This window comes from Bactrocera oleae, chromosome 3, assembly GCF_042242935.1.
Source record: "Bactrocera oleae isolate idBacOlea1 chromosome 3, idBacOlea1, whole genome shotgun sequence".
Classification (NCBI taxonomy): domain Eukaryota; kingdom Metazoa; phylum Arthropoda; class Insecta; order Diptera; family Tephritidae; genus Bactrocera; species Bactrocera oleae.
Window position 1 is genome coordinate 45786325 of NC_091537.1, and position 72089 is coordinate 45858413.

A 72089-nucleotide genomic window follows, 5' to 3' on the forward strand; every position below is an offset into this window, starting at 1 on the left:
GCTTGTTGGTGAGAAAAGTACGGATGCAAATTTCATATCGATATTTCAAAAACTAAGGGACTAGTCGCATATATACAAGCGGACCGACAGACGGACATGGCAAAATTGGCTCAGCTCGTCACGCTGATCATTTACATATAAGGTTGTAAAATATCTCCCTTCCTCCGCTTGTTTGCTCTTCATTCAATGATTTATAAAAAGTGTTACAGTGATCGGATTTAGTTAAAATATGCGCCGTTTTGTTCGATGATCTGTTTCCATCTAGACGGCAACTTCATAACACCTTCCTCGTAGAAGCCCCCCTCCTTATTTGCGAAGAATTCGGACAGCCACTTTTCACAAGCCTCTTTTGAGTTCAACTTCACACCACCAAGGGCATTCGCCATGGACAGGAACAGGTGGTAATCATTTGGCGCTACGTCCGGGCTATATGGTGGATGCGATAAAACCTCCCATCCGAGCTCCCGTAGCTTCTGACGAGTCATCAACGAAGTGTGTGGTCTGGCGTTGTCCTGGTGGAACACTACACCCCTCCTGTTGGCCAATTCTGGACGCTTCTGGTCGATCGCCTGCTTCAAGCGGTCCAGTTGTTCGCAGTAGATGGTAGAATTAAGCGTCTGGCGATATGGGAGCAGCTCATAGTGGATGATTCCCTTCCAATCCCACCAAACACACAGCAAAACCTTCCTGGCCGTCGATCCCGGCTTGGCCACTGTTTGGGACGATTTACCGGCCTTCGACCACGACCGTTTTCGCTTGATATTGTCGTATGTGATCCATTTTTCGTCACCAGTCACCATCCGCTTCACGAATGGGACGAGTTCGTTCCGTTTCAGCAGCATATCGCAGGCGTTGATTCGGTCCAGAAGGTTTTTTTGCGTCAAATTATGCGGCACCCAAACATCAAACTTTTTTTTGTATCCAGCCTTCTGCAGATGGTTCAAAATGGTTTGGTGACTAACTCCCATCTCCTGGGCGATGTCACGAGATGCCATATGCCGGTCTAACTCGATGTATTCCATGATTTGATCGGTATTTGTCGTCACAGGTCTTCCGCCGGCTGGCTTATCCATGGTGTCGTTTCCCCCAAAACACCATTAATCTCACGGAATGTTTCTCTAGCGGATTTGCCTTTAACGAAGGAAAACTTTAAAATCGCGCGAATTTCGGCGTTAGTGAACTCCATGTTTACACGTCTATAACTGTTGAACGCAATATCCAAACTAATCATGCATAGCGTTGTTTTGTAGGTTATGTCAAGACCTTTCAAATTATGTATAGTGTTGCCAGATACGAGCTCTGTAGCGCTTTGTACATAGCCGCGAAATTCAAAAGACAAAAAAGCGAAAGGGAGATATTTGACAACCTTATATATATTATATACTTAATAGGGTATCTGACGTTTCCTTTTGGATGTCACAAATATCGTGGCAAACTAAATATACCATGTTCAATGTATAAATATTGAAATAAGGTAAAACAAACGGCTGAGATATAGAATAGCATCTTCCGAATTTGGGGTTAAAAGTTGTATGTATGTAAAGAGGAAGTTCTCCAGATTAGGAAAATATAAATATATTGTTGCTGCTGTTTTTAAGATATTTGAATTTAGACTTAAAAAAATAAACAATTTAAAGTGCTTGTTTCTTTAATTTATAATGAATTTTACACCTATGTTTTTAACTTTTATATCCACTAAACTTCACTACTTCGTTTCTACACATTTGATTTGCATTAAAAAGTGAAAAATAACTTTTATTCATACAATAACAAAATGGTTGCATGCTAAACAAAAATTAAGTGTTACCATATTTTGAAAACTAATATAAATAAATAAAAAGAAGGATTTTGCCGTCAATACAAAATTCATAATCGTGTGGTGAGTAACGCATAATCCAATCACTTGATAAATCCTAGTGTTGGACTTACCAGGACTATTGTTTTTTTGTAGCGCATCCAAGAATGGAAGACACCCCGTTGTTGGACCGACTGGGGGGAAGGCCACCAATACAGAAAGGAATTCTACACGAAAAACTAATGTTATTTACTTCCTTCCATTGCATTGGTTTCGCTTATAAGCCAAAAATAAAAAAATCATGTTTAAAAAAGCGAAAAAGTAATCAAATTGTCTCTAAAATGTCCAAACTTCTTAAAGGCAAACTGGGTTTTTCTGGAAATCTAACAGGACGTTTAAAAAAATAGAATTGAAGTTTTGATCATTTTTTAACAAAAGCGAAATTCAAAGTGGTCAGGCGAATTATTACGTTTACGAATTTAAATTATTTTTAATGGATTTTGAAGTTAGGTATTTATTTTATGCTACAAAATTAACGAAAAACAAGTAAGAAAGGGCTAAGTTCGGATGTAATCGAATATTTTATACTGCCGCAAAGTCAAATGGTATACTCGTGTTAGATTTCTTTGTGGATCTTGCCGCCTTGTTCTATGTTGACTGATATTTTCGATAAAAAGTCAACTAAAGGCACTGGGGTTCACATATTCAGTACCTAGGGGCTTGAACAGTTTTGGTTCAATTTAGATAATTTTTGGTCACAAGGTGGCATACTTTAAACGCATTATTCACGCCAAGTTTTACGCCGATATAATCATTGTTGCTTGATTTGCATACTGGAAATTGAAAAAATCAGATAAAATTTAAAATGATGTTATATGTGAAATAGGCGTGATTGTAATCCGATTTCGCTAATTTTCGTATTATAACATAAAAATATGAGAGGAATATTATGTATCAAATTTGGTTGAAATCGGTTAAGCAGATCCCAATAAAGTGGGCGGGGCCCACAATTCCCACAACAGCCGGTTCTGCGATACCGGAATTGACCCGGATTTTATCCGGCCAAGGGCTGTTATTTCGGCGATCTAACCCTGTTTGGATCGGTAAGTTTTAGATTAAGTTTGTCGTCATTGGAGCAACGCCTAGCAGCAGGGTTGCTCCGTATCCTCCTGACCCGTGCTGGCATCGAGTCCAACCCGGGCCCCGAGGAATTCTACTGCTGCGTATGCGCAAAAAGGCTCCATCCAAATTCCACCTCGGTTAGGTGCAATACATGCAATGGATGGAGCCATCTTAAGACCTGTTCAGGCCGTAAGACACACAGGGAGTGGACCACGGGTTACGTGGCCCCATGCTGTCAACGCAATAATGCGACATCTGCCTTAACGGCTGTGCAACCTGCACCATGTTCGGGCACTGCGCTGCCACTCCAGTCGAGAGGCCAAGATAGGACCTCCACGGCTGAAGCGGTGGACTATGAACTACCTGAACGGTCGGCATTCATCCGTACTGTTTCGAGGTCAAAACTCCAAACTCAGGAAAATTTAACAGGGGGTTCCGCAGGGCGGTGTCCTCTCCCCGCTACTGTTTAATTTCTTTATTTCAAAACTCCCCCAGCCACCAGCGGGAATTTCAATGACCTCGTACGCTGATGACTGTACGATATTGACGTCGGGCAATGGAATCGATGGCATGTGTTCAAAGGTAAACGGCTACCTCTCCGATCTTTCTCGCTTCTTCTCTGCAAGGAACCTAACACTCTCCCCCACCAAGTCCACAGCGACCATCTTCACAAATTGGACGAAGGAGTACAGACTGGACCTGAACATTTCAGTCGATGGCACAAAAATTCCGACAGTAAATAACCCTAAAATTTTAGGCGTCACTTTGGACAGTCTGTGCTCTTTCACTCCTCATACGACTTCAATAACTGCCAAAGTACAGAGCCGCAACAAACTCCTCAGGTCGCTTGCCGGCAGCTCATGGGGAAAAGACAAAGAAACGTTGTTGGCAACATACAAGGCAATCGGCCGGCCGGTCCTTAATAATGCAGCCGCAATATGGTCGCCTGGATGCAGTGACACGCAGAAGAAGAAGCTTCAGACCTGTCAAAACACTGCACTCCGGACTATCACGGGATGGCTCCTGATGTCTCCAATCGAACACCTAGATAGTGAGGCCCGTATGCTTCCGGTTAAGGAACATAACGAGCTCCTCTCCAAGCAGTTTCTGCTGGGATGTTTTCGTAGAAACCACCCCTGCAGTCGCCTGCTTGTAGCAGAGCCGCCTCCTAGGAACATCAAGAGGTCCTTCCTTGACTACGTCGACGACATTAGACAGTACGCCGACCAGACTTCGGACGCAACTAACTTCAAACAGGCACTGACCGCCATTCACAGTGGAGCCATTAACACCATCACCGACTCCCTCTCAGTGAATGGCGTAATACGAGTCAAACCACCACCCATAGCATACACAGAGCTCGAGTTGCCTCGCGAATCTAGAGTGACCCTCGCGCAACTTCGTTCTGGATACTGTAGCAGGTTAACCTCCTACCTATCCAGAATAGACCCTGTCATACCAAACACATGTCCTACATGCAATGAGTCTCCGCATGACATTAACCACCTCTTTGCATGCCCAACAAACCCCACTCATCTAACACCCCTCGCCCTATGGTCCGACCCCGTCGAAACAGCTCGTTTCCTGGGCCTTCCGTTAGATGACCTCGACAACAACGAATCTAGAATTTATCACCCAAACGGGGATTAGGTAACCGTTACAACAACAACAACAACAACAACAAGTGGGCGGCGCTGTCATCCGATTTCACCCATTTTCGCACCATCGATAGAGATGCTAAAAACATTTGTTTCCAGTGAATTGTTATTATAGCTTCTTTTCATGTTTCTATGTCATAGTGCGAAAATGGGCGAAATCGGACTACAACCACGCTTACTTCCCATGTAACACCATTTTCAATTCCATCTGATTCTTTCACTTTCCACTATGCAAAACAGGTAACAATGATTATATCGGGGTAAAACTTTGCCTGAATAATGCAATTAAAGTATGCCACCTTGCGGCCAAAAATTGTCTAAATCGAACCAAAACTGTTCAAACCCCTAAGTACTAAATATGTGGACCCCAGTGCCTATAGTTGACCTTCTACCGAAAATATCAGTCAATCCACAAAGAAATCTCAAACGAGTATACCATTTGATTTTGCGAGAATATAAAATGTTCGGTTACATCCGAACTTAGCCCTTCCTTACTTGTTTTTTAGTTGCGTTTCCCCCCGATTCATCCATGCCTTTCTTTTTCAGTGTATTTGTGTATGCCTTGAGTGCCAACAATCAATGCGAATATACTTTTGTATCGTATTATTATTAGTAAGACCACCCCGGTACCCTTAAAATAAAAAAAATCGATCGATCCATTACTCACTGTTACTATGGGAGCTATAGGATGTAGTTGTACGATGTGCCTAATTTTTGTATAATACATATATATTTTTATAGATTTTTGATGAAAATTTCAAAATGATATCTCTGTATTTATTTTCTTTTGGTTCCTTTGCAAATATGTAGATAAGGTAACACTGATTACCAACAACCCTCTTGTTACTGTGTTGAACGTATATTACTAACGTTAGAACTACCAACCGGTGGTTGTTGTTATTGTTGTAGCGGCAGAATTTGCCGAGTTGACGTCAAAATGACCGATTGCATCATTTATTTATACCATTTCATCTTTATTCCAATTTAATATTTTACGATAATGTTATGATTTTTATATATAGATTATTTTGTTTTTCGTTTATAATTTTCAAATAGACCTATTTGAAATAGGGATATGGTAAATCTTGATAGTTCTAGTGTTAAATATTGAATTATAGTTATTTTTGCACCATTTAAATATGTCAAAACGAATTAGTGAAGTGTAAGTTGATATAAAAGTTAAAAATATTAGAGTAAATTCCATTATAAAACGTATAGTTGAATTTTTGAATTTTATATACAAATATCTCAAAAATCCTAATTCTACGGCAACTATATCTTCTTAATCTGGAGAACCTTTTATATCCGTACATACCCTTTTTAACCCCGAGGAGATACTATTATATAATTTACCAAAACAAACACAACTGTTGGTATTGTAAGGGTTGCTTTCAGACAGCACAAATCTATAAGGAAATTGTAAGCAATTGAATAGGGCTGTAAGCTCGTTTTATTTGTCAACGATTTAGTTATTGGCTTATGACGGTCGGGTCACGGTAAAAACGCCTGTTCTTATCAAAAAAAAAAGTTGTTCTATAAGTTTCATTGAGATACCTAACCGGTCATCACCAATATACAACATAAAAACAGTTCATACGACAGTCGAGTCTACATAACCGGAACGGACGCGCATTTATTCCGGCCAAAGACTGTCAACTCGGCAGAATTCTGTCGCTACAACAACACCAACAACATAAAATGATCCGGTTCAACCAATTTTTCACATTCCGGCATAAGCAAAAGATTTTTCCCCCGAGTTTTAGTAATTAATTATTCGCAAGCATACAGATAACTTAAAAACTATAAATTAGCATCAATAAAATATAAATACTCCCATTCTAAAGAACTTTCTCATTTACCCCTTCCCTATTTTAACTTCGAAATTAGGGGATGGTATTCTAAAATTTGTCCCAATATTTTACAAATTATTTGTTAATATATGTAGATAGACTAGTAATTACCGTAATATGCTCAGATTCGTGCCACAAATGCCACAAAATCCACCACCACATTGCAGCTCCAACAATTTCAGCACCAACTTTAGTAATTGCAGATTGCTTCAATGGAACCTCTCTGTACGACACTCTGAAATATATTTACGTAATATTAAGCTAAATAAATTTATTAAACAATAGTTTACACATGGCTCCTTCGAATCCCTTGTACAGCTTTTTCACGTTGACACAGCATTGCGTGTCGATAAGCACAGAAAACATTTCGAAAATTGCGAATCATATTAACAATATATAATTTTATCAGAAGTAAATGTTCTTTCCATTGTATAAAGGTTAGGCTTGGGTAAAAAATATCGATATATTTTCAATAAATAATCGATAATTATGGTAGATATTTTAAATATTGATATATCGATATTCGATATTTTTTCCGGATATCAAATTCGATTTTTTTTATGAACTCCTCTTCGACTTCAATTCTCGATTAGGGCCGCGTTTAAAATCCAAGTCAATTATTAATTAATTACTATTTCAGTCACACATTAATGTTTTGCATAAAGCTATCCTTCACTTTACCCTTTACCGAAGGAATTTAACTTGTTTGCGAACGCGACCTAAAAAGAGAGCAATGAATGAATGAATGAGTAAGTAAATCGGTATAGGTTCGGAGTGTTGTCATTCATAAAAATCAATTTTACTGAGGTTAGACAGCGAAGTCTGTAGTTATGTGGGTAGACGTATGAGTGAGTGGATTGTGTGAATATAATTGTATTGGTTTTGTTTTTGCTATCCACATCCATCGGCAATGTCGGCAGTGTGGAAAATCTTTAAAAAAAAGAATAACCAAGAACCCGTGACGAACAATTTGTGCAACAAGTCATATAAAACAAGCGGGAATACCACAAATTTAGTTACCCATCTCAAAGTAAAACACCATTTTGCTTATTTGCAATTACTTAACATGCAGAAGTCAACAAAATCTGGCAATGAGAATGAACCAGAACTCGAAGATGCTATGTCAGTAGACTCAGTAGGCAATGAGAACAGTAGTAACAGTGTAGATGGAAGTATATCAATATTTCAATTCAATACTATAATATTTTTTTTAGGTTATGAAAGTATGAGTTTATCTTTTGTGAATGTTTGTCGAACCGCTTGTCCTCTTTTTAAAATGCCCTGTAGAAAAAAGGTTTCTATTTTTAAAATAATAATTATAATAATAACAATAATAATTTTAACACTGTAATGCTTGGTTAACGCCCGCATAATAGAAAGTTCCATCCATTCTATGAGATGAAGAATTAAAACTACACCATACTAATAATAAAAGAAGTTATTTAATAAAATATATTTTAATTGACATTATACAAATTCAGATCAATGTTAAACTAAACAACTACTATTTATCATTTATTTCAGGTAACACAGTTGATAGAAAACAGATACAGCACTACAAAGGAGGTTATTATAAAAACTCTAAATGAGTTAACTTTTTTAAGTTTCACCAGTACTCACAATTACTAATTCTACAAGGAGTTTTCTAGTAGTGACGGTTCACTTCATTGACACCTTAAATGGATCGCCTGTTCTTCAGAATATAAATCTATGTGCACAGAAACTATCACAAGTATATTTATTTGATCTACGTTGAAATTCATAAGATCAACATTATCTTACCTCCACAATTGTTTATAATACAATGTAAAAATATATGAACGCCTTTTTTAGGGTCCTACGGGACAGTACATCAAAGAATGCTGGGAAGAAATCTGTGAAGAGTTTAATATTGACAAGGATAAAATAGTATCCATTACCACTGATGGAGGTGCAAATATAGTGACAGCAGTGCGATTTTTCTTAGCTTATAATCACAGAATTCCCTGCATGGCTCATTGTTTGAACCTTGTGGTTGATGGCTACGAAAACTGGTAGAAATACACCAGACATGATCACCACGTCGCAACTCCATATTATACGCGATCTCATTGGCCTTCTTGGTCCGTTCAAAGAAGGCACGGAAGAAATCAGCGGTGCAAACTACGTGACAGCGAGTCTAACCATTCCTGTTTTAAATTTACTTCGTCAAGTAACAGATCAAGCTACACCATCGACCACTTTAGGAATAACTATACAACAGGCCTTGCTTAAAAAAATCGAAGATAAACTGACTTCAGTAGAAAAAAATCCTTTTTTTTCAGTTTCTACCATTTTGGACCCTCGCTTTAAGCGAATCCACTTCACGTCTCCAATTGACGTGGCACACGCAATTTCTAAAATAAGCGATGACATTCGTGCAGAACACAGGCGTAGAGGGCAACGTTCCCAGAAACAAGACCTGCACAAATAAACGCATCAGAACAGAGCGAGACCGAGTCTTCTATCTGGTCCAGGCATGAGAAACTTTTAAATGTTAGCGTATCTGCGCAAGAGGTTCCAAGGGCTGGCTCTATACCCAATGAACTTAAGCAGTATCTGGACCAACCATTACTGGATAGGAAATCAGATCCAATAAAGTTTTGGGTGAGTTGTCGACATTTGACGCCGGTTCTTTCTAATATCGCTTTAAAATACCTAATATGCCAAGCATCTTCCGTGTAGTCAGAAAGGCTTGCGTCTGTTATTAACTTGGCAGTGCCAGACAATAGAAGCAGATTGACAGGGGCGCACAAAAAACAGAGAGTGCTTCTCATGTCGATATCTGACATTTATTGGTTTGACTAAATGATTATATTGTAATGTTTTGAATAAATAAAACTACATGACTACCAATTCGTATTCAATTTTCGATACCTACTACACTAACTTTGACAATGTGCAAATATTTCGATATACATATAGATAAGTATCGAAATAACAAAATATCGATATTTTACACGATCTATATCCATACTTTCAAATATTATCGATATATTTTTTCATTTGCACATCCCTAATAAAGGTACAAGTAACCAATCCTAAGATTTTCACTAATGTGTACACAAAAATATCCCACTTGGTACGGGTTGCCTCGAAAATTCAACTACTAAAATCACACTTGGTACGGGTTGCCAACCAATATTCTGCTACTAAAGTCACACTTTGAACGGGTTGCCAACCAATATTCTCTACTAAAACGTCCAAATGACAGAAATCTGCTACAGTGTGTTGCCGTATAATGTTTTAAAATTATAACTTGAAGCTTTAACTTATTTTTTTATATTATAATTATAATCATTATGTGCAATAAATATATAATAATCTTTTGTTTCGAAAATGTTCTTGAAAGTTTTCATTATTATTTCCATTCTTGTAGGGTTCTTTCCCATGACATAAAAACAGAAATCGATAACTGACCACAACTGATGTAGCTGGATATCACCACAGTAGCGATAGCATACTCGTTCGCGATTCTACTCGAGAATGAGGTATTTCATAAAATAATCGCTTTTTCAAGTAGAATTCCTAAATCGATCAAGAATCGATTCTTGACATTCGATTTTACGGTTAGGTAACAAGTTTCAAGCACGGATCCCGAATTTGTCCATTTAGACCTTTTTTTTCGTGAGTCATTGGTCCATCACTTAGAGGAATGGTCCATTTCGAATTCAATGCTTTTCTTTGTCCAACAACTGAACAGGGTTATTTCATTATCGCACTAATCATATTCAGTGGCAGCGCTGCTAAATAGTTACACGCTTGTTCTCCAAGTTATGGGATCTGGTTAAATAATGCAGCGAACACGAATACCAGAAAATATCAAAAGGACGATAAATTGACAGTTAAAGATTTACTATATAAATATAAATTGACAGTTAAAGATTTACTATATATATCACGACAACACTCTAACTAGAACTGTGTTTGCTGCACAATCCGGCAGGCCTTATATAGTAAATCTGTAACAAAACATTGCTTCTAGAACATTCTGGCAACTACGAATTCGCTAACTAGTTGCTTCTGGCAGTTGATCGTTCATTCGATTTTGTTCAATCATCTATGTTCGTCACACTGCCCTCCACCTAAGTCTGATCGTCCCGATTAGACATATTTGTGATACCAAACACAAAGCTTTTATGTCCCCCATCTCCTCTTCTAGGCTGGTGCTGACATCGTTAGCCGCCCTTCTCTTCTTGGAGTTTATTCCATCCGTTTTCCGGATACTCAGTTTCTGGTACATCCCTTGACTTAAAGCTGACTCGAGACTCCATTCTTGATCAGAACGTAACTCCATTGGAACACCGAATCTCGTTACCCACTTGTTGATGAATGCCTCCGCCACTGGTTCAGTCTCTTGGTTAGGAATTGTGTATACTTGTGGCCATTCATTGAAATGGTCCTTGACTACCAAAACATGACTATTTCCTAATTTATTGGTGGGGAATGGACCATCTTCATACACGCCTATTTTCTCAACTGGCGCACGCGAATTGTGCTGTTTCATCTGCCCATGACTCCTGGACCTTGATCCTTTAGCTACAATGTTCTCAGCATATTTTGCAATCCTTTCTATAGCTGATTGACAACCAGTCCAATAAAACCTTTGCTTCAAATGCTCCAAGGATTTCATGTCTCTCAAGTGCCGTCCTCTTGGACATTTGTACTGCACGTTAAGAACATCAGGAATTCCAACCCTTGGAACAACCATAAGTACTCGGAAGGGTTGCTTATTTTTGCTTTTCCATACTCGATGCAAGCAGCCATACACTAACTTTAAACTGCTCCGTTCTGCCCAATATGATTTTGTGACTGGCCTTCCTGTAGTTATTTCTCCAATCGTTGTACATTGCACTCTTGCACAGAGTCATCCGTTTTAGGTTCAATTTTATGCTGATCTTCCACCGGTGAGGGTATACACGCTTCCTGCTCTTCCAACTGTAAGGACACTTGTGCTGGTATCCGAGCTTCTTGCTCTTCTAACTGTGAGGAACCTTTTACTGGTTCACGCGCTTCCTCCTCTTTCAACTGTGAGAACACCTGCCCTGACATACGCAGTTCCAGCTCTTTCGACTGTGAGGACCCTCTTACCCTGTGAGGACACCTGCGCTGGCATGCGCCCGTTCAGTTCTTCCGACTGCGAAGACACTTGTGCTGGTATACAAGCTTCTTGCTCTTCATACTGTGAAGATCCTGGTTCACATGCTTCCTCCTCTTCCAACTGTGAGGATACCTGCGCTGACATATGCACGTCGAGCTCTTTCGGTGCAACTGTGCTGAAGTACTCTCAAAGAAGGATTCGAACGCAGTATAAATAACCTCTACTAAACATTCTGGACCTTTTTTCAAGGAGTCATCCGCTTCAGGTTTAATTTTATCGTGCTTTTCCACCTGTGAGGACACCTGTGCTGGTATACACGCTTCTTGCTCTTTCAACAGTAAGAACGCTTGTGCCGGTATACAAGCTTCTTGCTCTTCTGACTGTGAGGACCCATTTACTGGTTCACATCCTTCGTCCTCTTCCAACTGTGAGGATACCTGCGCTGGCATATGCACGTCCAGCTCTTTCGATGCTGACAACTGTGCTGAAAAATCCTCAAAGGAGGATTCCAACGCAGCACAAATAACCTCTACTGAATATTGAGTCACTTCCTTCTCTTGTTTCTTTGTTGTCTCTTCCTCTAATTCCGATTGAAAGACATATTCCTCAACATTAATGTTCTTTGCTTCCATGGCTCTTCTTAACCGCGACTGTAATTTGGACTTTACTCCCTTTGTTGCCAAGGCACGTTTTTGCAGCTCCTTTTTCAATTGTGGAATGTTCAGATCGTTAAACCAGAGAACTTAAAACAATGAGAAGGTGCAAATTGAATTTTGTATGATGCTCGATTGGTTGGCTGAAAATTTGAGATCAAGGAGTTCACCACTTTCTGTACAGTTTTGCTATTATTTAACAGAAATGAGAATGTTAACAACGTTCTCTGACAAAATACGTATCTACCAATATAAAGAGAAAAATGAAATGAAATGAATGAGAAAACAAGAAATACAAATGCCACTTCACATATGCATGATTATTTTTTGCCACATAAACGATTTTTATGATGAAAAATTGATAAATTATTATTATTTTGCACAAATGCTACATTGATAAAATGTGAAAGATTATGCAAAAAATGATATTTTACTGTTTTCATAATTTTCTAATTTCAATATTTACAGAATTAATAATTTATGTATGTACATCAATATGTTATATTATATAATATAATAATATATTATCAATTATCAATAAATACATGTGAGCGCACTGCTCTATATGTAAGTATGTATGTACAAATATGCATATGACCGCGCAAAATAAGTAATGCATACACAAATCTACATACAAGAATAATACAAACATTGTTGTACAAAAACAACAATTGTCTCAAATAGCATCAGCAGCAGAAATCAATATGGCAGCCAAATTGACAAATCCTAAATTTGTAGTAAATCACACACCAACAACATTTTCATTCATGAACGCTGGCGCACAAGCAATAAGCTAAGTCGTTTCATTCATAAAAGCAAACGCCTTACACATCTCCCCGAGCATGCGTTTGCCTACAAGCGTCTTTTCGCGACGATGGCAAAAGCTAAAAATCATAAATTGAACAAATTTCTGATATTCCCTCTAGAAGGGAAAAGTGACAACCCCTCAAATATGAGTATTAAAATATTTTAGAATAAAAGTGACAACATAGTAAATTTGTCGATTTACAATTCAAGAAACTTTTTAAAGAAAATATTCAATATTCCTCTGATTTATGTATACAGTAAACCCCGGTTAAGTATCACTCCTCCAATCCCTCTTATCTGCCGGTGTCTTGCTGCATCTCACTTTTTTTTTCTTAATTTTTTAAAGAAAACGGTAATTTTTTTTTAAATACATAGAAATAATTTTTTTTGGTACCACTCGCTTAAGTACCACAATCGCTTATGTACTACAAAGCAAAAAAAATCTGAATCTTTGGTTTTGGCACTTAACCGGGATTGACTGTATTTGTCAAAGAATTTACGTAAGTACGTTCGAATTTTTTGTACACACATTGACTTTGCACTTGCCCATATGCGATGTATGTTTGTAAGAGTGTGTATGGCACATCTCGGATTTTCTACCAACAACACAATGTTGTGACGCTTTGTCGTCGCGTCAGTTCTTCGACAACGGAGATTTCACATGAAGTAATGAGTGTACATATCTACATAAAAATACATACAAATGTGTAAACGACATAATATATGTATGTCCTGTTACATATGTTTACACATGCATTTGAAAAGAAAAATTGAAGCATGAATGTGAAATACCGACGGCAAAACACAATTCTGTACTTGCATGACTCCATAATGGTGTCAAGTACAATTAATGAATTATTTTAAGAAATATATCAAAAAACTTTATTAGTAATAATTTAAAAGTATTTAGATATATTTCTCATAATAAAGTAAAAATGAATTAACATAAAATAATTTAAAAAATAATAAATAATAGTTCAATAAAAGGGAATATATTTCAAATGGCATATCAATATGCCCAGTTTTGCTCACATATTATATTCTCTTCAATATTCGTCGGTTGGTTATGTTAAGAGAGCGTATGTGTACAGATTCACCGCTGTTATAAAAGCGAAAAATGTTATTTGTTTTTCGTGCATCTGTGGTGAACTCCTTGATAAATTCCTACAAATTGTTCGCTGTCGAACCTGCACCTTCTCATTGTTTTAAGTTCTCTGGTTAATCTTGGCCATTTTCAAACAATTCTCTCTTTGGGAATTTATTTGACAATCCCACTTCTGACACCAATTGTACCTGATTTCTCGATAAATCGTCTACCTGTAACTCACTCTTGAGTTCGATTACTGGATTGTTAAATAAAAGTCACAATTTAATGGCTACACACTTATCTTTATTTCTTATTCCAACAACTTAACACTTATTGCTCGTTATTCGAGCTAACAACTTCTTGCTTATAGCTAAATTGCTCTTATCACGACAACACTCTATCTAGAACTGTGTTTGCTGCACAATCCGGCAGCCCTTATATAGTAAATCTGTAACAAAATATTGCTTCTAGAACATTCTGGCAACTACGAATTCGCTAAATAGTTGCTTCTGGCAGTTTATCGTTCATTCGATTTTGTTCTATCATCTATGTTCGTCACACTGCCCTCCACCTAAGTCTGATCGTCCCGATTAGACATATTTGTGATACCAAACACAAAGCTTTTATGCCCCCCATCTCCTCTTCTAGGCTGGTGCTGACATCGTTAGCCGCCCTTCTCTTTTTGGAGTTTATTCCATCCGTTTTCCGGATACTCAGTTTCTGGTACATCCCTTGACTTAAAGCTGACTCGAGATTCCATTCTTGATCAGAACGTAACTCCATTGGAACACCGAATCTCGTTACCCACTTGTTGATGAATGCCTCCGGCTGGTTCAGTCTCTTGGTTAGGAATTGTGTATACTTGTGGCCATTCATTGAAATGGTCCTTGACTACCAAAACATGACTATTTCCTAATTTATTGGTGGGGAATGGACCATCTTCATACACGCCTATTTTCTCAACTGGCGCACGCGAATTGTGCTGTTTCATCTGCCCATGACTCCTGGACCTTGATCCTTTAGCTACAATGTTCTCAGCATATTTCGCAATCCTTTCTATAGCTGATTGACAACCAGTCCAATAAAACCTTTGCTTCAAATGCTCCAAGGATTTCATGTCTCTCAAGTGCCCTCCTCTTGGACATTTGTACTGCACGTTAAGAACATCAGGAATTCCAACCCTTGAAACAACCATAAGTACTCGGAAGGTTTGCCCATTTTCGCTTTTCCATACTCGATGCAAGCAGCCATACACTAACTTTAAACTGCTCCGTTCTGCCCAATATGACTATTGTGACTGGCCTTCCTGTAGTTATTTCTCCAATCGTTGTATATTGGTTCAACTCCACCTTATGTAATGCACCTTCCAATTCTGGATCTTCTTGCACAGAGTCATCCGTTTCAGGTTCAATTTTATGCTGATCTTCCACCTGTGATGGTATACACGCTTCCTGCTCTTCCAACTGTAAGGACACTTGTGCTGGTATCCAAGCTTCCTCCTCTTCCGACTGCGAAGACACTTTTGCTGGTATACAAGCTTCTTGCTCTTCATACTGTGAAGACCCCGGTTCACACGCTTCCTCCACTTCCAACTGTGAGGATACCTGCGCTGCGCGATGCTGACAACTGTGCTGAAAAATCCTCAAAGGAGGATTCCAACGCAGCACAAATAACCTCTACTGAATATTGAGTCACTTCCTTCTCTTGTTTCTTTGTTGTCTCTTCCTCTAATTCCGATTGAAAGACATATTCCTCAACATTAATGTTCTTTGCTTCCATGGCTCTTCTTAACCGCGACTGTAATTTGGACTTTACTCCCTTTGTTGCCAAGGCACGTTTTTGCAGCTCCTTTTTCAATTGTGAAATGTTCAGATCGTTAAACTTGGCCATTTTCAAATAATTATCTCTTTGGGAATTTATTTGACAATCCCACTTCTGACATCAATTGTACCTGATTTCTCGATAAATCGTCTACCTGTAACTCACTCTTGAGTTCGATTACTGGATTGTTAAATAAAAGTCCCAATTTAATGGCTACACACTTATCTTTATTTCTTATTCCAACAACTTAACACTTATTGCTCGTTATTCGAGCTTACCACTTCTTGCTTATAGCTTAATTGCTCTTATCACGACAACACTCTAACTAGAACTGTGTTTGCTGCACAATCCGGCAGCCCTTATATAGTAAATCTGTAACAAAACATTGCTTCTAGAACATTCTGGCAACTACGAATTCGCTAACTGTTTGCTTCTGGCAGTTTATCGTTCATTCGATTTTGTTCTATCATCTATGTTCGTTACACTGCCCTCCACCTAAGTCTGATCGTCCCGATTAGACATATTTGTGATACCAAACACAAAGCTTTTATGTCCCCCATCTCCTCTTCTAGGCTGGTGCTGACATCGTTAGCCGCCCTTCTCTTCTTGGAGTTTATTCCATCCGTTTTCCGGATACTCAGTTTCTGATACATCCCTTGACTTAAAGCTGACTCGAGATTCCATTCTTGATCAGAACGTAACTCCATTGGAACACCGAATCTCGTTACCCACTTGTTGATAAATGCCTCCGCCACTGGTTCAGTCTCTTGGTTAGGAATTGTGTATACTTGTGGCCATTCATTGAAATGGTCCTTGACTACCAAAACATGACTATTTCCTAATTTATTGGTGGGGAATGGACCATCTTCATACACGCCTATTTTCTCAGCTGGCGCACGCGAATTGTGCTGTTTCATCTGCCCATGACTCCTGGACCTTGATCCTTTAGCTACAATGTTCTCAGCATATTTCGCAATCCTTTCTATAGCTGATTGACAACCAGTCCAATAAAACCTTTGCTTCAAATGCTCCAAGGATTTCATGTCTCTCAAGTGCCCTCCTCTTGGACATTTGTACTGCACGTTAAGAACATCAGGAATTCCAACCCTTGAAACAACCATAAGTACTCGGAAGGTTTGCCCATTTTCGCTTTTCCATACTCGATGCAAGCAGCCATACACTAACTTTAAACTGCTCCGTTCTGCCCAATATGACTATTGTGACTGGCCTTCCTGTAGTTATTTCTCCAATCGTTGTACATTGGTTCAACTCCACCTTATGTAATGCACCTTCCAATTCTGGATCTTCTTGCACAGAGTCATCCGTTTCAGGTTGAATTTTATGCTGATCTTCCACTGTAAGGACACTTGTGCTGGAATCCACGCTTCCTCCTCTTCCGACTGTGAGGACACCTGCGCTGGCATACGCCCGTTCAGTTCTTCCGACTGCGAAGACACTTTTGCTGGTATACAAGCTTCTTGCTCTTCATACTGTGAAGATCCTGGTTCACATGCTTCCTCCTCTTCCAACTGTGAGGATACCTGCGCTGACATATTCACGTCGAGCTCTTTCGGTGCTGACAACTGTGCTGAAAAACGTGCATGTTGCGCTGCGAACAGCTTTTCCAAATGCGTTGACAATCGCGTTTCTTGCTCTTTAAATTGTGTCGACATTTGCGTTGATATTTGAGACATACGTGTATCCTGCTCTTTAATTTGTGTCGATATTTTCGATATTGCAGCAAAAACCATGTTTATGTCCACAATCTTTGACGAGCATTGGCCTCTTCCTTTTCTTCTATCTTTGTTGTCTCTTCTTCTAATTCCATGTGAAAAACATATTCCTCAACACTAATGTTTTCCGCCTCCATGGCCTCTCTCAACCGTGATTGTAATTCAGTTTTTAATCCATTTGTCGCCAAACCACGTTGCTCCAGCTCCTTTTTCAGTTGTGGAATCTTCAGATCGTTAAACTTGGCCATTTTCAAACAATTCTCTCTTTGGGAATTTATTTGACAATCCCACTTCTGACACCAATTGTACCTGATTTCTCGATAAATCGTCTACCTGTAACTCACTCTTGAGTTCGATCACTGGATTGTTAAATAAAAGTCCCAATTTAATGGCTACACACTTATCTTTATTTCTTATTCCAACAACTTAACACTTATTGCTCGTGATTCGAGCTAACAACTTCTTACTTATAGCTTAATTGCTCTTATCACGACAACACTCTAACTAGAGCTGTGTTTGCTGCACAATCCGGCAGCCCTTTTATAGTAAATCTGTAACAAAACATTGCTTCTAGAACATTCTGGCAACTACGAATTCGCTAACTAGTTGCTTCTGGCAGTTTATCGTTCATTCGATTTTGTTCTATCATCTATGTTCGTCACACTGCCCTCCACCTAAGTCTGATCGTCCCGATTAGACATATTTGTGATACCAAACACAAAGCTTTTATGTCCCCCATCTCCTCTTCTAGGCTGGTGCTGACATCGTTAGCCGCCCTTCTCTTCTTGGAGTTTATTCCATCCGTTTTCCGGATACTCAGTTTCTGGTACATCCCTTGACTTAAAGCTGACTCGAGATTCCATTCTTGATCAGAACGTAACTCCATTGGAACACCGAATCTCGTTACCCACTTGTTGATGAATGCCTCCGGCTGGTTCAGTCTCTTGGTTAGGAATTGTGTATACTTGTGGCCATTCATTGAAATGGTCCTTGACTACCAAAACATGATTATTTCCTAATTTATTGGTGGGGAATGGACCATCTTCATACACGCCTATTTTCTCAGCTGGCGCACGCGAATTGTGCTGTTTCATCTGCCCATGACTCCTGGACCTTGATCCTTTAGCTACAATGTTTTCAGCATATTTCGCAATCCACAAGTGTCCTCGCATTCGGAAGAACTTAGCGGGCGCATGTCAGCGCAGGTGTCCTCACAGTCGGAAGAGAAGGAAGCGTGTGTACCAGTACAAGGGTCCTCACAGTCGAAAGAGCTGGCCGTGTGTTTGTTAGCGCATGTGTCCTCGCAGTTGGAAGAGGAGAAAGCATGTGAACCAGTAAATGGGTCCTCACAGTCAGAAGAGCAAGAAGCTTGTATACCAGCACAAGCGTCCTTACTGTTGGAAGAGCAAGAAGCGTGTATACTAGCACAGGTGTCCTCACAGGTGGAAAAGCAGGATAAAATTAAACCTGAAACGGATGACTCCTTGAAAAAAGGTCCAGAATGTGTAGTAGAGGTTATTTATACTGCGTTGGAATCCTTCTTTGAGAGTTTTTCAGCACAGTTGCACCGAAAGAGCTCGACGTGCATATGTCAGCGCAGGTATCCTTACAGTTGAAAGAGGAGGAAGCATGTGAACCAGGATCTTCACAGTATGAAGAGCAAGAAGCTTGTATACCAGCACAAGTGTCTTCGCAGTCAGAAGAACTGAACGGGCGCAGGCCAGCGCAGGTGTCCTCACAGTCGGAAGAGGAGGAAGCGTGTGTACCAGTGCAAGGGTCCTCACAGTCGAAAGAGCTGGCCGTGTGTTTGTTAGCGCATGTGTCCTCGCAGTTGGAAGAGGAGAAAGCATGTGAACCAGTAAATGGGTCCTCACAGTCAGAAGAGCAAGAAGCTTGTATACCAGCACAAGCGTCCTTACTGTTGGAAGAGCAAGAAGCGTGTATACTAGCACAGGTGTCCTCACAGGTGGAAAAGCAGGATAAAATTAAACCTGAAACGGATGACTCCTGGAAAAAAGGTCCAGAATGTTTAGTAGAGGTTATTTATACTGCGTTGGAATCCTTCTTTGAGAGTTTTTCAGCACAGTTGCACCGAAAGAGCTCGACGTGCATATGCCAGCGCAGGTATCCTCACAGTTGTAAGAGGAGGAAGCATGTGAACCAGGATCTTCACAGTATGAAGAGCAAGAAGCTTGTATACCAGCACAAGTGTCTTCGCAGTCGGAAGAACTGAACGGGCGCATGCCAGCGCAGGTGTCCTCACAGGGTACAAGGGTCCTCACAATCGAAAGAGCTGGAACTGCGTATGTCAGGGCAGGTGTTCTCACAGTTGAAAGAGGAGGAAGCGTGTGAACCAGTAAAAGGTTCCTCACAGTTAGAAGAGCAAGAAGCTTGGATACCACCACAAGGGTCCTTACAGTTGGAAGAGCAGGAAGCGTGTATTCCATCACAGGTGGAAGATCAGCATAAAATTCAACCTGAAACGGATGACTCTGTGCAAGAAGATCCAGAATTGGAAGGTGCATTACATAAGGTGGAGTTGAACCAATGTACAACGATTGGAGAAATAACTACAGGAAGGCCAGTCACAAAATCATATTGGGCAGAACGGAGCAGTTTAAAGTTAGTGTATGGCTGCTTGCATCGAGTATGGAAAAGCAAAAATAAGCAACCCTTCCGAGTACTTATGGTTGTTCCAAGGGTTGGAATTCCTGATGTTCTTAACGTGCAGTACAAATGTCCAAGAGGAGGGCACTTGAGAGACATGAAATCCTTGGAGCATTTGAAGCAAAAGTTTTATTGGACTGGTTGTCAATCAGCTATAGAAAGGATTGCGAAATATGCTGAGAACATTGTAGCTAAAGGATCAAGGTCCAGGAGTCATGGGCAGATGAAACAGCACAATTCGCGTGCGCCAGTTGAGAAAATAGGCGTGTATGAAGATGGAGCATTCCCCACCAATAAATTAGGAAAAAGTCATGTTTTGGTAGTCAAGTACCATTTCAATGAATGGCCACAAGGATACACAATTCTTAACCAAGAGACTGAACCAGTGGCGGAGGCATTCATCAACAAGTGGGTAACGAGATTCGGTGTTCAAATGGAGTTACGTTCTGATCAAGAATGGAATCTCGAGTCAGCTTTAAGTCAAGGGATGTACCAGAAACTGAGTATCCGGAAAACGGATGGAATTAACTCCAAGAAGAGAAGGACGGCTAACGATGTCAGCACCAGCCTAGAAGATGAGATGGGGGACATAAAAGCTTTGTGTTTGGTATCGCAAATATGTCTAATCGAGACGATCAGACTTAGGTGGGGGGCAGTGTGACGAACACGGATGATAGAACAAAATCGAATCAACGATAAACTGCCAGCAGCAACTAGTTAGCGAATTCGTAGTTGCCAGAATGTTCTAGAAGCAATGTTTTGTTACAGATTTACTATATAAGGGCTGCCGGATTGTGCAGCAAACACAGTTCTAGTTAGAGTGTTGTCGTGATAAGAGCAATTAAGCTATATGCAAGAAGTTGTAAGCTCGAATAACGAGCAATAAGTGTTAAGTTGTTGGAATTAGAAATAAAGATATATGTGTAGGCATTAAATTGGGACTTTTATTTAACAATCTAGTGATCGAACTCAAAAGTGAGTTACACGTAGACGATTTATCGAGAAATCCGTTACAATATAATGTTGGCCAAGGAACTTTCGAAGGGGCAGCCTCATTCGGTTTGGTCGGCAAAATATTTTTTAAATACTCTGGAAATATCTTCATTTAACATACTTGTTCCATTTTTATTTTTGTATGCATATTTACATTATATTCGTACTATATTATACTTTTAATATGTTAAGTGATAATATATTTAAGCACAAAAGACTGAAAAATATCAAATTTTTTTGTTTGTTATATCTATATGTGTATAAGGTGATACTAAATGTAATAAGTGTAACATAAACCTATACTCGTGTACCTGGAAAATGAAAAATTTGAATTGAATTAATAACGTGAACGTATATTCATTTTGTTATTTTTTATTGAAGTGAATACGAATTTTTCAAGTTTTGTTTTGCTGTGAGCAGCGACAGTGTGTGTGTGTAACCATAAGCATATTTTAGCAATGCATTTGTTGTTGTTCTGCGCTCACTATCCGACATACATACATATATTTTAATACGTATGGTTAGTCGATTGATTCCGCCGGCTTCTAGCTGTACATTGGACATACATACATTTAAAAAGCTGAACTCATTGAAGACGAAATGCTACAGGTAGCATCTGTAAAATACTAACATGCACACGTTCTTATGGGCACAGTTATTTAGACAAAACAGCACAGTTATTTAGACAAAACAGCACAGTTATTTTCATCGCATCTGGCTTGCAGTTGTTGCTGTCGCCAAATTAACACAATTTCTAATTTTGCTGAAGACAATGGGCAGCTGTAGAGTTGGAACAAATATGTGAAATGTAAAATTATTCAGAGCTTTAACGTTACCTTACTAATAGAAGAATAAAATAGCTCTGATATATCATTTTTAATAACAACTGATAATTTATATATTTGTTATATCGATATATTTACTTCTATTTGGCACGAAAAATTACACTTAGAACAAAATATTTAAATTGCAACGAAGTGAAAGGTTTTATTACGGCAACAACGAACTTGTTTACATCAGCTGTTTGATATGTCGCTGACGTTTGCGAAAACTTCAAGAAGCTGGCTTCAAGATGACATTTGCCTTCCGTACTTACCGTCCGTATCAAACGAAATTTATCAAGATTTATACCCGTAGTGACAACGTAGAAATTAGTTTTTCTCTTTTGTTTTTAAGTTTTATTGATGTATTTGCACATATCTAAATTTTCAGTTACTGTTTTTTCTAATGTAAAAGATCAAAGCTAAAAGCCAACTATTAAAACTAGTCTAGCTATTTATAAATCACTATATGCGGCTCTGATGTTGAGTTGATTTAAGAATATTTCAAATATATATTCAAGTTTTTTTTTAATTACCACAAAATATCTGGACTGGCTACCCTGCGTTGTAAGAGAACGATCAGCTGACTCATTTCTACGGAAAAAAACTAATTTTCGTAAATATCCCACATTACGGACGGCAAAGGCGAAGTGAGTGTTCATTTACGGCGCACTCATAAGATAGGTCGTATCAGCTGATGCCAGTTTGCGTTGGTCACTAACTGAAGCATTAGAGTACAGAAGATTACAACAACAGCTTACGTACGACAACACAACGTGCCGTGCAGAACCAAGAATGATAGAATACAATATTACGCCAATCGCCATTTTGTTACGTAATTCTTTTGAGATAAGAAGAAGGAGCATATAACAGCATGTAAATTGTAAACATTTTTGTAAATATGTGAAATAAATTAATTTCTTAGTTTTTAATTAAAAAGTTTTAGTGAATTGAATATAATAATGTTGCAGGAAAATAGTTTGGTAATTTTTAAATAAATATTTTTAATAATTGACAACATAACATTATGAAAGACTAAAACAAATTACGATTTAAGTGAGCTGCAACACCATTGACTTATATATTGTACAAGATGAATTCCGAAGACTTTCTTTGAAATGTTTGAAAACTGTTGATAAACAAATGATTATTTTTGTTCGCCAAAGGAAAAAATTATTAATATAAACCTTTCACGCCAAGGCTTCGAGCCCGTTCTCAGGATCTCACAGCAACTTGGTTAGTCAATTATGAGAACATTCGCATATCAAACTCCACTTGTGTTGTCAAATATAAACTACCGAACATTCGAGCAGGAAGTGTTGCGATCTATTATAAAGAATGTGATACACTAAGCATTGACACTCTACATATTCATATGAGTACAATAAATTCCACCGGACATACAATGAGTTTGACTACTGATATCAGCTTGAGTAAATGTAAAATATCCGAAAATTGCCACGACTAAATGAAGAAAAACGATTGATACTCTATTCGCCAAAAATCTACATTATTTAGAAGCACAAACATATAATAAAGCCATAATATCCGCTTTATCTATACCTGCTCCGACAGAAGACAATGTACGAATTGAAGCAATAAATTAAATATTAAATTTGTATACCACTTCTTACTATTTCGATTATCCCTGTAATACGTACAATATTGTAACGGATTTCTCGATAAATCGTCTAACTATAACTCACTCTTGAGTTCGATCAGTCAGTTTTAAACTCCAATAACGAGCAATAAATGTTAAGTTGTTGGAATTAGAAATAAAGATAAGTGTATGCAATAAATTTGGACTTTAATTTAACAATCCAGTGATCGAGCTCAAGAATGAGTTATAGTTAGACGATTCATCAAGAAATCCGTTACAATATAATTCTTTTTTTATTTATCTCACTCTATATGAATCGGTAAAGTAGTATTTAGTTCTATCACGTGTTTTTAGTTCTATCAGTGCTTTTTTTTCTCACACTACACACCAAACAACTTCCCCCACCCCTTCAAATATTACTTTTTGGTCAAAAAAACGTCAAACGGCAACCGTTTCCAAATGTACATACCATTAAAATATCATAACAACCGTATGATAGAGTCATACAAACATATATTTATTTATTTCCGGTACTTAATATTTACATATTTACTACTAAATAACATTTTTTTCTTCTTAATATATTTATCAAAATGGCGCATAGCGCCGTGTGGATTTATTTCAAATAAGTAAATACTGGAACTAATGTCCAGTGTGATAAATGTGCGAAGCAACTGAAATATAACAACAGTACGATAAGACTGATTAAACATCTGAATATAACAAACAAAATTGATTTAACTGTTGCTAATTATAATCGCACGCGAGAAAGAGTGTTGCTTTTATTAATATATTTAAATTACCCATTCCTGGCATTGCGATTTCATAAATAAATATTTTAACTATTGTGGCGAACACGAGTACCAGAACCAATCAGAATTGACGATAAACCATTGTATAAAGCTAGGCTTATACAATAAAACTAAAACTAAACATCGAATTCGTATTTGACAGAATGTTCTAGTAGCGAACTTTTGTTAAAAATTTACTATACAAGGGCTGCCGGATTGTGCAGCAGACACAGTTCTAATTAGAGTGTTCCCGTGTAAAGAGCAATTAAGCTATAAGCAATAAGTTGTAAGTTCGAATAGCGAGCAATAAGTGTTAAGTTGCTGGAATTGGAAATAAAGATATATGTGTAGCCATTAAATTGGGACTTTTATTTAACAATCCAGTAATCGAACTCAAGAGTGAGTTATAGTTAGACGAATTATCGAGAAATCCGTTACAATTGGTGTCAGAAGTGGGATTGTCAAATAAATTCCCAAGGAGATAATTATTTGAAAATGGCCAAGTTTAACGATCTGAAGATTCCACAACTGAAAAAGGAGCAAATGGATTAAAAACTGAATTACAATAACGGTTGAGAGAGGCGATTGAGGCGGAAAACATTAATGTTGAGGCATATGTCTTTCACATGGAATTAGAAGAAGAGACAACGAAGATAGAAGAAAAGGAAGAGGCTCAATGCTCGTCAAAGATTGTGGACATAAACATGGTTTTTGCCGCAACATCGCAAATGTTAACGCAAGTATCGACACAAATTAAAGAGCAAGATACACAAATATCGACACAATTTAAAGAGCAGGATGCACATATAACCCAACAAATAGCAGAGGTGTCATCCCAAATTTTGACACAACAATCCCAATTGCCCTCGTTAGAAACGCGGTTGGAAGAGCAGTTCGCAGCGCAAGATGCACGTAAATCAGCACAGGTGTCCTCACAGTTGGAAGAGCAGTTCGCAGCACAAGATGCACGTATATCATCGCAGGTGACCTCCCAAATAGCAGAAGTGTCCTCACAAGTTTCTGAAGATCGGGATAGAATTAAAACTGAAGGGGATGAATTGAGAGATCGCCTCCGTGAGCTACAATTAAATCGACCAATTTTGTCGTCAGCTTCTGCCAAGGTAAAACCTCCATCCTTTGATGGCACTGTTCTGTTCCACGTTTTTAAGCTTCAATTCGAAAAGACGGCATCTTCAAATAATTGGAACGCTGAAGATAAAGTAGCTGCATTGTTCGTTGCATTAAAAGGATCTGCAGAGGAGATATTACAGACCCTTCCAAACTGGGAGGCGAGTAGTTATGAAACGTTGATGGGTGCATTAGAAAGACGGTATGGTAGTGAGCACAGGAAGCAGCCAGAAAACCAATGAGTTTCTGCAGGAGTTTTCTACAGAGATTGAGAGGTTAGCTCATTTAGCTTATGCACATAAATCCATGGAATACATCGAGGACACGAAAATACAGACTTTCGTCAATGGAATACGAGATAACACTACACGATTCTCTGCATTAGCATGTCCAAAATGGACGTTTGCAGAAACAGTTTCGTATGCTCTGACACAGGAAACTACATCTCTGCTTTGCAATCAAACATTTAAAGCTCACAAAGTAGAAATCGAGGAACACACTTGGGTGAACCAATTACTAGAAAAATGGACAACATGCAGAAAGCACTGGAAAAATCTACGGAAGCGCATAAGAAAAACGATGGTGTGCTTAAATGCTTCAACTGCGGAGAAAGTGGCCACATTGCACGCAACTGTAACCAGCCCAATAATCCAGTTGGACGTAAACGCAAAGCTGAGGCAGTTCAAGCAAATGTCAAATCCAACCAACCGTTAAAACTAAAGCGATCCAGCCGAAAAGGGCACGGGCTGGCTCTCGCAAGCAAATGCCCTGTAATCTCCATTTCACAAATAAGCAGGAATACGTGTAACGTTACCGTTAGTGGATGCGTAGACGGTAAAAAGTGCATACTGACTGTGGATACGGGCGCATCACATTCAATAATTCGATCTGATCTGGTTGAGAAAGAAGTGAGACCGTTAGCTGGGGCAAAGTTGCGTACGGCAACTGGAGAAGATACCCTAGTTCTCGGAATGGTAACGTGCGAGATCGTAATTGGAAAGGCAGCCGTGTTACACAATTTTATAGTGGCAGATCTCGCTGACGAAGTCATATTTGGAGTAGACTTTCTAGCGAATCAAGGAATCAAAATTGACATGAAAAACAATATTATGTCCTATAGTAATATGGAAGTACCACTTATGTTCGGTTACGATAATAATTACAACATTAGACGAGTGATAACAACAGAGAGCCAGCAGATTCCATTAACATCAGACTGGGATCCGGAGAAGCTACAAAAATGTCAGCAAGAGGATCCAGATTTGAAAAGTGTAATACACGGATTGGAGATGAATAAACGTCCAACGAGAGAAGAAATAGCTGCAGAAAGCCCAGTCGCAAAGGCTTATTGGGCACAATGGAATAGTTTGAAGTTAGTGTCTGGCTGCTTGCATCGCGTATGGGAAAGCGAAAATGGGCAAAGTTCACGAGCTCTGATGATTGTTCCAAAAGTAAGAATTCCTGAAGTTCTCAACGAGCTGCAGAACGGTCCAAGTGGAGGACACATGAGTATCACTAAAACCTTGGAGAAATTAAAACAAAGATTTTATTGGGTTAGTTGTCTTCAATCAGTTACGGAGTGGATCGCCAATTGTGTCGAGTGCATTGCTGCTAAAGGGCCGCGGTCCAGGAGTCATGGTCAGATGAAGCAGTACAATTCAGGTGCGCTGTTTGAGCGTGTAGCCATGGATGTAGCTGGTCCATTTCCTATCAGTAAATTAGGAAACAGATATGTTTTGGTAGTCATGGACATTTCAGCAAATGGCCAGAGGTATACGCAATTCCTAACCAAGAGGCAGGAACAGTAGCGGATGTATTCATCAACAATTGGGTATCGAGATATGGTGTTCCAATAGAATTACATTCTGACCAAGGGAGAAATTTAGAATCAGCTCTAATACAGGAGATATGCCAGAAGCTGGGTATCCGGAAAACCCGTAAAACTGCACTACATCCGCAGTCCAATGGCATGGTAGAACGATTCAATCGAACTTTGGAAGAACATTTGATGAAAGTTATGGACAAGTATCAAAAAGATTGGGATACCCTTATATCCTTGTTCCTGATGGCTTATCGGTCTGCTGTACATGAAACAACGGGGCAGACTCCAGCGAGGGTAATTTTTGGTAATGATCTTCGACTACCGATTGATTTAAAATTTGGAATTAACGCCAACGGAGGAAGGAATACTAAGGAATTCAATAGCATCCTAGAAGACGAGATGAGGGATATACATGCTAAGGTGAGACAGCGCACCAATATTATGAGCGATATGATGAAAGCAAAATACGACAAGGCAATAAACTCTGAGGGTTTTATTGAAGGCGATTGGGTATTGTCATATAACCCATAACGAAAGAAAGGGTTATCTTCTAAATTACAGTGTAATTGGGAAGGACCATACCACGTTATTAAACGACTCAATGATGTAGTGTATCGCATACAGACCATTGGAAGACCAAGGAATAAAATGAAGGTGGTTCATCTGGAACAGCTTGCAGCGTTTGGTAGCGCAAATATGTCTAATCGGGACGATCAGACTTAGGTAGAGGGCAGTGTGGTGAACACGAATATCAGAACAAATCAGTATGACGATAATCTGCCAGAAGCAACTAAACAGCGAATTCGTAGTTGCCAGAAGGTTCTAGTAGCGAACTTTTGTTAAGAATTTACTATATAAGGGCTGCCGGATTGTGCAGCAGAGACTGTTCTAATTAGAGTGGTGCCGTGTAAAAAGCAATTAAGTTATAAGCCATAAGTTGTAAACTCGAAAATCGAGGAATAATTGTTAAGTTGTTGGAATAAAGATAGGTGTATAGCCATTAAATTGGGACTTTAATTTAACAATCCAGTGATCGAACTCAAGAGTGAGTTACAGGTAGACGATTTATCGAGAAAACCGTTACAATATTGATAACTCAAGAACGGTTTAACCGATTGAAAATTAGTGGGGACATAGCTTAGAATCGTCTACTTAAATCATTCGCTACTGGTGTAATAAAAAAAATCTAGAAAATATTATTGTAGCAACCATTTTGACTGGAAAATGTAATGGAGAAATGGTCTGCTTGCCACGTTTTCCACAGTCATAATGTACGATACAAATAGAGCTGAATTATTGTAAATTAAATTTGAAAATGTTTATAAATAAAAACTATATATATTGTTGTTAAAACCTAAGAATGATAAAGCCTATTTCATTATCTCAAATGTTATCAACTCACAACTTTGAAAAATACTCATCTGTTTTAAACTTGAACATAAAATTAATAAAATAAAAAAACCAACATATAATATTTATAATTTTATAATATTATAATGTTTATTTGTGCTTAATAACAAAGCGAAGTAATTTTGTATCATTCATTTTCAAATTTGGAAGTCATCCGCGCTGTTATTCTTACACCGGAAATAATGTTTTCGTTTTTATTCAAAAATACAATTTTGCCGTAATGAATACTGGATAATTAATGTATATCATAAATACAGCAACGCGTGGACAAGGTCCTCTAATAATATATAACGGGCTTATATTGATATGCCTATGTTGTATAAACATATATAAATGCCTTATTTATTGGCATTCTTTATTAAATGTTGTTTCTTCAGGTTCATTTTAGCACAAAATTAATAGTGGAAGACTTCTTCATACATACTTAAAATCATTTGTTTGGTTAGAAAGAGACCTCAGCTGAAAATTTAAGATTTTGTTTGGTTACCTTAACATAGGTAACCCATGTTAATCATTTCCATGCAATAAGGGGATTTCAACAGGGAAGTTCTTTTTTTGATAATTATTTATATGAAAAATAATTTAAATAGCTGTACAGACAAAACACGAAGGCGAAGTCAAACTCAAACAAATCAACAAATGCTCAATGGTCATGGATATGATGACTGGGAAAATGATTGGGATCATAACAGCTTATTCGGAAATAGGGTGGGGCAAAAACTAGTAATCGCGCTGGACACGCCAACGCACTCACACATTCCGCTTGCAATTATACAGCAATTTTAAAAAAGTCTAGTATGTTCGGTAAAAGTTCGGATTCGTATATATTTTATTATGCGTCAAATGCAATTTCCACATATTATAATTCTGCTGGATATTCTAGGACGATGCAAGCATTTTGAATGGTTACACGTTGGTGGAGAAATTTTGCTTCATTCCCATACCACCGATGCCAGATAAGCAAATTTCTTAACGTTACGACGAAAAATTTGTGGAGCATCCTTGGGTTCAATTGCAAGGATTTTTAGATTGGGTTTGTAGTCATCCGGTACTGTCACAATGCGAAGTTTGGCATCATTTCTTGACCTGCAACGATGATAAGACGTGTAATTCAGTCAAAATGAAAGCCGAGCGTGACACAAATGAGGAATTGTCTTATTGTTGGGCCATATCACTGCCATCGCTTGTAAAGAACTGCAACGTATTGATGATGCTATATCGGACCTGACAAAGACCTTAAACCTTAAGATCTTAGACCTAAGACCTTACAAACCATGTAGTTGTTGTTGTAACGGTTATCTAGTCCCCGTTTGGATGATAGGTGATAGTTTGGTTGTCGTCGAGGTCATCTAACGGGAGGCCCAAGAAACAGGCTGTTACGACGGCGTCGGACCATAGGGAAAAGGGTGTTAGATGAGTTGAGTTTGGCATGCAAAGAGGTGGTTACTATCATGCGGGGCCTCATTGCACGCAGGACATATGTTTGGAATGTCGGGGTCTATTCTGGATAATTAGGAGTTAAACCTGCTACAATATTCAGAACGAAGTTGCGCGAGGGTCTGGTTTCGCGAGGCAATTCGAGATCTACGTCTGCTGTGGGTGGTGGTTTGACTCCTAGTACGCCATTCACTGAGAGGGAGTCGATAAATGTTAATGGCTCCACTGTGAATGGCGATCATGACTTGTCTGTAGTAGTGACGTAATCAAGGAATGACTTCTTGATGTTCCTAGGAGGCGGTTCTGCTTCAAGCAGGCGACTGCAGGGGTGATTTCTACGAAAACACCCCAGCAGCAACTGCTTGGAGAGGAGCTCGTTATGTTCCTTAACCGGAAGCATAAGGGCCTCACCTGCACGGTCTATTGAGGACATCAAGAGGCATCCCGTGATAGTCCGGAGTGTAGTGAAGTCTGAAGCTTCTTCGTCTGCGTTGCACTACATCCAGGCGACCATATTGGTGATGCATAGTTTAAGACCGGCTGCCCGATTGCCTTGTATGTTGCCAACAACGTTTCTTTGTCTTTACCCTAAGAGCTGCAAGCAAGTGATTTGAGGATTTTGTTTCAGCTCTCTACTTTGACAGTTATCGGGGTCGTGTGAGGAGTGAAGGAGCACAGACTGTCCAATGTTACGCCTAAAATTTTAGGGTTATTAACTGTCGGAATTTTTGTGCCATCGACTGAAATGTTCAGGTCCAGTCTGTATTCCTTCGTCCAACTTGTGAAGATGGTCGCTGTGGATTTAGTGGGGGAGAGTGTCAGACTCCTTGTAGAGAAGAAGCGAGAAAGGTCGGAAAGGTAGCTGTTTACTTTTGAGCACATGCCATCGATTCTATTGCTCGACGTCAATATCGTGCAGTCATCAGCGTACGAGATTATGGAAATTCCCTCTGGTGGATGGGGGAATTTTGAAATGTAGAAATTAAACAGAAGTGGGGAAAGGACACCGCTCTGTTGAACCCCCTGTTTAATTCTTCTAAGTTTAGAGTTTTGGTCTCGAAAAAGTACGGATGAATGCCGACCGCTTAGGTAGTTCATGGTCCACCGCTTCAGCCCTGGAGGGAACGTTGATTGTTCTAGGTCTCCAGCGTTGTTCAACGCTACGAGGATCGTCCTCTCGCAGGGTGGCTTCTAAAATTATCTAGGCGTTTATGACGCTAAGTGCTGTGGTGGTGCTGTGCACTTTTCGGAAGTCATGCTGATGGTCTGCTAGACTCAGGTGGTGAGTGAACGTCGGGCGTAGCAAGGCCTTAAGTGTCTTCACTACGGGCGATAAACCTCCCCTTTGTTGGCGGGTCTCCCAGGTTTCAGTAGTGGGATCACTCTTCCGACTTTCCACACATCGGGTATTTGAAGAGTAGACATCGACAAGTTGAGCACCTTGGTGAGGTAGCTTACTCCCGTCGAGCCTAGATGTTTTAGCATCAGCATGCTTATTCCGTCAGGGCTAATAGATTCGGACGATTTGGCCTTTTTGATGACACTCTGAACCTCCCCACCGGTGAAAGTAAGTGGTGCGCAGTCTGTTGGCATTTTGTGCAGCCGTCGGGTAACACATCGTTTGGCCGTGTCGGTCGAAGGGTGCAGTGTAAACTGCCGGCTAAAATAGCCCGCGCACTTCTGCGGGTCCGAGGAGGCATGGCCATCGAATTGAATTTCAACACGGTTGTCTTGTCTCCTCGGATTAGACAAGGCCTTGACAGTATTCCAAAGCTTACTCACACCGGTGGAGAGATGGCAGGACTTCAGGTGCTCTATCCATTTCGTCCGCTTATGTTGATTTACCATTTGCCGAATCTCCTAATTGAGATCCCATGTTCGGGGATCACAGGGATCGGCATGGCGTAAGGTGTCGCGCTCGTTTGCTAATACAGCTGCTTCGGCTGGGAAATTAGGGCAGAGCTCAGCGATCCTTCTAGCCGATATGAAGCGAGCAGTAGCAGCAGCGATCACCTTTCGGAATTGACGCGTTAAAGGTGCTCTCAGTAAATTCTATGAAGCCGACCCAGTAAGCTTTTTTAAAGTTAATGAAGGTGCGGTTGTCCACAGAAATAAAGTAACTGGGAGGATGTATATATTAAATATCTCGAGCTCGACATCGCCTGACCGGACAGCTATACCCTGACATTCAAGGGTAGTGTCCCTGCGGTCGATGTCACCATCGATTAAACGATATTTTATGGTGTTGTGCAGTATTAAGGCTAGGCCTCCCCCATTATCTCGCTCGCCATCCTTACGCAAAACGTTGAAACCTGCATAACTCAGAAGATTTGAGCGGCTGTTTAACTTGGTTCCTTGGACCGCAGCTATCGATACGCTTTCCCGGTTCATGTATGCAACTATCTCCTCGATCTTACTCTGGAGTCCGTTGCAGTTGAATTGTAGAATTCGCATTTGTCGCGGGTGACCAGTTGTGATCCTGAGGGTGAGGGAGGTACGTGTAGGTGGTGGTTGTTGCAGCTGTAATATCCGCATGGGCGGTTGCCGCACATATGACGCGCTCCACTCAAGTGTGGGGAGCAGGCCGGAACACGACCGAAAGTGACACCAGCCAGTGCAGGAATTGCACTTGATTGTTGTGACGTTCCGGCGTATTACGATCTGACACACGGAACAGACTGTACGAGGACGTTGCTGAGTGGTTCTCGCACGAGGATTGGATCGGGATTAAGGTAGAGGGTTAGTCAGACTGGAAGTCATGCTGCCTTGAGCTCCTTAGGGCCGTTGAGGTCCTTTCTTGGCCACTCGACTGGAGTGGCCGCGCAGCGACCGCGCGAACATGAGGCAGATTGCACAGCCGTTGAAGCAGGTGTCGCGGTAGTGTCTTAAGATGGACCCATCCATTGAACCTAACCGAGGTGGAGTTTGGATGGAGCCTTTCAGCGCATATGCAACAAAAGAATTCCTCAGGGCCCGGGTTGGACTAGATGCCAGCACGGGTCAAGAAGATACGGAGCAACCCTTCTGCTAGGTGTTGCTATAATGACGACAAACTTAAACTAACACTTACCGATCCAAACGTCAAGGCCCTGGGATCCATGTTTCCAAACAGGGATCACATCGCCTCATTGGCACCTAGTAGTATATTGGAGTTCATCAATATGCTAGGGCTAGATGAGTCACTGTGACTTAGGGGAGGGCACAATAGACCATAGGTCGCGGTACATACCTCAATCATTATCTATCTATCTACCGATCCAAACAGGGTTAGATCGCCGAAATACCAGTTATTGGCCGTATAAAAGCCAAGCCAAAAGGGTCAATTCCGGTAACGAAGAACCGGCTGTTGTGGGAATTAACCTTACAGACCATCGTCGTGCACCCTCAAAACCAACACCGCTATCGAAAAGAGTGGTCGCGTCGATGGTATTTTCATTGGTATTGGGCAACTAAATGGGCCTGGATATCATTCCCGGACCATTTGAATATCTACATATATACAAAATCCGACATTTCAGTATCTTCTAACTGATATTAGAGTAATTACTCTACGGCTTTCGTATCTGCATTTAAAATTTTATCTACTGTCATATGTGTTTTGTATATTACTTATCTTTGCCACTTTCTAACTCACTTATCAATCTTACTTATACCTAATAACTTAATGATACTCTCGCAACTTGTTGCTACAGAGTATAATAGTTTTGTTCACCTAACGGTTGCTTGTATCACCTAAAACTAATCGAGTTAGATATAGGGTTATGTATATATAAATGATCAGGATGAAGAGACGAGTTGAAATCCGGGTGACTGTCTGTCCGTCCGTCCGTCTGTCCGTCTGTCCGTCCGTCCGTGCATACTGTAACTTGAGCAACACGTGAGATATCTTCATGAAACTTGGTACAATTTTTTTCTTGGTACCGCAAGACGGTTGGTATTGCAGATGGGCGTAATCGGACCACTGCCACGCCCACAAAACGCAATTATTCAAAAACAAATAAACTGCCATAACTAAGCTCCGCAAAAAGATACAAGACTGTTATTTGGTACAAAGGATCACATTAGGAAGGGGCATCTGCAGTTAAATTTTTTGTTTTTAAGTGGGCGTGGTCCCATCCCCAATTAGTTTAATGTGCATATCTCCTAAACCGCTCAAGCTATAATAACCAAATTCACTGCGAGCAAATGTTGTTAGCACCTCTACTGACGGTGTGAAAATAGTTGAAATCGGGTGACAACCCCGCCCACTCCCCATGTAACCGTTTTGTTAAAAACTACTAAAAGCGTGATAAATCAAGCACTAAACACGCCAGAGACATTGAATTTTACCTCTGGGATGGTATGAGATGACATTATAGGAACCGCGTTTAAAATTAGACAGTGGGCGTGGCACCACCCACTTTTAGGTGAAAACCCATATCTTACGATCTGCTTAACCGATTTCAACCAAATTCGGTGCATAACATATTTCATATTTATATATTATAGTGCAAAAATGGCCGGAATCGGACTACAACCACGCCTATTTCCCATTTAACACCATTTTCAATTCCATCTGATTCTTTCACCTTCCACTATGTATATCAAGCAACAATGATTATATCGGGGTAAAACTTTGCGTGAATAAGATGTTTAAAGTATGCCACCTTGTGACCAAAAATTGTTTAAACCAAACCAAAACTGTTCAAGCCCCTAAGTACTAAATATGTGGACCCCAATGCTTATAGTTGACCTTCTACCGAAAATATCAGTCAATCCACAAAGAAATTTAAAACGAGTATACCATTTGACTTTGCGAGAGTATAAAATGTTTGGTTACATCCGAACTTAGCCCTTCCCTACTTGTTATACTCTCGCAACATGTTGCTACAGAGTAAAATAGTTTTGTTCACCTAACGGTTGTTTGTATCACCTAAAACTAATCGAGTTAGATATAGGGTTATGTATATATAAATGATCAGGATGAAGAGACAAGTTGAAATCCGGGTGACTGTCTGTCCGTCCGTCCGTCTGTCCGTCCGTCCGTGCAAGCTGTAACTTGAGTAAAAATTGAGATATCTTTATGAAACTTGGTAAACATGTTTCTTGGTACAGTAAGTCGGTTGATATTGCAGATCGGCTAAATCGGACCACTGCCACGCCCACAAAACGCCATTAATCAAAAACAAATAAATTGTCATACCTAAGCTCCGCAATAAGATACAAGACTGTTATTTGGTACATGAGATCACATTAGGGAGGGCATCTGCAGTTGAACTTTTTTTTATAAGTGGGCGTGGTCCCACCCCTAATATGTTTAATGTGCATATCTCCTAAATTACTAAAGCTATAATAACAAAATTCACTGGAAGCAAATGTTTTTAGCACCTCTACCTACGGTGTGAAAATTGGTGAAATCGGGTGACAACCCCGCCCACTCCCTATGTAACGGTACTTGTTAAGCCCACCACTTACTTGCCACTATAACTTCCGCGTATGCAAATGAAATTATAATTGTATATTTTTCCGTTTAAAAATGTTCACAAAATTCGTTTATTTATGATATGTAATTACAAAGGGATAATTTTAACGCAATCACTCCCTGGTCGCATACCACTGAAGCGGTAAGAAAAATATATAAAAAATATTTTATTATAAAAAATGAGCCAAGAAAATGCAATGACGCGACAAAGGCAAGTTCGGTGTTCGACAGTCGCTGAGAGAAGAGGGCTGTTCGCTTCGAGGACAGATGTTTTGTTCGGTGTGTTGTGTAGGGATCCTTGTCGGTGTGTGTGTGTGCGGCTGTATGATGAGTTGTGTGTGGTGTGTGTGCCAGTGTTTTCTTGTGTGTGGTGGGTCTGAGTTCTTCGGGGCGGGAATTTTAACTCATTTGGCCATCCCGGCCCCCTTAGGCGAATGTTCAGCCTAGCAGTCGCTGTAGCTGTTGCAACGTTGCCACAACGTTGCTGAGTCTGGACGTGCGGCGATAGTTCGGCCTACGCCTAGTCGGTGCTACGTTGTGCTGACGCCATGGACGGGACTCCGATCGGGGTGCCGTTCTTCGGCGACGTGCCCCACGATTGGTTTGCTGCGGTCGGTTTGCGCCGCGGATTCGTGGGGCAGGCTGCCGACTGACCTCTCGCCTCGGAGTACGGTGAAGCAACACATTTGGCACAAGGCACCGGAGTCGCATTCCTGCGTCGTGTGTGTATGTGCCAGACAATTGTTGCAATGCCCATGCGCCTATTACGAGCGGGGGTTGACGATGCGGTTGCGGCTGGTGTTCGGGGCGCCGCGGTTGGCATAATCCCAAGGCGAGGCACAGTGATGGCCGATCGCATTGTTGGCGTTGCGGTGGAATGCATCTCAGTATCCATATCTATCTGTATGGAGAAAAAGGCGTGTTTAGTTACGATTCAGTGGTATAGAGTATGGATATCTTTCTATATGTGACCAACTTTATTTGGTTTGGTGATCGTATTAGTCTACCCATTATTTTATTAGTATATATGATTGTAATTTGTCATATTATATTTGCGGTTTTTTATTTCTGTTTTCGGTTGTTTAGACGGATATTTCGATTTTTTTCTTGTAGGTATTATTGAACGGAGTGTTTACTACATGCGTTTTCGCTATTATTTGAGATTGGCAGGAATCATAGTTTAACGAGCGGTCTGGTTAGCGTTCCGTTTCGAGTACGGAGGTCAACTACTCGTATATGACCGTCGGAACCATGATGTAGCTTCTCTATGCAACCAAGTCGCCATTCTGTAGGGGAAGACAATCGTCATTAATTAAGACAAAATCTCTAAGCTTTGGCGCCTTTTCGGGAGTTTTCCAGCGGTACCTTTTATGAAGGTCCTTTATATACTCCTTCTTCCATCGGCGGCTGAAATCATGATGGAGAATTTTAATTCTTTCCCATTTATTTTGTAAGGATAGCGACTCCACACCTGGCTCAGGTATGGCCAGAATGGGTGCTCCTTTTAGAAAGTGCCCTGGAGTTAGGGCTGTGAGATCTGAGGGATCTTGCGAGAGTGTCCTTAGTGGCCGTGAATTGAGAACGGCTTCAATGCGAATTAATAATGTTGTAAATTCTTTATAATTAAATTTGTAGTTTCCAGCTACTTTTTTAAAGTGGGATTTGAAGCTTTTTACAGCTGATTCCCATAAACCACCTATATGAGGAGCGCTTGGAGGGATAAACTGCCAGTTAATACCTTGGGGAGCGTACTTTTGTACAATTTCAGGTGAGACTTGCCTGACAAAATTTACGAACTGTTTTTCTGTGGCTCTTTGAGCTCCTATAAATGTCTTGCCATTGTCGCTCATGAGTTTTGACGAAAAACCGCGTCGTCCGACGAAGCGAGCAAATGCCGCGAGAAAAGCCTCCTTTGCCAGATTCGTACATAGCTCGAGGTGCACTGCTTTTGTCGTAAAACAGACAAAGACAGCCACATAGCCTTTCATGAGGGTGGGAGACCTTAACATGGATGCGTTTATCTGAAAAGGCCCAAAGGCCCAGCAAAGTCGACCCCTGTAATGGTGAAAGGCAGAACGAAGTTACAGCGTTCCGGTGGAAGTGCTGCCATAATCTGCGTTCGCATCTTCTGCTTATGCATAGTGCAGATCTTGCACATGAAAATGCATTTCTTTATTTTGGGCTTGAGTCTTGGAATATAAAATTCTTGACGGACTATTTATTTATCATTATCCTGCAATGTTGCGTGAAAGGAGTTGATTTTTCGACTTTCTGGGGCTATTATATTGCGCATGGGCGATTGTGGCCAAGAATCAGGAGATTCTGTTAACCATCGGGGGCCATTCCACCAGAGGGTGGTGGTGACAAGGTGCAGGGGTTTGCACCCTCTTGTACCTAGATCAGCAGGATTGTCAGCACTGGCTACATGTCGCCAAGTGGCTGATTCTACTAGGTCAAATATTTGAGACGTTCGGTTGGAAATATACGTCTTCCATGCATGTGGTGGTTTTTCTAGCCAGGCTAGTACAATTTCGGAATCGGACCATAGATATAATTTATATTGTGCCATGTTTAAATGCGTTTGTACGATGGACACGAGTTTGGCTAGTAGTAGCGTTCCACATAATTCAAGTCGTGGTAGACTTATTGTTTTTAAAGGAGCCACTTTTGCTTTTGCTACTAGTATGACCACATGCCACTGGTCGCAGTGTCGCTTTGTATGCGAACATATATAGTTGCGCAATATGCCTTTTCAAAAGCGTCACAGAAGCCGTGTAGTTCGACTTTGTGCTCTGGGGCATAATTTACCCATCGTGGGATTTGTATCTGTGAGATATCATATTATAAAATATACCAGACAACAATGCTAAAAAAGTTTCTTAGAGTGCTGGACTTTGTATAGAGCAAAAAAATCTTTCTAGAAAAAATTGCATGAAATAAATATTAGTAATGTAGTATCAAAATCCATCGGTTTACATGCTACTGTCTATTATTTCAGTTGTGCGACACATTTTAATATGAAGGTCATGAGGTGAACTGTAAACTCAAGAAAATTACATTTTTACTTGGCGCCGTTGGGAGCTTATGAAAGGTTTAGATATTAAGACAGAAAGAAGAAAATCTACATACCTGCTCTACATATGTGTATACCATACTTAATTATATGTAAGTTATTGTTAATTTAGCCTTAATGGGTAGACCCTTCAAAATAGGTACCATAGATCCCCCTGTTTTAGAAAGCGTTTAACAAAGGTAATCTACGGAAAGAGAGCAGCACCTAAGATCCAACTTTTAACACCCGGACGGACTGAATTATATAAGTATTATCTATAAGTATTTTATATATTAATCCATTATTATTATTAACTAATTGTGCCTAGATTAAGTAGAAAATCTATATTACTAAGTCGTCTTCAGAATAGAAGACGTATGAGAGTTGTTCGTGCAAACTCTTTATATAGAGATAGTGAGCAGTCACCAAATACTATAAGTCACGCTAATCGTAGATTAGATTCCGATGTACGTCTGTCCGAACAAACTATCGATACACATCAACATAGAACCAGGCGGAAAAATCTCGAGGTACGGTCTTTTGAACAAAATTTAAATACTGTTCAACATAGAACAAGGCGGCAAGATCCGCAAATTCGCTCTGAAGAGCAAATAAGAGATACTCGAGGTCATAGGTCTCGGCATGAAGACCCCGAGGTTCGATCTGTTGAGCAAGTTGCAAATACTGTTCAACGTAGAACAAGGCGGCAAGATCCGCAAATTCGCTCTGAAGAGCAAATAAGAGATACTCGAGGTCATAGGTCTCGGCATGAAGACCCCGAGGTTCGATCTGTTGAGCAAGTTGCAAATACTGTTCAACATAGAACAAGGCGGTAAGATCCGCAAATTCGCTTTGAAGAGCAAATAAGAGATACTCGAGGTCATAGGTCTCGGCGTGAAGACCTAGAGGTTCGATCTGTTGAGCAAGTTGCAAATACTGTTCAACATAGAACAAGGCGGCAAAATCCGAAAATTCGCTCTGAGGAGCAAATAAGTCCCAACGAATCCGAATAACGAGAGAAAATAATGTTATAGAAACTGATAATAGTGGCAATTTAACAGATTCCAAAAACATTTATTTCCAAAATATAAATAAGGGCCCTACTGAAATATGTATTTGCTGCGGCGGCTTATGGTTTTCACACCAAGTTCGCAAATTATATTTCGAAACTATTGCGCAAGGTCACCCGAATGCTGCATTCGCCTTCTTTTTAATGCAAAAATTTCCTTCAGAAGATGGAAATTACAGTTTTTGTGCTACTTGCAAAAATGCGATTGTTAAAAAGAACGCTCCAAAAATATGTTTAGCTAACGGTCTAGACTTTCCTGAAATACCGGATTGTTTGAAAGGTTTAACCCCATTTGATGAACGTCTCATAATGCCTAGATTGCTTTTTTTTTGACAATCCGTCCGTTGGGATATCAAGGTCAGAGTTTGCTCAAAGGTGCTGTTGTTAATATACCAATTTCTGTTAACAATATTGTGACATCTCTACCAAGGTCCTTTGATGAGGCTCATGTTATACAAATTCACTTAAGAAGGCGTTTGGAATACAATCATGATTACATTATCGATACCATACGTTCAGCAAAGGTTATGGAAGCTTTGCAGTTCTTAGTGAATACCCCTCTGTATCGTGAGCACACTTTACATATTAATGAAAACTGGATTTCAGAATTTAATAACCAAGAAGAAGTTCCGTTTGTTTGATCTGCAGAGGATTCCCGATTGGTTCAATCTTTTCATGCGGCACAAACTTCTCATGATAATCCCGCAGGTAATAATATTCCCACGGGTCTTTTACCTTCAGAGCTAAATCCAGGCGGTCAAGAAACTCTTTTGGACAATATTCCTGTAGAAAGCTTAGACTATAACCATTTAGTTATAGCGCCAGGTGAAGGACAAAAACCAATTGACATAATTCAAGATAATGATTCAGAAGAGTTGTCATTTGGAACAATATACGTTGGGCAGAAGCGTACATGTTCTGAAACGTATAGCAAGATAATACGTTCTGAAATTCGCCGTTTTGACAGAAGAGCGTGTACCATCCCAAAGTTGTTCTATGATTACAAAAAATTAGAACTGCTACAAATTAGGAATAGTACATCCATTTGCCTTAGAAAGTTTCAGGTTCCAAAATCTATTAAACGAAAACTTTGTTCAAAACTTGATTCAACACGATGATGGTTACAAGGTTTTGAAAGGCGTTAGATCCTCACCTGCGCACTGGGAAGCTGAGAAGAAAAAGGCAATCGCTATGATTCGCCAATTTGGGCTTCCAACCTTCTTTATCACTTTATCGGCTGCAGAATCTCAGTGGGTTGAGCTTTTGGTCATCCTCTCTAAAACTGTTGATTCTAAAGATATTTCGGAAGAGGAAGCCAACAGTTTAACAACCCAAGATAGATATCGCTTAATTCGGTCAGACGCGGTTACTTGTGCTAGATATTTTGACTACCGCTATCGATAAATTCTTAAGCTGTTTAAAGATAACGCCGGCATTTTTGGAGAGTATTTTGTTACAAATTTCTACTGGAGAGTGGAGTTTCAACAGAGAGGTTCCCCGCATGTACATGGCATGTATTGGCTTAATATTGCTCCCAGGATCAACCTTCAAGATCCTCAGACATTCCCTGATGTCAAGTTTTATTGACAATTATATTTCTACCGATAGTTCGATCAGCCACTTAGAAAATTATTTGGGTTATCAAAAGCATAACCACAGTCGGTCTTGTACTAGGGAAATAAGAGGACAACAGTTTTGTCGTTTTGGTATACCATATCCACCAATGCCTTCAACGCAAATACTGTTACCTCTTACAGAAACAAGTCAAAATTCAGAAAGACACAAGGAAAGCTTTTTCAAAATTCAAAACGTTTTAAATTCAAATATGACTACAGAAGACATTTCTAATTTAAACGATTTTGAACACTTCCTATCTGATAGTAGAATAAATATGTCTTTTGATGACTATTTGTTAGCCCTTAGGTCAAGTTTAACAAAACCCAAAATTTTTCTAAAAAGAAAATTACAGGATCGTTTTATAAACGCTTATAATCCTCTGATTTTGGAAATAACAGGGGAGTTTCTAGGCTCTTAAACGAAGCTATATCAGAGTTAAATGCTGGAAATTATACTGTTAAGCAAAAACTTAAACATATAGGTCACAAATTTATATCAGGCACAGAAATATCTGCACAAGAAGCAGTTTATTGCTGCATTGGGCTCCATCTTTCGGAAGCAAGTAATGCAGAAATATTTATAAATACCTCCCGGAACGTGTTCGAATGGTAAAACCTAGAGCGGAACTTCAGAACCTTCCTTCAGGTTCGACTGAAATATTCGTAGCCGGTATTTTAGACCGATATGTTCAAAGATCCGATCAGTTAGAAACTCTTTGTTTAGCTGGGTATTTTGCATCTAGGTATAAATATTTTAAATCATGAGAGAGCACAAGATAGTGATCATGAAGAAGAAGAGCGGGAAGACGATAATTTACCAGAAAGCAGGGTTGTCATGCCTCTTAAAGACGGTAGCGGTTTTGTGAAAAAACGTACCAAACCTTGTATTATTCGGTATAGAAGGTTTAATCCAGATTTGGCCAGAGTTGAGTATTTCCGCGAAATGTTAATGCTTTACTATCCTTGGCGGAATGAACAGCAAGATCTCATTGAAAACGATAATGACCAGACTTGCATAACACATCGTATTACAATTGAGGAAAATCAAAGAAAATATTATGTTTTTGAGCAAAGAGAACTTGAAAATGTTCTAGAAAGTCTTTATAATGAAATAGACTTGGACGAAGGTGCTCAAAATGAACTACCTATCGTGGAAAATGAGCTTAGAGTGTTGGCACTTCCAGAAATAAACCCAAATATAAATTTGCTGGACTTGCATGGCGAAGATTCAACAGATAATGGCACTGAATCTGATTGCAATATTAGATTTATTAAACTACCCCCTTTAATTCCAGTTGAGGAATAATTTTCTTTAGTTCAAAGTCTAAATGCTAAGCAAAGGACCTATTTGACACATTTGATGCACCACCTAAAAACAAATCTCCCATTTTATGAGTTCATTGGCGGCGGTGCAGGTGTAGGAAAGAGTCGTTTGATATCTGCAATATATCAAGCTCTTAACCATCGTTACAATTCTACACCTGGATCCAATCCAAGTTCCTTAAAAGTTCTCCTTTGCGCACCTACGGGTAAAGCAGCATTCGGTATAGGTGGAATGACCCTTCATTCAATATTCTCTTTACCTGTTAATCAGTTGAATAGAGAGTTGAGGCCCCTCACTTAGCAGTGACACAGTTAATTCATTGTATTCCAGACTTATCGATTTAAAATTAATCATAATTCATGAAATATCGATGGTAGGTGCTCGTATGTTTAGCTCTGTTGATGCGAGATTAAAACAAATTTTCAAAACAGACAGCCCCTTCGGTGGTATACCGATCATGGTGTTTGGTGATTTGAAGCAACTGTCACTTTTTGGAGATAGGTGGATATTCTCTCCTAATCCCAATGATGCATACAGTACTTTAGTTGGTTCCCCTTTGTGTGAGTTATTTAAATACTTTGAATTAACAGAGATAATGAGACAACGGGAGGATCAGGCCTTTGCAATTGCATTAAACCATATGGCATCTGGTACTATGACAAATGAGGACATATCACTCATTGAAACTCGAGTAGTTAATTTCGAAGAAGCTCCCGATGATGTCATACATTTATTTTGGTCCAATGAAGAGACAAAAAGCTTCAATGCCCTTAAGCTCAGTCGAATCCCAACAGAAGCTTTCAACTGCAAAGGCTCAGTTAAAGGAATTGGTATAAATGAAAATGATAATATTTTGGAAAGAGTTAAACTTTTCAAATCTTCTGAAACGCAGGGACTGCCCTATGAATTGACACTAAAAACCTCCGCCAAATATATGATTACAGTGAACATAAACACTTGTGATGGCTTGGTTAATGGGGCAGCTGGACAACTTATGCAAATTGATTTCCATTGTTCTTTTCCAACAATTCTGTGGATTAAATTTTTGGAACCTTCTGTTGGTTTGATAGCACGATAAAAAAGCCTCATCTTCTAGAAAGACTGCAATAAGAAATCTGCTCCAAGAAAAAAACTTTAGTTCCCTGCTTGGTGCAGAATATACACCTGCCGGTACACAAATTGATTGGGCATTTTCAAACATGAATCCTTCCCGTTTAAATGCAATTACTTTTGAGACAGTACACAGCTATCATGACAGTATTTGTGTCTCTATTTCGAACTAAAGTTTTCAGACTTAGTGCAATAGTTCTTCATTTTTTTTTTCCAAATATAATCGAATTGGAATTATAATTTTGACAGTAGTTTTTAAGACAATTTTAAGAAAAATATGTAAATAATCTAATTAAGAAAATTTAAATTATATATATAATTTGTTATTTTATATGACATTATTGTATAAATATATGATAGAAATTAAATAGTATAAGGAAAAAAGAAATATAATTTGGATATATGTATAAGAATCTCTACAAAAATTTATGTTTAATATTGTAAATATTATATACAAATTAATATAATAATATTATATAATTTTTAAAGTTGTTAATAAAAAATGTTATTCATTGTCCAAAAACTATTTCTTTTCATACTTCTCAATTCAGTTGTAATGCATTCTATATAAAATCAATTATAAGCGTATACAAAAAGCACAAGAACGATTTCTCATAATTTGAGTAAATCTAGTTTACAAATTGCTCTAATTATTTTCACTGTGAGTGAAAAGTAAATAACTAAGGCAACAGTTCCTACTTCTAATTATTAAAATATATAAAGAAGTATCAAACGAATATACCATTTAACTTTGCGAGAGTATAAAATGTTCGGTTACATCCGAACTTAGCCCTTCCTTACTTGTTTTCTTTTCTTTCAATTTGCAAACAAAATTGCAAACATAATTTTAATGCTCGGAAGGCGATATTTATTGCTTAATAAATAAATTTTTTTTTTTGGAAGTGTAGTGTCGTCGATGCGCATCTATTTCATTATGTCTTACCGTGAATTGCTTACACAGAGAGTATAGAGACGGAGAAATAGAGAAAATATGGAATTGAGTAGAAGACAAAATGTAATTAATCCTACAAATTTTAATTTAATCGAAGTTGATAATAATAATTCAGTTCCTTAGCGAAGTTCGTTCGAATGTGCATTGGTTGAAATATCGCCTAATTTCGATCCCTTTCATATTGGTTCTATGAACTATTCTATTTATATGCGTTGTTTAGCATTTTGCTTCTGAGTATACAATGCGTGAAACAAATTCCTTCACTATGTGTTGTCGTACGGGTAAAGTCCCCTGCAAGACGGGAATCTGTAAAAAAACGTGCTAACGACTTGTTTTTATTCACTTGTGCATAAGTTAAAATATTTATTACTTTTCTTCAGAGAGTGGGAAAAAAGTAACACAATGCCATTCGATGTACATTAGTTTTTTCGCTCTATCTTATTGCAGTTATGACTCGTTCCAAGTTACCTCTTATATGTGTATCTTTATACTCTCGCAACCTGTTGCTACAGAGTATAATAGTTTTGTTCACCTAACGGTTGTTTGTATCACCTAAAACTAATCGAGTTTGATATAGGGTTATATATATATAAATGATCAGGATGAAGAGACGAGTTGAAATCCGGGTGACTGTCTGTCCGTCCGTCCGTCTGTCCGTCCGTCCGTCCGTCCGTCCGTGCAAGCTCTAACTTGAGTAAAAATTGAGATATCTTTATGAAACTTGGTAGACATGTTTCTTGGTACCGTGAGACGGTTGGTATTGCAGATGGGCGTAATCGGACCACTGCCACGCCCACAAAACGCCATTAGTCAAAAAGAAATAACTTGCCATAACTAAGCTCCGCAATAAGATATAAGACTGTTATTTGGTACACAGGATCACATTAGGGAGGGGCATCTGCAGTTAAAACTTTTTTTAAAAAGTGGGCGTGGTCCCGCCTCTAATAGGTTTAATGTGCATATCTCCTAAACCGCTAATGCTATAATAGAAGCAAATGTTTTTAGCACTTCTATTGACGGTGTGAAAATAGCTGAAATCGGGTGGCAACTCCGCCCACTCTCCATATAACGGTACTGTTAAAAACTACTAAAAGCGCGATAAATCCAGCACTAAACACGCCAGAGACATTAAATTTTATCTTTGAGATAGTATAAGATGACTTTAGAGGAACCGCGTTCGAAATTAGACAGTGGGCGTGGCACATCCCACTTTTAGGTGAAAACCCATATCCTTGGATATTCTTAACCGATTTCAACCAAATTCGGTGCGTAGCGTTCTTTTCATGTTTCTATGTCATAGTGCGAAAATGGGCGAAATCGGATTAAAACCACGCCTATTTTCCATATGACACCATTTTAAATACCACTTGATTCTTTTACTTTCCACTATGCAAATCAGGCAACAATGATTGTATCGGGATAAAACTTTGCGTTAATAATGCGATTAAAGTATGCCAGCTTGTGGCTTAAAATTGTCTAAATCGAACCAAAACTGTTCAAGCCCCTAAGTACCAAATATGTGGACCCCAGTGCCTATAGTTGACCTTCTACCGAAAATATCAGTCAATCCACAAAGAAATTTCAAACGAGTATACTATTTGACTTTGCGAGAGTATAAAATGTTCGCTTACATCCGAACTTAGTCCTTCCTTACTTGTTTTTGTTATGTTTTGTATAACAGAATGACATAAATTGGTTACCAAATCTGTTCAAGGTAACAAATATAATACTTTTGTTAGCGAAAAGGTTACCTATGTGTTACCCATAAAAAACACATTGGTTTGCGTAACAAAATTATTTGTTACCCAAATTTCTGTTAGTGTTATTGTTTTTGTTATCAAGCCTTTAACAAATTAACATGTTAGCGTATTTTTTACCTATAACAAGCATATATGTTACCTCGCTTTTCCTCGATATGTTATTTTATTTGTTACCCATTTGGTACTTCTAACAAACTTATATGTTAGCGTATCGGTTACCTTTTTGTCACCATAAACAATTCCTATTTATTCATTTTTTTAAATAAAATTGAATATTTTTTACATTACTTTACTTTATTTTAAAATATTTAAAAACGTATTGCATAAATTAAAATTAATTCGTACCTAAATGTATACATATATATAATATATACATAAACTATGTTATATATACGTATACGATATAGGTTAAATACGGATATGGGCACTTAAAATATGTACTTAAACAAGCAAACTACCTCTAATAACACAATTTCATAAACAATTACCTATACTACAATTATAAATCTACTAGTGACCCGTCTAGCGGCCCGCTCTGACTTCGCAGGAGTATAAAATATAAAGCCACTCACTGAAAATATTTTTAAAATCGATCCCATTACTGCCTGTGGCCCGCACGCGTTAAATTTGGAGTAAAACAATTCCACTTTCTCTATACCATGAAGATAGCAGGAAAATCTTTGGAATATCTAAATTCATAAACTGCATTTCTACTCATTTACTTTTCATATTTTTAACAATTTATTTTATTGTATTTTTACAACAATTAATACATTACAGAATGTCGTTATATACAACGTTCACAGCTTTCTTGTCATTAGACAATACAAAGATGTTTTCTCTAGAGGTTACTCTTAAAGGAGCGACATACAGTTGGCCATATCTAAAACAGACAACGCCAAAATTTAAGCCTTCAACGTTGAGGGTTTGACCCTCAGATTTATTAATGGTCATTGCAAAAGATGTCTTTATCGGAAAATGTAAACGTTTAAATTGGAATGATAAATCCGATGGTATCAGAGAATTCGGGGAAACAATACATCTTTTTCGGTGAGTATTATGAAAGCTTTTAGTGATTTTACCAGCAAACGCGTGCCATTGCCAAGTTCAGGTGGATTCAGGTTTCCTAATAAAATAACAGGACAACCTACTTTCAACACCATTTTATAAGGACGGATTCCAGGCGGGTTCAAGGACCTCAGACATTCTGTAGGAAAATGAACAGTTTTCAAAATCGAGAACAGTATCGAACGAGTAGTACGACTCATCAATCTTTGAAAGAATCAAGTTATATACCTTATCTACTCGTTGATTGGTGACAGAATCGCTCTTTCTTTAGACCAAGATATTGTCTTATAACTTATGTTATCAATGTCAGGATCTACATTGTTGACTAACTCTTGGCTGTTGTCTATCAAAGCATAAAGATTTTGTATGTTATTCCTTCGCTCACTTTGTGTTAACTCGTCATTGCCAACCTTGAACAGCATCCCTGAAAATATCCTGTTCTCACGTGAAGATGACGAAACCCTCATATTAGTATTAATTTATTGACATGTAGCCAGAGGTTGCATCTTTTTAGCGAAGCATTTATTTCGTCAGCACGTGTTCCTCGAGTAACAACTGGTAGGATTTGACGGAAATCTCCGGAGAACAGAATTGTACATCCACCCATAGGTGAATCACAGACGTCTTGTTTGACATGGTAGCTTCGTCCAAGACGATTAATGAGCAGTCACGCATCAATTTTCCTGTATTGCTCTGTTTAGAAACACTATAGACGCTGATACAATATTATCATTGGTTCCGATTTTCGGCGGGAGCTTGAATGTAGGGTGTGCGGTTCGGCCTCCTTCCAAAAGCATAGCGGCAATGCCGGATGACGCAACAGCTAACGCAATTTTTCCGGTAGATCTCCCTTTTTTTAAAAGCAGATTAATTTAAATTGTTTTTCCTGTACTTCCTAGGGCACCAAAGAAAAGCAGTTTTCCTTCATTGCATACTTATTTCTGCTCGATGTTTAGTCGTGGCTCATCTTGAGCTATATTTTGTAAAAGTCTCGTTTGATCGTATGATGTTTCTCTTGTGTATTCGGCACTGTTAGTTAAATCTGAGTTAGTAGTATTAGCTGACATTGGCCCGTAAGTCATGGCGTCTTGTGGTTTTTTGTGTAACTATTAAGGTCCACCTGAATGTTGCAGGTAGTATAACCAACTGCCCAATGCCGTTGCGGTGTTCATTCGCCTGCAAAGGATCCTGAAGATGAAAGTAATTTTCGGCTCTCAATTTAGTTTGATTATTACGGATGTAGGCCAATGTCTAAGATTCAATTTTTGCATATTGATCTACCTAGTATTGGTTTGTTAACATTACATATCTAAGCAAAGTGTTGAAATTGTGACGTCTTGCCATTATACGGTAGCAATAGTAGTTCATATATTGATACAGACACTGTTATACGCAGAGTTGTACCACCGATTTGATCAACATGAGAAATATTAATGGCATAACCATTTACTCCACGACAAAGCATCAAAGCATATTGTAAGCTGTTATAAGATCTGTTTAACTCTGAAATCTTTTGCAAATTATCATCACGACTAGGAATACAATATCTCTTGTGTCAAATTGCTGTCCAGCTATCACCACTGCTACTAAAGTCAGGAGTATCTGCTGGAACCCTCTCAATCGCAGTGTATCTGGTGGTAGCAAGCTACTAACTAAGGGGTACACTCGCCCTTGAATTTTATATGTAGGCATGAACCCACGCTCAACGACTTGCTTACTCTTAAAAGAGGTCGTTTGAAAAGCGTTGTTATAACGGCGTATGTTGCGCATGAATTGCTTGGATTTCTGATGATCACCCGTAAGAAGAGAGTGAAGTGGTTTAGGTGGAGGGAGAATTTCTATTAATTTGATTTTTCCTTGTAGGTAACACATACCTTTCGATTCGTCCTTAAATTTCAATGCCAAGCGATATTCACACACTACTGATATAGTACATACGATCGTCCTTGTAAGAAATCGAAGGATCGTAATTCATGGCAAAATTTTCTTTATTTACCCATGAATTGGTAACTCGTGCTGCCCTCAGTTTTCGATGTATATCCCTATCTCCGAGGCGGCGAATCCTCAGGTCTACTGCAGATTTTCTATTTCTCTCTCTTAACTCTATACAACACAAGGCACAATTGACCCTAGGGCGCAGTGCAAAACTTCATATTCTAATCTAATCTCTTAACTCTATACCTATCTCGAAGCTGACTGAGTCAAGCCTCACGCTCTACTGATGATTCTTTGCCCATCTGAATGGTATGCCTAGCTCGATCCCGAATATGGCAAACCTCACGCTCTACTGAAGATTCTCTCTTTCTCTCTCAGCTCTATATCCATCCCGAACGTACCCTTCTGGCATTCACTGTACTACGACCTGTGTTCGAACAATGACGTCTTGCAGACATTAATTTATAATTTCTGTACAAAATTTAGTCCCGAGTCCTATAGTATGATTACCTATGCACAAATTGCCATATTATTAGTATGTGCCGCAGTAAAAAATATCTAAATACTTACCATTTAGAAATTAAGATAAGATATTTTTTTTAACTGAAATACCTCAAGCTAAACTATGATTTTATTTTAATTAAAAATACTTCAAAAATAATTTGCTATTCCTGGGGCTAAAAACAAAAGATAATTAACTATCATCAACAACAAAAGACACCTATTACATTAAGTTCTTTTTCTGGACTTACATACCTCACCTTAAATTATGATTTTAGAATATAATTTCGATAATATTAAATTGATCTAGAATTTTAACAAAGATCTTAATAGGAAATTCCAATCCATTAATGATGGTTTTATTTAATCTAATCTTATCTAACCTTATGTACTTATAATTACTATAAGTGCGATTTAAAAATTAACCTTAGAATAGAATATCATTTATATTAAAAAACTACTATCAAACATTATTTATCGAAACTTACTTTTAATTACTGATACGTTGTCGCACTAAAAAGCACGTTTTCATTAAGTACTGTTATTTTCCTCGCTAGACGGCTCCGATAATAAACGGGTCCGATCGCGGAAAACCGCGGCCTCCGTCGCGCTATTTAAAGGCACGCTCCCGCCGCTCGGCCGGCCGGTAGCGCCGCAAACGCTACGTCCCGCAATTTTTAAATCTGTAATATCTTCGAAAATATTCATTTAAATCATATTATAGATCCATATGGATCTATATTAAATCAACAACGTATTTAAGGTATTTAATTGGATAAGGATTAATGCTGTATTGGTTAAAATCAATTCGAAAATAAGCCATTTTTGTCGTAAACAGTAAATTACAAAAAAATGTTAACGGGGTATCCTGAAAAGATAAATACATACCATCGTGGTGTTTTCTGTATACCTTTTCAATGTGTACAATACTAAGAACATTATTTTGATAAATCTCGCAGGGTTAAGCCTGGGTTTGGCAATGTATGCGGGAAAAATGTTATTATTTACGACATCACATTAGAAACCATTAATATAATATAACAGTATTTTTCCACTATTTAATGGATGTTATTATACATATAAACCTTCCTTTTCAATCACTCCATATATTAAAAAACCGCATCAAAATACGTAAGCGTCTGGCCATATGGGAGCAGCTCATAGTGGATGATTCCCTTCCAATCCCACCAAACACACAGCAAAACCTTCCTGGCCGTCAATCCCGGCTTGGCCACTGTTTGGGACGATTCACCGGCCTTCGACCACGACCGTTTTCGCTTGATATTGTCGTATGTGATCCATTTTTCGTCGCCAGTCACCATCCGCTTCAAGAATGGGACGAGTTCGTTCCGTTTCAGCAGCATAACGCAGGCGTTGATTCGGTCCAGAAAGTTTTTTTGCGTCAAATTATGCGGCACCCAAACATCAAACTTTTTTTTGTATCCAGCCTTCTGCAGATGGTTCAAAATGGTTTGGTGACTAACTCCCATCTCCTGGGCGATCTCACGAGATGCCATATGCCGGTCTAACTCGATGTATTCCATGATTTGATCGGTATTTGTCGTCACAGGTCTTCCGCCGGCTGGCTTATCCATGGTGTCGTTTTCACCGGCTCTGAATCGTCGAAACCATTCCTCCGCGGTTCGAAGTGATAGAGTACCATCCCCCAAAACACCATTAATCTCACGGAATGTTTCTCTAGCGGATTTGCCTTTAACGAAGGAAAACTTTAAAATAGCGCGAATTTCGGAGTTAGTGAACTCCATGTTTACACGTCTATAACTGTTGAACGCAATATCCAAACTAATCATGCATAGCGTTGTTTTGTAGGTTATGTCAAGACCTTTCAAATTATGTATAGTGTTGCCAGATACGAGCTCTGTAGCGCTTTGTACATAGCCGCGAAATTCAAAAGACAAAAAAGCGGAAGGGAGATATTTGACAACCTTATATATGTACATATATTTATTCATTTTTAATAATAGCTTTAAGACTTTGTTTTTGAAATTATACTTAAATATAAATATATAACACTAAATGTTTTTGAAAAGAAATGAAATAAAAATAATTAAAGTAATTTCATTATGTATGCTTATTACAATATTATTTTTATGTATATAGCTATGTTTGTTGTTGTAGCGGCTGTAAACATTAATGAAGTAATTTCGAGCATTTGCCTCAGGCATGTATGTATATACTGGTATATACCTATATAGATTATATGTATATTAAGAGCAATTTAATAAGTAAATGTGCAAACATACATATGTTGACGTGTTGTAGATGGTTTCAGTTATAGAATGATATATAGTTTAATTCAAAATTAACAAACAGACATTGTAAATGCAAAACATACACCGGATGCTTTTCATGATCATTTTAGGTTCAAATTTCAAAAACCAACATATAAACAAAAAAACACTAGTTAAATAATTAAAATACCAAAGCTATTTTCTATTACTCGCCGAGCTCGCTTAGGTATATCGGGGACAAATGTGAACAAAGTATTTCGCACATTTCAAGTACGATATTCCGCACTGTTGTTTTGCCTAATTTACGCATAGAGGCAACTCCTTCATAAAGAGTTCCGTGCGCGTGGTACCTAAAACATAAATTCAAAATACATGTGAAATAATATATATGTATTATATTAGGTAAAGTAAAAAGTTCGTTCGGTTTTTTATTGATTTTTCAAACGATGATAACTTTGTGTACATTTGTCCGATTTAAGTCAAATATGCGCCGTTTTGTTCGTAAACTTGTTGCCAACGAGATGCCAACTTTATTATATCCCTCTCGTAGAAGACTGCGTCCCTATTGCCAAAAACTCAGAAAGCCAATTTTCACAGGCCTCTCTTGAGGCCAACTTCTTACCATTAAGTGCGTTCTAAGGTGGGTGCATTAGAACCTCCCATCCGAGCTCCAGGAGCTTCTGGCGAGTCACCAAAGACGTGTGTGGCCTGGCGTTGTCCTGATGGAACACAATTCGGCCTCTGTTGATCAAAGATGGCCTCTTCTGGATGAGTGCTGCCTGCAAGCGGTCCAGTTGTTGGCAGTAGAGGGCCGAATTGAGCGTTTGGCCATAAGGGAGCAGCTCTTAGTAGATGATTCCTTGCCCATCCCACCAAGCACACAGCAAAACCTTCCTGGCCGTCAATCAGGTCTTGGCCACCATCTGGGATGCTTCCCCGAGCTTTGACCACGACCGTTTGCGCTCGATGTTGTCATAAGTGACCCATTTTTCATCGCCAGTCACAATCCGCTTCAGAAACGGGTCGATTTTGTTGCGATTCTGCATCGATTTGCAGATGGAAATTCGGCCCATCATGTTTTTTGCGTTAGTTCGTGTGACATCCAAACATCGAGATCCTTTTTCAATTCAAGGTTATGCAAATGGTTCCAAACGGTTTTCTGGCTTATCTTTAGTTCCTCAGCAATTAATAAGTGCTCACGTGACAGTCTGTTTCCACCATTTCCATGATTTTATCGCAATTTTCGACGACAGGCCTCCCGACGCGTGGTGCATCGTTGACATCGAAATTACCGGAACGGAACCTAGCAAATCACTTTTGTGCTACACGTTCGTTTACAGTATCGGGCCCACAAACTAAATTAATGTTTTCAGTCGCTTTGGCTGTTTTTTCGCTTTGATCGAAGAAAAATTGTAAAATATAGCGAATTTTCTTTTTGTTGGTGTCCATCTTTGACGAGCGCTCACAACGAACTGAGTAAATTAATCGAAAAACTGTTAAAGACAAACTTTTTGCGCGAATAAACACGTTTTCAGCGCCGTATAGTATGACATGATGCGACACGTAACACTCTTAGATAAAAACCGAACGAACTTTTTACTTGACCTAATATAATATATAAACATTTGTTTTACTTAGAATAATGTAATAACCAGTCGTTCTTTCACATTAATTTGCTGTTTCGGTATTTTTAAAAACAGACTTATAATATTCAATAGTATATTATACACCGGCTGGTTTATCCTTGTTAACAGGAAAAGCTTGTCGTCGTAATTTTATAATTTAAAAACAATTCTTCCAATAGTAGCCATTTGGTTTTCTGTCTTTATTTGCAGGATGAACGGACCAGCGGCGTTTGCGTCTTCGTAACACCTTTCTTCGTTGAAGACGAATATACTATATTGTAACGAAGCTTTTTTTTACTGCCCCTGCTTCTTGTGATTTGCTGAGGTATACTCGCCGTGTCCAGGGTTCGTTAAAATAAATTTGTAAACTGTGGGGCTCTTCGTACAAATCGTACTTTATTCAATTTCCAATTACAAAATGGTGTCTTCCGCGTTGTAGTGGCGTCACCCGATGATAGCGCTATGACAGAGTAGCGGTTTACGTGGCCCGTTAGCGCGTCACTATCACGCGGAATTGCGGAGGGCAGTGGCATCGGCCGCGATGCCAAGCGTGGAGCAGGTCAGAGGATCGACTGACTACCCACTTCACTCGTGACTTCCAGCCTTTGCACGCTAAGGAGTGAAATGCGTGCCAGAGCTTTATACGATAGCGTATTCTACTTTGCCGCACTCTGGGGGTGCTAAGCGACTTACGTTTCAGGTCCTGTGGTGATGATGTCCGCCCGATACGTGCTACCACGACGCTTCTCCCGCAGTTCGTGTAGGCTTCGACGGTGGTTCTGCTGCCACCCGTGTAGGCTTCGCTACTTGTGTTCGCGGCTACAGTCCTGTGCTGACTGACTGATGATCGGCCTGCTTGCTTTCCGCCAAGCCGTGTGTTGCTTGCTCGCCCGTTCGCAACATGTTGCTTTAGGATGGCGTGTGTTGCTAGAAGTGGCGTGGTTTTCCCGTTGTAGCCCAATACTTGTTGTGTTGCTTACGTGGCGTGGTTTATCCAGAGAACTTAGAACAACGAGAAGGTGCAAATTGAATTTTGTATGATGCTCGATTGGTTGGCTGAAAAATTGAGATCAAGGAGTTCATTTTTTCATTTTCTGTAGTATTTGCGGTTATTTAACAGCAATGAGAATTTATAACAACGTTCTCTGACAAATTACGTATCTCCCAACATAAAGAGAAAAATGAAATGAATGAGAAAACAAAAAATACAAATGCCACTACACATATGCATGATTATTTTTTGCCATATAAACGATTTTAATGATTAAAAATTGATAAAATATGATTTTTTTTGCACAAATGAGGCATGATAAAATGCGAAAGATTATGCAAAAAATGATATTTTACTATTTTCATAATTTTCTAATTTCAATTGTTACAGAATTAATAATTTATGTATGTACATATGTACATCAATATGTTATATAATATAATATTATATAATAATATATTATCACTTATCAATAAATACATGTGCGCGCACTGCTCTATATGTAAGTATGTATGCACAAACAGCTTTCCTATTTTATCTATGCCACATTTAAGTACAAAAAATATATTTTTCTACATTTTAGCATAAACAATCGTTTATTCACAAACAAAAATTACGCATATGTGACATGACATATTTATTTTATGCTCAATTTTTTCCATTTCCGTTTCGTGGACGATATAATATTAGCGAATATGTTAGAATTCCCTAATCGGAGTTTTTCAGCTCTGTTAGCCGTTCAGTCGAGCGTCATACAGTCATACACTCATTGTTACAAGATATCTGGGGAAAAATAGCCACGTAGAACGTAGGCTGGAAAATATAGCTTGAAGACAGAGTAAAATAGTAATTGATTCGGACGCGCGGAATAGCGAACACCAACTCGAACATTGTAAGCTTCATTTTTTTTAAGACTATATACATACACAGCGCGAATAAAGACAGTTATTGAAAGAATTGAAGGGAAAAACGTCGATTAAATGCAGTAGTCGCCCTACTCCCCAGACATCGATATAATAGAAAGTCCCCACATCTTTTGATTAGCAAAGTTTGCTTTTCGACAACTAAATACAAATAATTTGAAGGTACTAAGAGTGCTTACTCATTAATTTCTTTAAATTATATTAATTAAGATTATTAAAATAATACAAAAATGTTTTAATTAATTAATACATAAGTTCAAAAATATGTTCTTGTCAGAAAATGTTAAAAAATAATAAAACAGGGATATGTGCTAACCTGATGACCTAATTTAAATTGTTAATTTTTTTGTTGACTTAATAAATAAATAAATATGAATAAATTGTTTAAAAAAATATAGAAAAAAGGAGGTAAAACACTTATATTATTTTTTTTAGTAGAAAATGTATTCTCTAATAATTTTAAATTGACAGCTTCTTTATTTTTGATAGAAATTTACCAAAAGAAGCGCACTGTATGTGCCCTCAACTAATTGTACAATCTATGTATTAACATTGTGAAGTTAATTAATTATTGGAAATAAAAAGGGTAAAGTGAAGAAGCGTGTATTATTATTATTATACTGAGGATAACGATGACTCCTACATACCACATTTATATGCCATTGAAGGTAATTTGGTTGATTTTAATATAAATATTTCGGTCACGAAATGTAATAATGAAATAATTAAATGAGTCTATGACATATAATAGTTATAATATTATTTATATAATAATATTAGGTAAAGTAAAAAGTTCGTTCGGTTTTTATCTAAGAGATGGCGGTATTGTCCACAGTATTAGTGTTACGTGTCGTGTCATACTATACGGCGCTGAAAACGTGTTTGTCTTTGACAGTTTTTTGATTGATTGACTCAGTACGTTGTGAGCGCTCGTCAAAGATGGACACCAGCAAAGAGAAAATTCGCTATATTTTACAATTTTTCTTCAATCAAGGCGAAAAAGCAGCCAAAGCGACTGAAAAAATTAATTTAGTTTATGGGCTCGATACTGTAAACGAACGTGTAGCACAAAAGTGGTTTGCTAGGTTCCGTTCCGGTAATTTCGATGTCAAGGATTCACCACGCGTCGGGAGGCCTGTCGTCGAAACTTGCGATAAAATCATGAAAATAGTGGAAACAGACCGTCACGTGAGCACTTATTTAATTGCTGAGGAACTAAAGATAAGCCAGAAAACCGTTTGGAACCATTTGCATAACCTTGAATTCAAAAAGAAGCTCGATGTTTGGGTGCCACACGAACTAACGCGAAAAAACATGATGGACCGAATTTCCATCTTCTAATCGCTGCTGAATCGCAACAAAATCGACTCGTTTCTGAAGCGGATTGTGACTGGCGATGAAAAATGGGTCACTGACGACAACATCGAGCGCAAACGGTCGTGGTCAAAGCTCGGGGAAGCGGCCCAGATGGTGGCCAAGACCGGATTGACGGCCAGGAAGGTTTTGCTGTGTGTTTGGTGGGATTGGCAAGGAATCATCTACTACGAGCTGCTCCCTTATGGCCAAACGCTCAATTCGGCCCTCTACTGCCAACAACTGGACCGCTTGCAGGCAGCACTCATCCAGAAGAGGCCATCTTTGATCAACAGAGGCCGAATTGTGTTCCATCAGGACAACGCCAGGCCACACACGGGAGCTCGGATGGGAGGTTCTTATGCACCCACCTTATAGTCCGGACCTGGCACCTAGTGATTACCATATTTTTCTGTCCATGGCGAACGCGCTAAATGGTGAGAAGTTGGCCTCAAGAGAGGCCTGTGAAAATTGACTCTCCGAGTTATTTACCAATAGGGCCGCAGCCTCCTACGAGGGGGGTATAATGAAGTTGGCGTCTCGTTAGCAACAAGTTTATAAACAAAACGGCACATATTTGACTTAAATCGGACAAATGCGCACAAAGTTATCATCTTTTGAAAAATCAATAAAAACCCGAACGAACTGGTTACTTTACCTAATAATAACCCAACGATAACCCTCCTCCCGCCCAACCGACGCGAGGGGCACAATCCGCATACGTGCGGAATTAGCCGAGTCAGAAAAGGCAAGCGAGTTTTTTACGCGTTGAGATCTAAAATTGCTCAGCTACAGAAATAAAAATTTCACCAGCTAAGATTTATAGTTACAATATAATAAATTGTTACATTTTTATTTATTAAGAGAAAGCAATATAGTATTTTTAATTTTAAAAAGTAAGTCAGATAAATCAAATGTGCAGGAATGAGAATTAAAATTTTGACAGGATTTTAGCTGTAAGTGTGTACATTGTCTCGAAAAGCGACCGGGATATTAAATTTAATGTCAGACAAAAAAGAAGAGCTGCAAACTGTTCCATACAAGATTTTCATTAAGAATATTATGCCAGGCATTTCCCTACGACTAGTTAGTGTGGATAGATTTATAAGTTTTAAACGACTAGTGTATGGAGATATACTTAGCCTAAAGTCCGATCTGAGATGCCCTAAGGCGAAAAGTAAAAATTGTTTTTGAACAGACTTTAACTAGTCAGAATGGATTTGGTAGCTAGCTACAACAGAGCCATTTTCCAATATAGGTCTAACCAAAGTTGTAAAAAGGGTTTTAGTAATATACGGATTTCTAAATCCTTTAGACCAGCGTTTAACAAAACTAAGGACAGCTTTTGCTTTCAAGACCATGGTATCAATATGGAGAATAAAATTAAACTTCGGGTCCAAGCAACTCCCAAATCAACAAAGTTAAGAACTTGTTCTAGACTATTGCTTTTTATTACATAAGGACCTCTCCTGCACAGTTCTACGGAAAAAGCACATGCAGATTCTTTGTCCACTCGTTTCAATCACACCAACAACCAAATTGATTAAGTCTGTTTCCAACAGGCACCTTTCATCAGTTGAAGTGTATGATTAAAAAAGTTTACATTGTCGACGTATAATAAAATTTTTTAGAATTATATTACAGAAGAGATATCGTTAATAAACAACCAGAACAGATTCGTGCCAAGATGATTATCTTGCGGAACACCTTAAGGTACATTAATTTTATATGAGAGGTATACTCAAATATCACTCGTTGTGCTCTATTATAAAGATAGCTACCAAAAAAGAAAACTTGGCTGAAAGCCCAGAAGATCAAGTTTATGTATGAGAGTCGAAGAAGATATTAATGAAGAAATCGGAAAAGGTCAATAATAATAGCTTCAAAAAGTTTAGGTATAACTGATAGTTTTGCAATATCCTATAGTTCTCAATGTTGGGCCTAGATCCACTTTTATGCAAAGGGACTATAAATTACTGTTTTCATATTTAAGGAAATATACATAGTTTAAAAGAGAAATTAAATATCTCTAAGGCAAATAAATATATTAGGAACTATTTTTCAGGAAGCATGTCTGAGCCGTAATTAAAAGATGGTTTCAACTTATTTAAGTTAAGTAGGACTGTTTCTTCAGAAGTAATTGGAGCGTTAATTAAAGAATTCGGACACAGCACGTGGTGATAGGAAAAATATTTAGGATAATAATTACAGTAGTTTTACTTGAAAAATTCTACAAACATATGAGATATAATGTGATTGTCACATGACATGATAGATTTGTATTTCATCGCGGACGAAAATTTGGAAATCCTGCGTTTGGAGTTGACAAAATCATAAAACGATTTTGGATTAATGACAATATTCTTTTTTACTTTATTTAAGTAATTATTATAACATTTTTAGTTTGGGTCGAAATATTGTCGACGCAATAAAGAATATTTAGAATAGTCGACAAGTGAACTGGTTTTTTAAAATGTTTAAAGGCTGGAGTTTTTCTGTTTTTCAATTTATCCAACTCTTTCGAAAACGAAAAAAATTATTTGGTAATAATATTATTAAAATACGAGACACTCAATTAAATAATTACGCCAGAAAGTTCTCTATTTAACTTTTTAAAGCTAGCTTTTGCAAAGTTAAACCGTTTACAGAAGCTAGCAGTTTAATGATTACTATCCCGTACATTGCCTATGATTTCGACAGATATTTTCAAAGTATAATGATACAAGTCCAGTACCCGAAACGAGAAAAACTTCAGATGGGATAGAGGAATGTACGGCAAATAGAAAACCTCTTCCGATTCTGTTCAGTCGATCACAGTTAAATATTTGAAATTCGCTGTTTAAAATCTCATAATCAAAAATGTGATATTTTAACCAAGTTTCTGTAAATCCAATTATAAGAAAATTAAAATTGGAACTGTTTAAGTATAAGTCGGTTAATGTTGTATTAAGACCTCTAATATTTTGATTATAAATGCTCAGCGAATTTTTACCAATCAGTTTTTTATATCCGTGGTTGCTTTCGGTAATTTAACAATGTTTTCTTTAGTATGATTTTTAAGTTTAGGCTTAAATTCGCGTACAAAAGCCCCAGGTGGCAAGAATTAGCTATCTAAGATCTTTTTAAAGATCTATTTTAAACGAAGATGTACTTCTGTCGTAAATGGAGTTAAACTTACTGATATTGATATCATCAATTTTTAAGCGCGACGAAATGTAAGACTTAATGTCCTCCACAGAGGTATCCTTGGCAAGTATAGAAATAGATATAGATATTTTAGGTGGAATAACCACCAAATTTTTAACAGATGCTACAAAGTTATTAAGGTGAGCCTCTCTATTTGTAAGACGCTTATTAATGTTAGGTAGGGCTTTTGGGGAATTGAGATTATTGGAATTTGATGGCTTGTCACCTTGAGGGCAAGGAAAAAATAAGATCTATTAGAGGAGACGTACTCTTCTGATTTAAACAATTTTTCGTAGTGCCTAAATTTTTCGATGAAGGTTTCAAGATTTTGACTGATTTCATTAAAGCCATTGTGTGTCAATCTACAATTCAAATAGGACCAACGCAATCCCTTGCAGTCGAGAATAGAATCTAAGTTTCTACCTGTTAGCCCCGCAGATTTAAAATGGGCAAAACCATCACAAAGACAGCATGAAACATACCGATCTAACTCGCCTTGAATGTTACAGTTGGGGAAGTTACACGACATAATAAACAACACAGATTAAAAGAGGATTAAATAGAAACAAAACCTAATATATAATATAATTGCCATTGTATCAAAATATAATAATAATAATAACAATTAACAACATAAGCAATAAAAATACCAAAATAATAATCCAAGAATAAAACTAAACAGTTCGAAAAAACCAATTATGTAGGGAGATGTTTTAAAAGCACTGAAACAAATAAAACACTTCGCATAACACAACTATGAATAGCGAAAGAAAAAGAATTAAATAAAAATAGAAGGTAAAATAGAACAAAAAATAAGAAAAAACGTTACCTTCGGTTGCACCGAAGCTATTTTACCCTTGACAAATACAAAGTCTCCGTACAATAACTCGTGAAGATACCTCGTCAAATAAAAAAGCTTTCCATACAAGTACTTCCTACCGATTGTTCACTTTTTATGGCAGCTATATGCCATAGTGGCCCGATATCGGCCATGCCGACAGATGAGCAGCTTCTTAGTGAGAAAAGGACAGGTGCAAAATTTAAGATAGATAGCTTAAACACTGAGGGACTAGTTTGTATATAGACAGACAGACGGACATAGCTAAATCAACTCAGCTCATCTGCTGATCATTTATGTATATATTTTCTAGAGTCTCCGACGTCTCCTTCTGGGTGTTACAAACTTCGTGGCTAACTTAATATACCCTATTCAGGGTATAAGAATGACTCGGTACAGAAATAAGAAAATATGAACTTTAAGTTAATGCACCAAATTAATGATAAGATCACTTATCCTTATGTTTTTTAAAAATGCACAAATAAATCACTAAATAAAAAATATTAAAACTGACAAGTCGCCCAAAAATTCACAGCTCAGAAAAAATGTTTGATATGCGTGTTAAATTTTGTATTATTTTATTTTGTTTAATAGATTCCAAAATCGTTTATAAAAAAGGTAAGTTCTTGAATTTTATGTTTTTTCTAAATAATTTATTTAATATTGTTTAAATGAGCTAAGCCTCAGTACCACCACTCTCTCCGGTAACAACTGGCGCACCCTAATGCAACACACCACACCAGAGAACAATCACAGGTTCTCACCACTCGATGAAAACACACCATAACACGGCACCTGTACATCTAACAAAAGGGACGGGATCATCGCCCTCACATCACCTTTCGTTATCGTCTACGGGCCTGAGCGCCACATCATCTTCCGCTTATACACATTCGATTAAATAGTGATCCTACGCGCTAACTAGACTTCTCAGCGGTACAGCGCGTGGGTGATCAAATATACATAGTGAAAATAAAATACATAATTATGTATACCCATACTTAACACAAAGTTTAGTGACAGAACATATAATAAAAATAAAAAAACCAACGAAAAGAGTGCAGTGAAACAAAACAGTTAAAAACACAAAGTGCATTTAAAAAACAAAAACTACAAAACTGTATAAGCAAACAAAAAAAAAACTAAAAGACATATCGGGCGCGAAACCTAAAAGCACTTAAACACAAAACAGAAATAAAAACAAAATAAACGGGCGCGGATTTAAACACATAAACTCGAATTGTTTAAACAACAAATAACACAACACTGCTGGAAGACTTCAAAAGAAGAGGAAGGAATGAATTGGAACAAAACGCCCAGGCTCATAAACATACACATATAATATATTTTCATGGATGGAATACCAAGTGAGCGTATTTACTCCTTAAATATTTATTATACGAAAATGCCCATATGTATGTACAATTTATAGGTTTATATATAACTATATAATACCTGTAATACCAAATCCGTTTAACAATTCAATACGGTTACCAAACTGGTTCAATTTTCGGGTTTAATTTACGGGAAAACCGAAAACAGTTTGGTGTAATATATAGACACATACATAAAATCAAATATCTAATTATTTAATGCCTATCTACTAGCTTACCTTTGTGTATTCAAACACACCATTTAACAAACACAAAAAACAAATTCAAGTATATACTTGCACATTTCTCCAGCAATACCCTTTATGTTAAAAAAAAAAAACAATAAGCAGGATTGCATAAACTAAGTAAGCAAAGGCACAAGTATAAATCGAAATTCAAATATAAAAAACAAAAAGAGAAAAAAAAACATACATATATGCATATTTCCTTAATGCTTACATCTTATATCTATATATATTCTTGATATACATATTTACATACAAACTTACAAACATATATACATACGTGCAGACGGGACATAGCTGCATATTACTAATTTCTTTTCTCGCGCTCTCTCTTCGTATTGCGAACATACGAACGAGCGTTTACATAAGATCATACGGCATAGAATTTGCCTATCCCATTTTACTCTACACTGGGAATAATTAAATTAAAATTTAAAATAATTTCTAAAAGTATACACTTTAAATTCGCAAGTAATTTAACAGCGGTAAAGTGAAAACGAATTCACTGAATTAATTTGAAAACTATCAAAAACAAAATACAAAAAAAAAAAATATAACCAACAACATACTTACGTACATACATATGTATACATATATTGGTATATACAATTTTATATAATATTTTCAAAGTCCTCATAGGCAATTATCCGGCAATACCCCTTGTAACAAACAAGCAGGATTGCGTACAAAAAAAACTAAAAGCACATTGATCTCTTCAACGAGCTCTCAATTGCATTAGAAAATTAATATATATACGCACAAACAATCCGTGCATACTTATATACAAAGTGTATTGATCTCTTCAATGAGCTCTCAATTTCACGAGCACATAAATATATACTTACAAGTCCGTGTATTAGGGTGTACCTAAATACATCAACATAAGGACATAAAAAGTATTACTGAATTAAAAGTGCGATTTTTAATAATTAAATTAATTTAAGCAAGACAATCAAATTGACAAATATTTTAACATACTAAACAAAAAAAAAATGATGAATGTGGATAAAAATCAAATTATACCTGCAGAAGCTACACGCGCAAGCCAGGTTGCCACAAAGCAAATAAAAGGCAAAAATATTTGTGCCACCAAATTCATTTCTGAGAATGACAGATTAACACGATACTGTACTCGATTTTCATCTTCACCGATTCAAGACATCTCTGAATCGTTATTGGAAATAAAAAAACAATATATTGACAATTTTTGGACTCGTCTCCAAACGGCTCATGACGCCATTGTAGATTATGACAATTCAGATCTACCACACGATTTTAAATCATCGGCTTACGCACTATACGAAAACTGCTTAAACCAGCACGAAGAAACAAAAGCTATGATTTCTGATCAATTAAAGCTAATAAAAGCGATTGCACCTACTCCACATCCGAAAGTAGAGCTGCCGCAAATTCTAAGTCAAGAGGCAAGTTCAGGCATCCATCTCGAGGTGCCCGCATGTGACACAGAAATATTTTATGGAGGTTATGAAGAATGGCCGTCCTTCCGGGACATGTTCACTGCCGTATACATCCAAACTTATCAAAAGCGCAAAAATTGTATCACCTCCGATACAAAACTAAAGGTCAAGCAGGCGTAATAGTCAAACAGTTCGCACTAAATGACGACAATTTCAATTTGGCTTGGGAAGCTCTAAAAGCAAGATATGAAAATGAAAGAATATTGGTCGATAAACAAGTAACGACACTAATGAACTTGCCTAAAATTCAAAAAGAAACAAGTGAAGAATTTATAAGACTACAATCCACTGTTTCAAACTGTTTGTCGGTTTTATCGACACAAAATATTCCCACAGACAGCTGGGACCCTATACTGGCAAACATATGCACTGCCGCATTACCAGAAAAATCGTTACTTTTATGGGAGCAATCGCTCTCATTACGAAAGAAATGCCCCACGTGGCAACAAATGAAAGACTTTCTAACTACCCAGTACGAAATCGCTGAAAGGGTAGACAAAAAGCTAATTAAAACAAAAATTGTACAACACGACCAAAAAAGAAGCTTCAATAGACCCCAAGCTAGTAGCAAAAATAAATTAAACAGAAGCTTTTACAAATCTCAATTGTTCACATCCGAACTAAATAAATATACGTCATGCAAAATATGCAGAGGGCATAAACTAGAATCTTGCGAGAAATTCAAAAAATTAAAAATTAAAGAAAGAAACTATTTCGTGAGATCAAAAAAATTATGTACAAATTGCTTGTCACATGCGCATACGTGTAAAAATTGCAAAAGCAAATTCAATTGCTTATATTGTTACAAAAGACACCACGCAATGCTTCATTACAGCAAATTTCCCATATCACCCTAAAAAAGCGCTTTTACAAAAAGAACCACGGGTTTAGTTTCAACTGCAAATCCCGAAGACCAAAATACCGAAAATTGCCAAATGACACCATGTTGCTCAAAGGCACAAAACACTCAAACGCTACACAGCGAAATACAAAATAGGGTATTACTACCCACAGCAGTCATCTCCATCGAACATCGAGGAGAACTCTACAAACTTAGAGCCCTAATAGACCAAGGATCCCAACGATCCTTCATAGCGTCTAGGGTACAAAATAGGCTACAACTGCCAACAAAACTAGCCAATTTTGAAATCACGGGAATGGGCAGAAGAGTAGTCCAAAACTCAAACAAAATCTGTCCCATTACCCTAACTTCCCCCAAAGCGGATAAGCGCATTAAAGCAGAAGCTATTGTCCTACCGCAACTTACAAATATGCTTCCAAGCTATCATATAAATAGCAAGTATTGGCAAAAGGTTTCACACCTAAAGCTAGCAGATCCCAACTGCAACACCCCCGCTCAAATAGACATTCTATTAGGCAGCGACCTTATACCGCAAATAATGCTTGAAGGTGTTGAAAAAATTTCAACGACCCTTCTAGCCCAAGATACCATTTTCGGTTGGATCCTAAGTGGACTAGTTACGGAACCAGTTACCACTATGACAACTCAAGTTGAGGAAATCTCAAATGAATACCTCAATTCACAATTGAAAAAATTTCGGGAGTTGGAAAAACGCCCCCTCATATCAATTACAACCCCAGAAGATCAGTATTGTAAAGACTTCTACAAAGCCACAACTACTCGATCAAATAATGGCCGGTACGTCGTACGACTACCACCAAAGCCACAATCTTCCAACACTCTACAAATTGGCACAAAAAACCATGTCAGAGTTTCTTCTGACAACCCCAGTGTTAAAAACAAAAAATATCTATAATTCAACCAAATCATCGAGATATATTACTAAGTATTCGAAAAGAAAATTTGTTGTACACTAATTTCCTTAAATTTGAAAAGGGCAGTACAACATAAAAATACAGGGGATCCAATGGAATGCGATATCTGATCAGCTTTCATATCCTACTGAATCAATATCCGCATTATCCGCAATAACATTTTTGACCCCGCAGGATGGCTTTCGCCAATTATGATACAAGCGAAAATCCCAATTCTTCTTCACTTAGAAAAATAGTCACAATCCTCAAACAATCTTAACGATATCCGAATCTACCGATTCTTGGCCACAATCGCCCACTTCCATACATAGAAAGTCCAAAAATCGACTTTTCTCTTACTATAGTGCCTCATAGTTGCCTAAATTTTCATAATCAAATACAATTCAAAATTAAAGTTAAGGAATCACCATACTTGCAATGTGATACAGTGACGCACCCAGACTTACATGAGCAAAGGTCGCACTTATCGCATCTATCTAAGCGCTCATCATACGGGTAGTTTATGGGAAACACTTGTAAAAGTTGTAAGTCTCAGTTCAAAAAAGTGAGCGAAAATCACAAATCTCACTCTCGCAAGATCCCTCTTCAAAAGTTTGAAAGGAGCACCCATTCTGGCCATATCTGAGCCAGGCGTGGAGTCGCTATCCTCATAAGCCGATAATAAAGAGATTGCAAATAATTGCTGATAATACAGAAAAGGCAAATCATAAATAATCCGCATAAACAATCGATACAAGAAAAAAATCGTAAATACAATCACTCCTTAGTGTATTGCCAACTATAAAACCAAAAAAATTGTCAGAATATAGTTGCGTATCTCAAGTCTATACCACAATACAAATCGCAAGCAAAACCACTTGTTCTTGATAAGTTGATTAAAACCAAAATTGCTTCTTACATCTAATATTCGCGCCTCGGCTACTCCATCAACAGTACGCCGAAATACATTCAACAGCACATATGTGTAATACTAGGCAAAATATTCGCTTAGGGGCACAGGATGTTTAAATGAGCTAAGCCTCAGTACCACCACTCTCTCCGGTAACAACTGGCGCACCCTAATGCAACACACCACACCAGAGAACAATCACAGGTTCTCACCACTCGATGAAAACACACTATAACACGGCACCTGTACATCTAACAAAAGGGACGGGATCATCGCCCTCACATCATCTTTCGTTATCGTCTACGGGCCTGAGAGCCACATCATCTTTCGCTTATACACATTCGATTAAATAGTGATCCTACGCGCTAACTAGACTTCTCAGCGGTACAGCGCGTTTAACTCAAACCTTCATTGTTCGGACATCATTTTCGCGCAATCAGCTGGTTTTGTTTCCAGTCCAGCACAACTACTTTTATTAAATTTTAATTGTTTAATAATTATTAATTTGTTAAATAAATAAATTTGAACGGAGTTCAATTATAAAACTAATGATTCGAGTGCTTCCTAATATTATAATTATAATCCTATTTAAAGCTGGTGAAAATAAATTTCGTGCTCCCAATAAATTGGGTATATTTTTATTCAAATATAATTGCAGAGGACGGAGAAAAACTCTCAATGCGCTGTCCGAGCAAGAAATCGAGTGATATTTTTCACAATGGTTATTCTAAGGTAGGTTGCCTTATTTTGTGCTTTAAGGTTGGAAAGACCAAATATTTACATTGTTTGCCTCCTCTAGGTTGTATTGCCTTGCAGTGCATGATGCAGGTCTCCACGCTTTGCACAAAGTATGTAGCCGAGAAGTGCCATCTGTCGGCCGAGCCTTTCGAATGGTTGATTGGTGATATTGAACCACGTTTTCAACAAGCATTAGCCAACCCTGGCGAAAAAGTGAGTGCTCTGAACGCGCAGAGTTTGGATAAACTTTTAAATATTTTTACTTGAACGCGTAGAGTTTGGATAAACTTTTAAATGTTTTTACTTGACACTCAACACTTTAAATTTTGCTGGTACGTTGTCAAATAATGAAACATTGAGTGTGCGGCGCCGAGGAGGCTAAGAATTTAGTATGTCTCGGGGGACCTTAATATAGGTAATCCGTGTTAATCATTTGTTTGGCTAACAAAGAAACGGTAAGGTAACTAAAGAAAATGTAACGGGAAGAAACATAAGGTTATATGTTCGAATTTTAGTAAACATTTTGACGTTTCTTAATATTTAACCAAGATAACCACCGTAGATAACATATTAATGCTAGGAGTATTTTAAATATTGTAGCCTTCAACTTTTATTTATTAACAAACTTCCATGCATTTATTTTTAAAATATAATGAAGATACTTCAACACATAATAAAGAAAATTATTTTTAATCCTTTTGTTATTCATTTTAGATATTTGCAAATTTCATTCAATATCGACCTTATAGTTTTAAATTAAAAAATGTAAGTTACCTATTAGTATTAAGTACTAAATTAATTAATTTAAAATCTTTTTGTTTAGTTAGCATACATGTATATACATAATGTTTCAATATACAATTAGTTTCCGCAAACTAACTATTAGTAAATTAATGTAACTATTATTGTAAACTAAACTAAACGCTTAGAATTAATATTAACTATCAATAAACCATACAAAAGGTTTTTAACAAAAAAATAATGATAAAATAGTATATGCATACGTTTATAAATGTTAGCAAAACAGTGATTGTAAGAAGGAAAATTTAGTGTATAATGTATATATGTATATAGGTATAAATGCTAATACTTGAAATCTAACGTAACGTTCATCCTGCAAATAAAGATAGAAAACCAAATGGCTACTTTTGGAAGAATTGTTTTTAAATTAAAAAATTACGACGACAAGCTTTTCTTGTTAACAAGGATAAACCAGTCGGTGTATAATATACTATAGAATATTGTAAGTCTGTCCGAAACAGCAAATTAATGTGGAAGAACGACTGGTAATTACCCCCATTTGTCCCCAATGTCAACGTGGCAACACTTCAAGCTGTAAAGCTGTAATTTGTTTGCTGTGAACTTTTGTGTTTTATTTTGCAAAATTCTTAAACTTTAATTGATTTTTTAGTGATTTAATACAATATTTAGTAATTTAACTCTGAGGTGCAAGTTAAGTAATAAATAATCTTAAGTTTTATGCATTATTAAAAAGTTGAAATTTTCGAATTTTTGGTGCGGAGTCAGCTTTTTGTTTCATTTTGTTTATTTTATTCTATTTTCTCTCTTTATTTATCTCATTTACTTTTTTATTCCCAGCTGTGCTGCGTGTAGCTTTTTATTTGTGCATCTAAAACTATAGCGAGTAGTTTTTTGCTTTTTTTGAACTGTCTCGGTTTTGAACTTTGATAAAGAAAAAATTACTATTATTTTTGCGCTTGATCTTAATGGAATTTATTATTATTAATATTTTATTAACGCACTAATTTTTTATATATCTATTAAATTTTGTTCTACTTACTCTTTTATTTGATCTTCATTCTTGTTGTTTATTATGTCTTGTAACTTCCCCAATTGTAACATTAAAGGCGAGCCAGATCGCTACGTTTCATGCTGGCTTTGTGATGGGCTTGCCCATATTAAATGTGGTGGACTGACAGGAGATTCTATTCTCGACTGTAAGGGATTGCGTTGGTCCTGTTTAAATTATAGATCTATTGAAATCGATCTTTTTAAAGTTTATAGGGAGACACGCAATGGCTTTAACGAAATCGGTCGAGATCTTGTAACCCTCACTGAAAAATTTTGGCACTACGAAAAATTGTTCAAATCTGTTAAGTGCCTGAATGATTCTCATGAATCCTCCAAACCTGCTTCTAAGCGTAAACGTCCTTCCGATGAAGTATCACTCAGTTCTTCTGTACAGAAAAGAACGTCTTCTCCCAATGACCTAACAAATCTCTCTTCTCTTTGCCCTCAAGGTGATAAGCCGTCAACTTCCAAAGAGCTCAATTCTCCAAAAACGAATAGTGTCTCACAATTCAAGTGGCTCCCCCTAATACCTTAGTAACATTTATTAAAAATTTGGTAGTTATTCCACCTAAAAAGCCTATATTTATTTCTAGACTTGCCAAAGATACCTTGGTGGAGGACATTAAGTCTTACATTTCGTCAAGTATAAAAATTAATGATATTGTTTAAATGACCATAAACTCCTCCCGCCAAGTACACCGCTTCACCCGGAACATAAGAGCACACCCTAGGATAACCCACTACAATATACCACACTCATACATCACCACACGGGACAACGCAACACACCACAGCATCGCGCCTGAACACCGCCTCAGCAAACAAAAAGGATGGTCTTCGCAACAGATAAAACACCTTCGATTAGAAAGCGAAAATCCGTTTTAACAGCATAAAAAACGGTTACCAAACTGACACAGTTCCGAGTATATTTCAAAATACATACTTATATATTTAAAAAAAAATGGATCTTAACTTATTGCCCAATTAATAGCTTACCTTCGTGTATTCAAACACACCATCAAGAACTAAAACACCAATTCAAGTATACACTTGCACATCAGGATTACATTCAATAAGTAAGCAATGGCAAAATATCAAACATATAACAAACAGAGAAAGAAATAAAAATACAACAGACAAACAGACATGCATATGCATATCGAATTAACGCTTACATATAATATCTAAATATATATATATAAAAAGTTTAAAAATTACAAAAAAATAAAATAGTAAACGTTGTAATAAAATGAATACTACTAAAATAGAACAAAAAATAAGAAAAAACGTTACCTTCGGTTGCACTGAAGCTATTTTACCCTTGACAAATTCAAGTCTCCGTATAATTACTTGATTCCGATCTAATTTCGTGAAGATACCTCGTCAAATAAAAAAGCTTTCCATACAAGTACTTTCTACCGATTGTTCACTTTTTACGGCAGCTATATGCCATAGTGGCCCGATATCGGCCGTGCCGACAGATGAGCAGCTTCTTAGTGAGAAAAGAACAGGTGCAAAATTTAAGATAGATAGCTTAAACACTGAGGGACTAGTTTGTATATAGACAGACAGACGGACATAGCTAAATCAACTCAGCTCATCTACTGATCATTTATGTATATATTTTCTAGAGTCTCCGACGTCTCCTTCTGGGTGTTACAAACTTCGTGGCTAACTTAATATACCCTATTCAGGGTATAAGAATGACTCGGTACAGAAATAAGAAAATATGAACTTTAAGTTAATGCACCAAATTAATGATAAGATCACTTATCCTTATGTTTTTTAAAAATGCACAAATAAATCACTAAATAAAAAATATTAAAACTGACAAATCGCCCAAAAATTCACAGCTCAGAAAAAAAGTTTGATATGCGTGCTAAATTTTGTATTATTTTATTTTGTTTAATAGATTCCAAAATCGTTTATAAAAAAGGTAAGTTCTTGAATTTTATGTTTTTTCTAAATAATTTATTTAATATTGTTTAAATGAGCTAAGCCTCAGTACCACCACTCTCTCCGGTAACAACTGGCGCACCCTAATGCAACACACCACACCAGAGAACAATCACAGGTTCTCACCACTCGATGAAAACACACCATAACACGGCACCTGTACATCTAACAAAAGGGACGGGATCATCGCCCTCACATCATCTTTCGTTATCGTCTACGGGCCTGAGCGCCACATCATCTTCCGCTTATACACATTCGATTAAATAGTGATCCTACGCGCTAACTAGACTTCTCAGCGGTACAGCGCGTGGGTGATCAAATATACATAGTGAAAATAAAATACATAATTATGTATACCCATACTTAACACAAAGTTTAGTGACAGAACATATAATAAAAATAAAAAAACCAACGAAAAGAGTGCAGTGAAACAAAACAGTTAAAAACACAAAGTGCATTTAAAAAACAAAA

General features: G+C 37.8%; 1 long non-coding RNA gene, 1 other non-coding gene and 2 pseudogenes across 2 annotated transcripts in view; 2 read left to right on the plus strand and 2 right to left on the minus strand.

The window, feature by feature from the left end:
- The window catches only part of LOC106621913 (uncharacterized), a 63220-nt gene extending 56320 nt beyond the window's left edge, over positions 1-6900 (minus strand). The window contains exons 1-2 of the transcript XR_011395214.1: positions 6716-6900; positions 6537-6660 (exon numbers count right to left, since the gene is read on the minus strand). This is a non-coding gene — a transcript (uncharacterized protein). The remainder of the gene's footprint in view (positions 1-6536; positions 6661-6715) is intronic.
- Positions 6901-7244: 344 nt separating this feature from the next.
- LOC118681307 (uncharacterized) lies at positions 7245-9745 on the plus strand (annotated as a pseudogene).
- Positions 9746-21637: 11892 nt separating this feature from the next.
- LOC138856165 (uncharacterized) lies at positions 21638-25602 on the minus strand. The gene is made up of 2 exons (XR_011395221.1): positions 23314-25602; positions 21638-23255 (listed from the first exon to the last, which is right to left on the minus strand). It is a non-coding gene; the product is annotated as an uncharacterized lncRNA (long non-coding RNA).
- Positions 25603-67790: 42188 nt separating this feature from the next.
- Positions 67791-72089, plus strand: part of LOC118681304 (uncharacterized) — a 21684-nt pseudogene continuing 17385 nt past the window's right edge.